The 72,089-nt window shown below is 41.4% G+C and overlaps 1 protein-coding gene across 3 annotated transcripts; it reads right to left on the reverse strand.

Annotated features, from left to right (window-relative positions):
* Nucleotides 1-6,117: 6,117 nt before the first annotated feature.
* On the reverse strand, nt 6,118-55,039 carry CACUL1 (CDK2 associated cullin domain 1). 3 transcript variants are annotated; one of them, XR_004358308.1, is made up of 10 exons: nt 54,671-55,039; nt 49,063-49,189; nt 44,924-45,026; nt 34,100-34,195; nt 28,340-28,442; nt 16,466-16,555; nt 14,099-14,237; nt 11,271-11,311; nt 10,534-10,686; nt 10,064-10,173 (listed from the first exon to the last, which is right to left on the reverse strand). XR_004358308.1 is itself a non-coding variant. In XM_032695140.1 (9 exons), exons 1-9 carry the CDS (start codon nt 54,957-54,959, stop codon nt 10,133-10,135), a joined length of 1,029 nt encoding a protein of 342 aa, XP_032551031.1. In that variant the 5' UTR covers nt 54,960-55,039; the 3' UTR covers nt 6,118-10,132. The 3 variants fall into 3 exon arrangements, 2 of the variants coding, with proteins under 2 accessions (XP_032551031.1, XP_032551032.1); XM_032695140.1 differs by lacking the exon at nt 10,534-10,686 and having other exon boundaries at nt 6,118-10,173; XM_032695141.1 differs by lacking the exons at nt 10,534-10,686; nt 34,100-34,195 and having other exon boundaries at nt 6,118-10,173.
* Nucleotides 55,040-72,089: the final 17,050 nt, after the last annotated feature.

Here is a 72,089-nt window from a genome sequence, read left to right on the forward strand (position 1 = left end):
TATCCTGGCAAGACCAGGACTTTCCTACTTGACTTACTCCAGAAGGATTTGTGGAACTGTTATGCAAGGGTCTGTCACACCAGCAGTCTGTGTGTCACCTTGTTTCACTGTTTTCCTTACAACTGCTGCTTCGTTTTGTGGTGAGAGTTTTGCTTGCAGCTCTACAACTTAAAAGAACTTAAAATATATTTTCTTATTAAAATACAGACAAGAAGTTACTCTGTGGTGAAACAAACCTCTGACATACTGAGGTGATGGTCACACAGATGTCCCCAAGGAACCTCTCTTAGCATCTTTCAGTAATCAGGCAGATTGCTGAAAGTTGGGTGTTTTTATCTCCTCGACTTCCAGGAGTTTTCCCCCAAGTGGGAATAAGCCTTTCTGACAGCTCTGACTCAGAGAGAAAGTCAGGAAAAGTGACAGTTTTGGATGGCTTGAAAATAAAACCAGAGAAAACACATCTGCAACTTCATACATATTGAAGTAGGCTACAAAAAAAGTGACAGCAGAAGAAAATCACACATTGTATGAACCTACAAATCAAGAGAACCTGATTGACAGCACAGCAACACCTAGAGAATAACAGACTAGAATTGCTGGTAGAAAATTTAAATGTATTTAAATGAATTCCCCCATTCCCGAGAAAGTGATTATGTTGACACTAGAAGTACCTGAGATTTCAATCTGTTTTGAAACATCAAGCTGTCAATATTTTCGTCTTTTTTTTTGCAAATAACCATTAAGGGGAATTAAAATGCAACATTGCTCAAGGATTGCCAGTACATCACCCACCCAGGAGAGAGATTAAAGCTGCCTTGAGGGCTGCAGCCTCGCCCAGCTGCAGGAGACAAACGGAATCTGCTCCGGAGCAGCACTCAGGGACAGGAGCTCAGAAGGAACTGGTGCAGACAGCTTTAACATGTGTAAAGGCTCTTCAGAGCTCCCCTCGACAGCCAGAAGCACAGACTGCAGTGGTTAAAAGAGGCAGGATTGCTAAACCCTCATTGAGGTCCTGCTGTTTCCCCTCGGAGGCAAAGGGACCATCTCCCTGGGCTGTTGTTCCTCCTTAACAAAGCAGTCCTGTCCCGAGCCAGCCTTTCTCCTCACACACGAACAGAGGAGCCCAAAGGTTGTGCTCTAGAGCTGGGAGGGAAGATGGGCACGTGCAGCTGTTCAGCATCACCAAGCCAGAAGACACTGGATGGCCAAAACAGAGACAATATTTGACAACCACATGAAAAATTACAAATGTCAGACACAATTTGGGTGACACAGTGGACAGGCTAAAAATCACTGAAATTGTGCCTACAGGGGCACACACAAGTTTTGCACAATCTTAGTATGAGGGCAAAGATAAACAATTCTAAGTGTTGAAGTGCTCCCTCTGTTCTGTCCATGAGTTGTCATGTCCAATATGACCCAGGAGTTTTATTATTAGCTCTTCATGATTCCGAAAATTCTCAGAGATTAATGTTGAGGGTCAAGTCAGTTGTTTTCAGAAATTAATCTAGCCAAGGGAAGAATTATTTCTTCTGTATGAATATCTCTCTTTTGCTTTAAATTCAGTTCATTAGCCTTAATTTGGCTGATATAAAAATCAAATAAGTTACATGGCTCAATTAAAAGCAACCAGATATGTTGGGTTTTTTCCTGTGCATATCTAGCCCATAAACAAAGAGAATAATATAATGGCCAAAACATTTGTTTGTATTCAACACAAGATGAATTCATCAGACTAAAGTAATCTTGAACTAAGTCACTCTGAGGATGCAGACTAATAGAAAGCTAAATTAGCTCTGCTAGGAACAAACTTCACATGTATTATTTTTTTCAGGATGCTTTTAAAAATCAATAGTGCTCTTGAAATTCTTTATATGCAGTGAACGACTGGCTGCAAAGCAGCTAAATCACTTTAAGAGTGGAGGTTTGTCCTGCCCTGGGAATAGCCAAATAGAAACACAAGCAGCATTTGGTGGTACAAATAATTACATCCTTCCCAGCACAGGCTGTGGAACCCTGCTCTCCTCAGCAGCCTTGTTCCAGCACATAGCTCTAAACTTCAGAGCACGTGGAAAAGTGCCTTCTTCCAAGAGCAGAGTCACTGCTGCCCTGGCAGGAGGCTGGTTTTGTAGTTTGCCCAGCATGATTCAGCTTCCTACTCCGTTCTTCTCCGAAGTCCAAGGGAGAGTGGCCTTTTCACAGAATCCCAGACTGGTTTGGGTTGGAAAGGACCTTAAAGATCATCCAGTCCCACCCCCTGCCATGGGCAGGGACACCTTCCACTAGCCCTGGTTGCTCCAAGCCCCCTCCAACCTGGCCTTGGACACTTCCAGGGATGGAGCAGCCACAGCTTCTCTGGGCAACCTGTGCCAGGGCCTCAGCACCCTCAGAGTAAAGACTTCCTTCTTATATCTAATCTACACCTGCTCTCTTACAGCTTAAAGCCATTTTCTGCAACACAGGCAGCACAGGCCTGAGGGTGTTGGGGAGCTCTGCACCCCCAGCCCACGCCCAGCTGAGCACAGACCCTCGGGGCAGCCCTGCCAATCCCACCCGGGATTTGGGAACAGCCACAGTCTGGATTTCTGACAGAAGAGCCCAGAGCTGACACGGTTCAGGAGGGACATGGTGGCTTTGGTCAACGTGCCTCAGAGGCCATTCCTGACATTTGCAGATCACTGGCTGTGGTTTATTTCAAAGTAGCAGTCAAAGAAGCGAGTGTGATGACAAGGCAGTCAAGGGTCCTGGAGATGGAACAGACTGTTCTGCATCTGCTCTGTGGTTGTTAAACCTCAGCCACAACAGCTGAGGCTGCTGGACTACTCTGCTCAGTCTCCTTCACTCAGTTGGGATCTTCAATGCAAATAGGTTCTCAGACAAGTAGCTGTGCTGCCAAGAAACAAGAGGACCTGGTAAATTATAAACTTGCTCTCTTGTCCTCTCATCAGCAAATCATGAAGTGGCTGATGACCAGTTAGTCCAAGTTCAGAGATTTTGCAGCAGATTTGCAGAAACTCTTTGCTAAATCAATTAAATATGCTCAAAGTTTTCCTTCTTTCTTTCTACCTACGGGAATCATCCTGACAATCCCCAGCTCTTCAGCAGGATCAGAGCGTGACACCACAAATTTCCATTTGAACCCTTGTCCCCTGCGACGTGAGAGTTCAGACACCTGAGTCTGCCCAGAAACTCGTATGTGCTGAAACGGTGAGCAATAAAACATGAGTGATGAAGGCTTGTTTCAGTGGTTTATAGCATGGACACAGGGCTTCACAGGACAGCAAATGTGGCCAGATTACAGTACAGCAGATCATTCAACACACATGTGCCAAGCGACATCCTTTGGTACAGAATTCCATGGGGTGTTTGGTGAGCTCTCTCATCTAAAGCTCTTTACAAAGCTACCACGAGGCAATGGAGAGGCTTTTCCACACAAAGAAATTGCCACTGGAAGGCTACAGAGCAGGAACTGGCAGTGCTCACAACAGAGTGGAGTCATCATGAGAATCCCACAGCACCGGGGTCCTGCTGGTTGCTGTGTTCACAGACAGCTGAAAAGGAGGTGGAACATGAAGTTCATGTGTTTTCATCCAGGAAAGTAAAGAAGAACACTGCAGAAGTACAAAGAGCTACAGGACTTGATTTCATCAAGCAAGGGGGTGAGAGGTCCAGACTACATATGATTACATGGACCTACAAAATGATGCATTAGGAAAACGTGACCCTAATCCTGCTTTCACAAGGAGGAGCTGCTACTACCCACAAATGACATCTTGGTACTATAACAGACAGCTCCAAGAAGTGTGAGCTTAATATACAGCAGTTATTAAGGCAAATTCAAAGCTGGGAATTATTAAAAAGAAAGAATATAGCATTTTTATGGCAGAACACAAATGAGGTGAGTGACTGCATGTGCAGTTTTTTATTTCATATTTCCTGCAGGGAAATATGAAAGAAAAGTATGGAAGTAGAATTTCACTCTACTCTATAGGCATCTCTCCCCTGCATATATGTACTCTGTAACTACAGCATCTCTGAAGGAGAAGATTGGAGCCATAATGGAAAGCACATTATCACTTGAATATACATTCAGCAGTTGTAACCGAGGCAACCAACAGGATAATGAGATTATTTACAAAACAAGTAGATAACCACCAGGTCTGACACTTCTCTGTATTTTAAGGGAAATGATTCTATAGCTTGGATGAAATTCTGCTTCAGATTCATTCCAACAGACTAAAACATCCAAACTGCATGCCTTGAACAACTCAGGCTATCTAAGCAACTGGGAACAGCAGGTGCCTATTCAGTAAAGACTTAATACAAAGGTCATTAAGAAAAAAAGAACAAAACAGGCCTGTTTTCCTTCTGCTCCTGCACAGGTAGAACTAGCCCTGTGTGCCAAATTCTGCCTTGATGAGGTGGGTTCAAGTACCAGCAGGCCATGGCTAGTAAGAAAGACCCAAAACCAGAACTCTTGGAATATATTACTCTAAACGTAAGAACCGTACTCTTATCCTGGAAATGTACCTCTTTCCACAGGGCAGCATCTACTGACCATCCTAAGATATTAATTTATAAACTGCTCTCTGTACAAAATCATCCAATTTGCTGATAGATGGCAAATAGTGCAAACCATGGGTAACAACAAATAAATCACCTGCTGCTCTCTAATTGAAACCAATGATGACCCAGGTCATTGTAGAAACAGTTTTTCTTAAGGAACAATTAGTTGAAAAACCATATTAATGAGGCAATAAGTGCTATTGCTAAATTCATTCTGCTGCCATCATTAGGGGAGTCAACATTCCTATTCTGTGCTAATTAGGTCAGCTAGCAGAAGCTCAGAAACAAAGAACATTAACCAAGTGTATCTGGAGCATTCCAGAGACTGATGGAGACAGCCAGAAGGGATTCTGAGTACTCATTGCCTATGAAATTTTGGAATCCCCTTAAACCTGTCATTCCAGTTAGACCAAGATACATTGGTTTAATACTTTCACTCTCTCTAGCAAAGTAAGAAAGCACTTTATCAGGGAGCTTTCAACCGTGGCCAAATCAGCAAGTTTGTCTTGCTTTGCTAATGCAGTAATGCTCATCCTCTGCCCCTCCTGACAGAAGGGAGGATTCCCCTCACAGGTGACTGGTCCCCATCCAAAACCAACCTATTTTGGTGCTGCTAAGGACAAAATCCAGCTTTTCTGACCTTTTCCTGTCAGCAGGCACTACAGGTATAAAATTATCTTGTTGGCCCAGTGTCACACCGATTTGTGCTAAAATAAGGACTGTCCTCTGGGATGAAATAACTTCCCCTGACCTGTAGTTACTGGAATTACACCTCCCAGAGTAAGTCCACCCCTGGTTCGTGCCTGCCACAATTACCAGTACCTGAAGTTTGTAAGCCTATCAAAAGATCATTGTTTAACCCAGAAGAAAAGCAGGATGAAAGGCTCCCAGTGCCACAGGCAGAGTGCACTGGATGGGATTGACTGCTTTGCACCACACTGCTTGGAGAACAACAGACAAAACCCACTGACATGACCCACAGCCCTTTTCCCTGGAGGAAAGATCCCTCTCCTCTACCAGCCAGAGAGTATTTCCCAGCTCAGAATGACCTCATGCAAACACCTCCACAAAGATGCAGCAATCTTGGGGTGCATTTAAAGGCTTCCAGTGGAGGTGCTCGAAGGGCAGTGAGGGAACTCTTCTGGGCAGCAAAGCAAACTCCACTGGGGCAAACAAATGCTGCCAGTAACAAGCCTATTTACAGCATCCAGCTGTGAATTTAGGTTTAAATGAGTTGTGAACACAAGACATCCCCCATAAGAGGATTTTTCAACTTGAGTGGCACCAGCACAGTGACGATGCCCCTGTTACCACAGTCCCAGCAGAGCAAAAAGGGAAGGACCCTAAACCAAGCAGTGGCCATTCCTCCCTAGTGATACCTTTGTTTTGCAGTCAGCTGATCCTAAAGGTCCACAGTGTGAACTGAACTACCTCTGGATACCTCATGCACCTCAAGGCACCACAAAAAAACCCCAACCAAACAACAAAACCCAAAAACCCCCAAACTTTGTTTTCTCCCTACTGGAGTTGGCTTGATGACAGGAGTCAAACTGAAGCAGTTGGGTTTTTATTCCATAGTTCTACAAAACAGTCCTTTCACTAGGGTTGTCATAGTGTACACAGAAAACATTTTTCAGTCACTCAAAACACAGCCTTTGTAGCTCTTGGGGGTTTCGTTTGGTTTTTTATCCGGCAGAAAGTAAACAATCACATCTGTGGGGAAGAATTAAAAGGGGTGAATCTGGCTTATCACATTTCTATCAAATGACAGGAGTCAAAAACTTTTTCTTCAACCTATTCATCTGTAAACACTTCCCCAACAATTGCAGAAAGGAGATCCAGCTGAAGAAGAGTTCAGTACTTTTCCAGTGAGCTCCCCCACCCTATCATTTGTATCAGACCATCTTGTCCATTTTTTGGCAATTGCCAACCATCCCAGAAGTCAGCAGGATGAACTTAAGTATTTCAACTTCTCAAATCAAGAAATGCAATTAATCTAAAAATATTTTAATGTAGCAAGTTTGGCTATAGAACCAGTGCAACACAGAGAGGACACCCATTGTATAACCAACTTTACTGCTTAATCTTAACAGAGTAAGCTACAGATGCAATGGATTCACCACAAGTTATTTGGTTAAATTAAATACTGCAGTTAGGATCATGCTGTTGGTAATTGTGGCTTTACAGTACCAATGCTCAAGTTGGCCAAGTTAGTTTACCTGTAAGTAAAATGCAAGTTTACAGAGAGCCGAAATAATTTAGTATAGTATGCTGTATTCTGTTCCATGCTCAGTCACAATGATCATGTCTTCAACAGGTAAACAATATTTCAGCATTATGTTGATAATGCCAAACCATACAGGAATTGTAATGCCAAATTTACAACATAACACAGAGTTTAACAAACAGATTTCTCAGGTAGGTGGCCAGTGGTGAGAATGCTACAGGACTGAGGAGCATCCAAGCACTGCTCAGTGCACACAAAGTGCTGACAGGAATGCTCTACCTTCTGATGGAATGATTGTTCTACAAGTTTGTCCCAGAAATAACGTGCTGTAAAATGATCGTTAAACCCTCGCCTCAAACACGAAGCAAAAGCACTACATGTTATTTACAAACCTGAACCAGTAAAACCACTTTAGGAACAGAGGAAAACTGTGATCACCTGACAAAGATGACAGAGCTTGGTCACTGTATTATGTGAGCTAGGATGGTACCGAAGTTGTAAACAAACTTTAACCAAATTGGGTTAATGCATCTATTCTTACCTCAAGAATACTGCCATTTCAGCAGACAGTGATTTTTAAAGCTAAGGACACTATCAGAGGTTTCATTTTTGTTCAAAGCCAAAACTTAAAAAGACCTGGAAGCTGGCAAATCATTTTTGTTCCCCATTAGCCTTCATTAACTTCACCACAGCATAATTCAGCAAAATTTTCAACCCCTCTGATTTTACCTAACTCTGCTCCAACTTTGGTAGCTGGTAGCAAAGTTGAAGCAAACATTATCAACACCTGAAAATCCCTACTCAGAGTGGTTTGGTTTTCCACTGCTGGGGATGAGATCAGACTGCTGGCATTCTGCTACACAGAAATAAAAACACTAAAAGCATTCGCTTTTAATTTTGAAACAAAAACTTCCTCAAAATCAAACAGGCTTTGCAAATACACCAAGAAACACATACGTAAACCAGATTTGAATCTGTCAGTCCCAGCAGTGTCATCTTCATTCCTCTTTCCCCCCACCCTCAAAATCAACAGCATTGCCAAAGTGGATGATGTGACACTGATGGAATTAAATTCACTTACAGGAAGCCTGGATACAAAAAAAAAAAGAAAATTAAACTTTGTCCCTGCCGCACCTATTTTTTTTCCTGCATTTTGTAATGAACCCATGCAAGCATAAAAGGAGCTGTGTTGGTATTTTGTTTTTCTTTAAACAGGCATAAGAGTTGTGCCAGACAAAACAGAACAAACTTTTATTTCGCTTCAGAAAGATCTTGTACTACCAACTCATTTCTCTTCATAACTAAAGGTGATAAAAAAATAAATCCATAGTAATGAAAAAAACCCAAACCCTGTAGTCAAGCTGCTTTTCAAGTATGTTGATCCCCTAATGAGAGAGCTGCATTAGCCATACTACTGATTAAAACCTACATCACAATGATTAGGACATAGACCACAGGCCTGATCTCCTGGAATTGTGTCCAGTTGGATCTCCAGTGGAGTTCACACAAGCCTGGAGGCAGGAGGCCGATGGGTACACATGCACACGTTACAGCACTCCTCAAATCCCTGATTCTGGCTGCACCCACTGTCCCAGCCCCAGCACAGCTCCTCCTCACACAGGAGAGGTGGCACAGGAGCCACGCAGTGATCTTGGACAGGTACCATAGTTTGCTGATCAACCCAGTGCAAATCTTGTGCTCAGGGAGATGCCCTCTGCAGACCTCCCAGATTGGAGAATTTTGCCCACAGTGTTTCTACAAAGCACAGCATAAACCATTATCTCAGTATTTCATTCAGTCTGGAATTCCCATCTCCATCTATTGCAACTGTGGAATCACAGAATCACAGAACATTCTGAGCTGGAAGGGACCCCCAAGTCCAACTCTTGAAGCCAATGTAAAGTCAGTGAGGGGGGTTCTACAAGAGCTGGTCCCTGCAATAAACACTAATACATATGAAACATAAAAGGGGACAAACTTCCAAGTCACTGTTAGTGATGGTGAGAGGTTCAACTTTTCTTCCTTCCTCCTTAAATTCACTTCCTATTTAATGCAAGAGAAAAGTGCAACTTTGCAGCATGTTTGTTCACATCAAGTTTTTCCTCAAGAACACATTTTGCAGTAACAAAATATGGTCTATAGAGTCGCAAAGTGCTCAAGCTGAAGGCACAGAGTACAAACACATAGGAAAACAGATTTCAAAACACCAAGTAACAAAACAAGAGATAAACCAAAAATCTGGAATCGAAAACTCCCTGACAGAAGATACATTTACATGGTGTTACCAAACAAGTTATATTTTTTTTATAAAAGGAGTCTATGCAGCAGTGGGGAAAGATGTTGGAAAATTCTTTTAATCTCAGTAAAACAGTGTTTGATCCCTACATCTATGATTAATAGTCTTGTGCCAGCTATTGCTTCCTTATTTACCTGTATCAGTGATCAATATGAACTAGCAGATGTCTTAACTTTTGAGAACAAGGATTGTGTGTCAGAGCAAAAAAAATGATAAGAGAAGCACATTATAACCTGACCACATATTTGAGATATTCTCAAGGAGAAAAGATTCATTAGAAGATCTGGAACCACATCCAAATAAGTCCACGGAAATAATTAGCATATATGGATGTATTCAGGAAATGTAATGAATATGTAATAGAAATGTGATGAATATGCATTAGTTCCATGAACATAAGCTGGTCTGTTAGGTTGCTGGTATGCATGCTTTGTGGAGCAATCCCCATGCACCCAGCACTGGTAATACAGTGATGTTGGCTTTCTAACCTACCAAATTGGTTGGAGAGTTTATTTCCCAATTTTTGGTGACAAAGGGACCAACTCTTAAAAGGTGACAATTTTTAAACTAACAAACGAATACTGCAAAATAATGTAACTTTATTCTTATTATTAAGTAGAAGCTCCAGAAAATAACTTGGAAGTTCAAAAACTAATACACTGACGTGTTAACTAGTTTTAAGAATGTCCTTAATATTAAGAAAAGAGTGCAAAAAGGATTCTTCCATTCTAATGCTTTTGGAAGCTGCTGATTTCGGCTGCCCACTTCCACTTTGAAAGGATTGTTTTTCAAGGTGCATTCCTCACAGAAGTCACAGAACATGAACTTGTTGATAGGCCAGACCAAGGAATCATGTCTTTCAAAGTCACCCCAACTGTAGCAGCAACTGACATTGTACAAAGAAGAAAGTCCAAAACTCTTCTCTGAGGCAAAGTTCGTGTCAGAGCTTGAGTATCAGCAGTTGCCAAAGGAGGCTCCAGATACCATCTGTGCTCCTCCAGTGTCTGTTCTGGCTGGGAATAGAAGCTGATCCAGTATATTCACTATCTGTATCCCCTGGAGCTTGCACAAGCTGATGAGCCACCTGAAATTATAGAAAAAGTTTGAGAAATTCTCTCATATTGAACTTCCACATTATGTCCCTTGCCCCCATTCCCCAAAAATACAGCACTGCCTGTAAAACATTAACAGTATAAAGAGAAGCTGATTTACCATATAAATGTCCATTCATTCATTTCAGCTTACAATAAGAGTTCATCACAAAACTATCTGGCATTTTATGGGAAGAAATAAAGCCAACATACTGAGCTGAAAGCACCAGAGGAAACTAGGTGGAAAGAATACCATAAAATGAACAAAAGTTAACAACAGTCCCCAAGAGATATCATCCCCCAACCCCCAAGGCTGTTTAATGACAATCAGGGCCTTGTACTTCAATCCTAACCTAGATTGTACAGGACTAGTCTTTTCTGGCCAAATGTTTAGTCAGCACAGAAGATGAGCAGAAGACCGATGAGATGAGCCCTCTGACTGACTGCACCCAAATTAGGGCTGCCTAGAGTAGAGCAACCAATTCCTCTGTGTCTCTTCTCCTACACTGGAGGAAATTAAGGGAACAAAGTGAAGAACCTCACAGTCAATCATGCACCAAGAGGCTTCAGCTACAAACAGAAGAGAACTTCCCTGCTGCATGACTCCAACACTTGTACACTGCCTTTAGAAACCCAGGGCAGGGGATCCTGTGCTGGATCAGACACATCTCTGAGGGTTCCAAGTTGCAAAGCACAACCCTCCAAACTCTCCATTCTGTCAAGAGTCAGAAACACACATCACCAGTGGGTGATTTACAGAGGTGGACTGGCTCATAGCATTGCCTGTTACGTGTATCCTGAGCAGGCAGAGACTTGGGAGAACTATGTTCTTTTTCCTCAAGACCTCAGCTTCCACTTAAATCAAGTATCCAGGCCTCAGTATCCAGGATAGTGGTTGTGGGACTCTGGCAGAGCTAGCCAGACTCTAAATCCAAGAAATTTGTATTTTTCCTTGGTGTGGTCAAGGTTACATTGCAGGCAGCTAGATACACGTGGAGGTGCAGCCTCTGACACCTCACCACCCTGAACACCCACAAGCCCACCACCACCTGAGTCCCAACCTGGAGGGCAGGGTCAGGTGCACACTTACTGTAAAGCTCTTCTCCAGGTCTCTTGCGTGACTGGTCACCTCTGGGAAGGAAGGGAGAGAAAGGTATTCTCATGATAACCTGAATTAAAGATGTCCCTGCTCATCGCAGGGAGGTTGGAACTTTAAATGTCCCCACCAACCCAAACCATTTGATGGTTTTCAAAACAACAGCAAAATACCTCAGCACAACCATCAACTTGTAGAGATTTAGAAACAAAATGCAAACATAATAACAATAACACTACTGCAGGATTGTCAATTTACTAAAACAAAAGGATAAAGCTGTATTTTGTAGATTAAATTAGCCCACCTTTTTGTTACAGATTTCAGAGGATAATAATGTTTGATATCATAAGATAAATTTTTAGAAAATGAAGATGAGAAAAACTGCTCATATTCAGCATGGTCTGAAGTCACACATAAAATTGTAATCCTCAATTCAAACTCCTCAACCAAACTTTATAAAACTATGTGAAAAACTCTGTATCTATCAGTCTGAAAAGGCAAGATGCTCCTGGCAAAGCCCAACAATCAGACTCTAGGCAAGTCTAAGCTGACCATATTTGCTCTTTAAGCAGATTTTAGTACTTAATAGTGGTGATAAACTTCCTTCTTCAACTAGAGCCTGACATGCAATTAATGCTGCTGAAGACACCTCACTGTGCTGTGTTCCTTGTGGTTATTGTAGCAGGAAATGCAGAAGCAAAAACATCACCATTTTCTGGCACAATTAAAGGAGAACAGATGACATTTAATACTAACCCAGAAGAGACCTGGCATGCTACTTGATAAAACAGAAAGCCCTTTTTATACATCTGTATGTGTAGGAATATAACCTCAGAAAAATTCTGACAAGTCATAAACAAGCATAACCTATGTTCATAACAGGAAGAAGCACATTACATCTTGAAATACCTTTCAAGGCAAAATGCATTTCAAATACCACTGAAAAATGCCGTGTAGCAAATAAAACTGAAGTAGAGGTAATATCTTTTGCCTGTGTCCTTTCAGTGATGACACTCAAATCTAACACTTTCTATAACCCCCATGTTTACCAGACTGCACTGACTCACCCACAGCACAACCCTATAAAATAGACTGTGCAAAACACATTCATCAGAGACTAAGTGCCATCCATCAGTTATTCCTCTGCAAAGTTTTAGTTTGCATTTTTATTTCCTAAAGTGAAAGCAAGCTACATAGAAACAGCAGTTACACAAAAGCATGAGCTGGGAGGAGGGCAATTTTCTAAACCTGCAGGGCATACCAAAACTCTCCACATGTCCAACACCCAGCAGGTTCCATCCTCCAGAAAGCCAAAAAGAAGAGTCAGAATTTAGACTCTGCAAACAATATGTGACACAGAAGCCTTTATTTAGCTCTTGCTTGCGTGACTATCCTCCAGCCCCACTCTTTTCTTTGCCCACACCTATCACACAGGACAGAAACTGTTTCCTACAAATTTGCATTAGTCCCACAGTCAGAGAATTTCCTGCATAAAAACAGGAGTTGCTAAAATACATTCTGAGGATCCCACAAAGTCTGTAACGAGACAGTACCATGTAGGCATTTAGTCTTTGCAATGGTCAGTGTCCCTTACTACCTCTCCCAGCTTTTTATAGTCTCCTCCTTACTGAACCAGCCAAAGAACTGCACAGCCAAGCTAACAAAGCCTCTCATCTTCAGGTAACTGAAGAAAAACATTTTTGAAACCGATTGCTTTTGTGGATGTAGACTGTTACAACTTGAATGAAACCTCATTTTTAATTCCCTAAGAACTGTGAAACTGGTGAAATGCACTTGTAAGCAGAACTATCATTAGCCACCCACAGAATTAGCAAGATTGAAAGTTAGACACAACTAAATTGTTCCTTTTTTTGTTTTGTTCTGTGCATTGTATCCTTTTGTCAGCATTATATTCCTACTCAGTTTCAAAGTGTCAAACTCCGGTTTCTTGGGCCATATGCACTAGTTTTCTCAGCTCAAGCTCTTATGGCTTTATTTTTATGCATATCTCTGTAAAAAATTCCTTTAGTCAACAGAAAGCCTTACAAGGAGAGTCTACACCAAACCATTTGCATTTGGGTCAACAGTAGAGCTTTGAAGCTCAATAATTTACCAAGCTTTGAAGACAGAGATTACCTTTGAGGAAAACTACGTGGGATGAAATCCAGAAATACATCTGACACTAAACACACCCACACCTTGTGGGTGCTCAAACTACAGCACCAGATTTGGAGCATTGCACAGGTAACAGGAAAGATGAAGAGCAACAGGCACTGCCCAGAGTGAACAATGCACAGTATGAACACTTTCTGCTGGGACTTTTACTGTTTGTTCTGCCACCTTTTGCCCCTCCCTGTTCAAGACTCAGAAGAGAAATGCCTATTTAAAATAGACATCTTTTCTGTATGAATAACTCTGAAAGTGGAATAAGGAGAAATCATCAACTGATATTTTCAAAAGCATCAAAAAAAAACCAAAAAAGGAGAGCTTATAGAAAACAAACAGCCAAAGCAAATGTTGAAGTTGAACAAGAGCATGACCAGGCAGTAGAAGCACAACCAAAACACAGGGATGCATGAATTGAAAGCAATCTGCTTCATCAAAATATTTCAAGCCTTCCAATCATCTACTTTCTGGTACCATCTGCAGGGTTGTTAGTGCTCCAACACATGGAAAATAAGGCAAATATTTCATATGGATACTTAATTGTGGAAGTTTTTTTATGAACTCTTAAGTTATTTCTTCAATATTTTTAGGTGTATCCATTTTTACCATTGCAGCACTGTCCAGAACAATCACTATTGAATACTAATAACTATTACCTTGTAAATCCATTCTGAATAAGCTCTCTTTGAAGTTTCTGGTCTTGAGCAGCATATTCCTGAAGCTCAGATTCCACAGCAGGGGGGAGAACATTTGGGATGAATTTAGAAAATAAAGCTGGTGCCATCTGTACCCATTCTGTAAAAAGACAGAAAGCAACAACAAAACATGTGGAAGAGATACTTTGTAAAAATTTTACTTTCGACAAATGTAACTTTATTTTGAATACATATCAGTATCTTGAATTAAAAGACCCAAAACCATCCCTAAAAACCATAGGAATTGTGTCTTAAAGCAAAATAAATAATCAGACTTAAAATCAGATGTTTACATGCAGATAAAGGAATCCACATCAAATTGAAATTCAGTTCCTGCTGCATCTCACAAGACCTTCTGAGTCTCTGGACACCCTCAAGGACAGGCAACTGAGGATCAGCAAATTCACCTTGATAAACAGATAATTGTAGACCCTTTACTCCAGGAAACTCATTCACAAAATGTACCTGAGCCTTACTTCTAAAAAGCACAGCAGTATCATCACACAACCCTGCTTCTCCATTCTCCATTTTAAATGAAATAATGCATTTCTCTCCCTGCTCTTCCAAAGCTTAGATGAACAAATGCAATTCTAACCTGTACTAGTTCAGCTTCAGGACAGAAATGTGATTTAATTTCACTACACTGAACATTGCCTCACAGGAGCAAGACAGTTTACCTTAAAACTGCTTCACAGCTGATTATTAGAAACACAGAAGAGACTGAGCAAAGCATGAAAACTGGTTTTGTAGCAACTGTATAACAAGGTCTGAGAAAAATAAACAGCCCTTAGGTATTACTGCAGCCAGACTTTCCACAGGTTGTAGCAGTTATCTTAAATTTAATCTTTACTTAGAAAACAGGGATGCTTTTAAATTTATTCATTGAGGTACATCCCAATTCCCACATTCCTGCCCAACTTGGTGTTGTCTGTAAACTGATTGAGGGAGCACTCGACCCCTTTGTCCAGATCACTGATGGAGCTATTAAAAAGGACTGGTCCCAGTGCTGAGCTGGAATTAGAAGAGAGTCTTTTCTGGCAACATTTGAAGCCTGACAGCCTTAAGGTACTTTCAACTTGAAGAGCAAATAAGAGAAGAGCAAGCGAAGGGCAAGCCCATGGCCAGCAGGCACAATCAGCATCCTCCTCCTTTCCCTGCCTGCACAGCCAGCTCAGAGCCCTGCTGGGATCCCCAGCACCTGCCTCTGGGCACAGCTGCTGCTCTCCTTCCCAGCCATGTGCTCCCAGAGCCCTGACACAGCCCATGGAGCACATCCCATGGAGCACATCCCACAGGGGAAGGGAGCAGCACCATCCAAGAGGAGCACTCGCCCGGATGGTTCCAGAATTCACCCTCAAGAACTTGCAGCACCCAAGAACTTTTACACCCAGAAGCCTCTCCTGGGCTCTGCTGGTTGGAATGGCATTAAAGCTCCTTGGTTTTTCAAAGGCTGAGAAGTTTGAGAAGCAGGCAATTAGAGCAAATGTGTATCTGTTCAAGTGACAACCTAAAGTCAATCATCTGGGTCTTCCTGAAAGTGCTTTATCCATGTAAATGGAGGGTCCACCACGTTCCTGGCTTACATGCTAAATATTGCACTAAGGACTTTCGTAAAGGATTCCCATCCTCATTCCTATTCCACAAATGGGGATTGCAAAGCAAAAATAGACTGAAGCTCAGACACAACCCTTCTCTCAGTCACACCAAGGTAAGAAGAAACTCTCAGTACTGTAAAAGGAAGGGAAGCAGGTACCATTTATTTATGGATATTTTGAACACTTCCTGTTTCTAAAAACTCCTCAAACACACAGTAAAGCTCTGCTCAGTTCTCCAAAACTTACAGAACCAAAGATTTTGGTACAGAATTGATCAAAATCTGCAACACCATTTTCCCTTCAATGTAATTGTTGTTGCATAAGGTGCCATGATGTGTTCACAGGTTAAATAAGCTCTTCCATGAAATAATACCAACCAAACAATGGCTTCACAGAAGAAAAAGTCATTCACCTCATGCCAAAGACCTGTTAGAAGTGCCACTTGCAATGTAACTTCCACTATTTCCATACTCCTTTATACAGATCTGCCCTTTGTCTCCAGAGCAGAGGGTTGGGTTGGTGTTTTTAAGTGTATTTGGTATTCTCATGGTACCTTGTGCAGGTGAGATGGGCAACAAGAACCAGGGCAGAACTGAGCATTACGATGGACAGAACAAAACATACATTCTTTTGTTAACTGTGCATTAAATAGAGACTATACACATGTAGGAAAATACATATTTAGGAAAACATATCACAGTATGAGACTAGCACAAGCATTGTTCCTTTTTACCTGGTCGTAGTGTATACAGGCCTTTCACAATATTTGCCATGGTTGAAGGAGTTATTTGAAACGGTGTTGACTGAGCTTCCAAAAGTAAAGCTGAAACAAAATTAAGAGAATCAGCAATTTTTCTAACCAAGAAATACAGGCTCTTACATATATATTTTTCCATCAAAAACACAGTAGCTGTGCTTTTTTTGGTATCTGATGTCCTCGCAAAGAAAACCATTTGCACCTGACAACTCAATTCTCTAGAGTAATAAAAGATCACCTCTAAATAGAACTACTCTGTTCAAATTATGTATGACAAAAATGTGGAATAACCTATTTTTCATCCACTGGAAGCAGTAGGAGTTGTTAGGCAAAATTCAGCAAGCAATGGCTCTATGTATTCAGACACAGAACTGAAGTAAACAATTTATTTTTAGATGCACTCTCATACTGAGGGTGTTAAACATCTAAAAATCCACAAATCCCAGCTCTACAGCATTTAGAATCTTGTACATAAAACTAAGGATGAGTCTGTGCACACATAGTGTAAAAACCATAAACATCAAATAAGAAAAGCTGTTCTTTTAAACACAAATTGACAATTTAATCTCATTCGTGGTATCTTCTGCAGTAAATATTGCAATAATTGTGTCTTCTTGAGGAAAAACCTGGCAATAGCACATTTACAACTTGTACTATGCTATAAGCTGGCCTTTATCCTGATAATGACTTATATGAGCTTTCTGAATTATAGAAACACACACACACAGAGAAGTGAAAGAAATCAGGAAGCTGTAAACCAACTGCTGCCTCTCAGTTTTCATTTGTCTACAAAGGAGCTGAGCCATACAGACACCTTTCTGTACACCCATTACAGAGGAGAAATGCCTTAAAATTCTACCTATAGGGCACATCTCTTGGGCTCACATTGTAGAAATTCTGCTTTTTAAGCTTCAGAGCATCTCCAGTTCCAGCTTCAGCATCTGCCACTATGGCACTTACCATAAAAAGAAAAATCTTCAGTAGCATGTTCTTCCTTTCTGAAGGTGTTTAAGTGGCTCATGTCATAGGAAAATCAAAACAAAGTATTTTTTCTAACCTTCAAGTAATCAAAGTTGTTATATTTAACTGTTAGAGATGAATTTATTTTATGAAGAGCCATCTTAAAAGAACTTGCTCATTTCAGCTGAAGCCTTGAGGCTGTGAGAGCCTGTGATTTGTTTTGTAATGACATATTTACAGCCCCTTCCCTAAAGATGTTTCAGACAGGCTCTTTCCTAAAGATTTTTCACACAGCCTCTTGGCAGCCAACTAAGCTACAAATCACAGAATTAAAATGGGCATAATGCTTTATAATGTGACAGTAATGCACAATCCAAACAACGTGTGTGCATATAAAATATGTGTGTCTTTAGTTAGACTGTGGCTACTTCAGGCTAGGCTTCACCAAGAGATTTGCAAAGTGGTCAGAGAACTGTGAATTTGCTCTTTACATACAGATATTAAATTAGATTCCTAAAATACATAAAACAAATTATTTAAAACAAAACCAACTTCTTCATCACTTTACTGCAGCTTCAGACATTAACATTTCTTATCTTGGTTTCTGCAAGTGCAAACATATCCTGCTACAGTGCAAATGTAAATCACTTATTCCTGATTTACAGTCAGTAAACACAAGCATGATGGTATCATATTCAACAACAATATAACAAGGTAATGGCATATATTTCCCATTTCTCAATAAAGAAAATTAAAGAACCATACAGTGTAAACTAGCCCAGCCTACACCTTTCCCAAAAGCTGGACATCAATCCCTGCAGAACGAATAGCATCTGCTGCAGGATTTGTGTTTTCAGAACAATTCCCACAATAACAAACAAGACTCCTCTCTTTGGACAGATCCCAATGATCCCAATGCCAGGTTTAGACACAAAGATGTAAATAGATAAAAGCTCTAAAAGTGCTTTGCACACAAATTTATGTTCACCAACCCAGACATTCTATCCTGCATTACTTCTTGAGAGAGGGTCACTCAGACTCAAGGAATAGAAAGAGCTGTGCCACACATGCTGAAGTCACCTCTGTTGTTATTTTACAATCTTACAGAAGATTAAGGCTGACAAATTCTAAGGTTTTGCCTCTTGCTTTGTTAGCATAAAGCAAGAAGTTGCACAGACTCCTACCTGCTCCCACCTGCAGCACTTACAAAGATAGAGGGGGGTGAGGCAGAATAAACCTAAACCTCAGCTGAATGACAGTGGTAATGACACTATGATAATACCTGAACACCTCCAGTGTTTATGAACTAACATCACATTCTACAGAGTAAGTAACTAATATGCAAAGAAGTTAATTAACCTGCAAACAGTCTTGAAAATAACTCCTGGCAGAATCAAAGAAGAGAAGTGTGGATTCCCATGATGAAATGCTTTAATTGCAGAAAGATACAAGAAGCTCTGAAATGTTCTTGAGCTAAGACACGATACCCAAAATAGCCTCAAGGATTTCTGAGGAACAGTGGAGGAACTATATTGGAGTAAGTGAGGAATGAACCTGCAACACTTCAGGTACTCTGCAGTAATTGAGTTACCCCGTTATCACACAGGAACACTGAAGAACCTCATCCTTCAATGAATGTTCAAGCTCCTTCCTAATTACAGTGGGGCACTTGGGGCAAAATCCAGGACCCCAGTAGTTCCAGGAGTAGCAGAGTTCAAACTCACTTGGTCTTTACTCAAGATTGACTTGCAAAAACTAATGGGTTAGCTGTTCTAAAAATCTTTTTCTATCCCTCAATATTCCTTTAAAAACAGATTTATTTTGCCTAGCAAAGATGTAACTTTTCTGGCAGGACAGTGAAACTTTCTCATGTTAATTAAACAATGTTTTTTTCCCCTCCCTTTACAGTAACTTCAAAGTAGGCTATTTTAACAAATCACACAGAAGTATGACCTAAGCAGATGTGTTCAAAGCTGTAATTATTCAACAATGCACTTTAAAAAAATATAAACCATATTCCCATTAAAAGCAATTCCAAGAGCTTCCACAACTCAGGCCTTAGTCAGCTGTTGGCTCTTCAGTCTCCAAGAGCAGCAGAACCCATTGCTTAATGAAAACAAGTGTGTGCTGGAGCTCTGTGTCCCACTGTCCAAGCTGTGCTCCTTGGGCCTTCATTCTTTCAATTATTGTGCAGTACAACAAGTTTAATGCTGCCAGGGAACTGAGCCCTCCCACAAGTGCCCGTGAGGTGCTCAGGGATGCCCAGCAGCAGTGCCAGAGCTGTCAGCAGGGCACAGCCCCAGCAAACCTGGGCAGCACAGCCCCACTGGCCCTGCTGCCCTTGGGGCGGGTCAGCAGGTCACAGGCACTCACATCTGCCCTCTAATAAATCACCTTTCTCTCAGCTGAATTACACACAAACACTTCCACTTGGCTGTGATCAAATGACACTCACCTTGAGGATGCTCCCTTTATCCCAACCTTTACTCTCCAATCCAGCCCATGCAAAGCACTGGATTGGAACCCATGTGCCAAGAGCAATTCAACAGGGAGGGAACTGCTACTCCTGGCACCCAAGATGTGGCTGCAGGTCTTTGTTGGTGCTGTTTTGGGCTGAGGTTTTTTGTGAGGTTGATCATGTTTTTGTGTTTGTTTTTTACTGTTGTTGTTGTTTGGCATTTTGGGTTTCTTGAGGTTTTTTTGTTGGTTTTTTTTTACCTGCTGCCTATTTTATTATTAAATTTACTGCTGAAGCTTGATCATATATTACCTTTTCATTACTTTAACCTAGGTACAACTCCTACGTGTTAATTATTGATCTAGAACTTCAAAAGCCTTTTGCAGGAAAACTGACTTTCCCTTTGGCTTAATCCTCACATGTGCAGTTTCATCCACCTCCTTATGATCCTGCATTTTCATTTTCCTTTAAACAGAAGTAAAAATAAATTTTTACTAACTTAAATTCTTTATAAGTTTGTAATGAATTAAAATGGAGATCAGGAAAAAAAAAGATATAAAAAAGTTATCTTTATTATTTATTACTAGCATTTGTCACTGGGCATTTAGTAAAGCCACAGATTACTTTTAAAATATTCATTACCTAAACCAAAAGCTTTATTAAGTATCTCCTAAAAATGCTACAAAACAAAAACTCTGAGTCTTAATCCCATGGAAAATACTCAGTGCTGTAAAAAGAATAAATATGAGAAACAAAGCTATAAATGTAGAAATACATGCTTTTGGACTTCTATAATTGGAAAATAAGGTGGTATTTTCACGTTTATAATTTTGTGAAGGTTTACTGAAATGGGAACATTCCTATTTCTTTGCCAAGGAGGCAGATTAACCACGATGGCCATTACTTGAGACTGTATTTTCCAACTTCATCAACATGAAACAAGGAAAATAAGAAACACAGCTGCAATTTTTTTAAAATGACCTAGCTCTTTGATGAAAGGTTTAGTTCAGAGACAAAATTTGCCTGTAGATTGTTACTTAAAGAATTTGAGGGTATTCTACAATACCTGGTAACAACACAGACTGTCTCCAACGTGGTTACAACACAATTAGTCTTTAGCTGTCAAATTACAGCTTCTTCAATATTAGTGAGGCCACCCTTACACTGGTGTGTTATTCTTGATTATTCCAGCAGATCTGCAGAGCACAGAGGGTATAAGAAAGATTACCAGCTACAAAAGCTGTCTTATTTAGCCCTTGAGAGCATCCAGGGTACCTGCTGAGGTCTAAGAAAAAGGTTGACATTAAGTGTGACAAGTTCCTACAACAACATCCCAGCACACTCCCCAAGGGCTGCAAAAGAAGTGGAACAACAGTGCAGTTGATTTTCACTATCAGTTATCTATGTCTAGCAACATTTGCAAGGAAAGAAGGAAGGAGAGGAAGGAAAACACTGGTTTTGAGGTTAGAATTGGAAATTTGAAGGGATGGTAATAAGATTGAACTATTTGCCTATGCAAAATAGGCCAGAAATTAAACACTGAACAAATTCACAATACTGCAGATGCACAAAAATCTTTAAAAATTACTTTTAATGAAGAACCTGAGAATAAATACATCCCTTCTCTACATCTCACAAAAGGAGTCTTTATGCCAAAGAACCCTCTTGCCCCCCAAATCTGTCAGAAACTGGTGTTTCAACAGCTTCGTAGTTGAGGAAAAGGGTACATCAGTTTTTTGTTTTAGAAGAATTCTAACAGAAATCACCCTGCTTTAGGCTGGCACAAATACACTGGAATGAAGCAGTACTTTCTACTAGTGCTCTGCTACCTTGTTGCAGTTTTAAGGCCCTCAGGAAGGAATCTTCCCATTTCATTTTCCCTATCCTGACACGTAGGCTAATTGTAAAGAGAGAGAGCAAGTCACTCCACAGGCCAGTAACTCTGCCTTTTTAAATGTTTATTTTTCTACCTGTTTTCCCCCTGTATCATTCTTAAGCTTAAAAAGGAGGAAACAGTTTGTGAAGGTGGCAGAGTGAAGTTGTACAGATTTTCTTCTCATACTAATTTCACACACTTCTAGGAAAAAACAAAGCAGTGTCCAGGGGCTGAGTAACAGCCAGTATATTACAGAAGGGCCTCTAATCAAACAGGACATTTTTTAAACATATTGCTTCTGTCATCACAGTAGTCACTCTGTGTCTCAAAGAAAAAAAGAACAGTGATTTCAAATGCTTAAGGGCACTTTCTATATTAAAGCTTTAGTTCAGATTAGAAATGTGATTTTGAAGCAAATTCACTGATCATCCCCACTTACTGCTCCTTGGTTGGTATGACAGAGCTGCCTTGGGGCATATTACTTTAATTCCTTTTGGGCAAGATTGAACCAGATGTGCTTGAACTGCTGCTAACTGGAATTCTCTCCAAAGAACCAGACAGTAGCAAGTGCAAAATAAAACTCTCCAAAAGCACATAAAGGCCAATATTGGGTCCTCAACATGTAAGTGTTTCACCCTTTGTAGATCTGCTCCCTTTACAGCACAGCACTTACTAATGCAGATGTAGCCTAAAGGATGCAATGAAATCCTCAGCTCTTCCTACAGCCCACACCTGCCAGACACAAGCCTGTGGTCATCAATCTTCTGTGGCACCAAACCTATAATGATGCTCAATGCTTTCTGCCAAAACCAGCTCAGAACAGACACTCAAGAACACGTTCACTTAAGAAAGTAACTGCTATTTTCTTATGAAACACGGTCATTAGATCTGACATGGGAACGAGAAGCACAAAGGAGGACTCCTTGAATGTCAATCTGAAGGGCAGCAGCACACAGGAAGGGTGGGGGCAATGCTTTCTGCATGGAGATGAAAAATGAGGAGTGTTTTCTCCCCTTTTCAGGGGATTTTCTCTGCAGTTTGCATGTCAAGACAATGACAGGTTGCTTCTCATATCCAGATTGTTTGACACAGATGTCAAAAATCAAAGGGGGGGAAAAAACGCAACCTCAAGCAGGGTAAGTGTCAATCCAATCCATCTTTTTCTTGTCTATCTCTGCCAAAGGGTGAGGCATAGGGAGTGAATAAAAAAAACCCAGCACACATCAAAATAAACCCTGTGGTCTCTTGTAGCTGTACAGTCAGGCCATGAACTTGGCATCAATCACAGTCCTTCTCTCAGCCTTCTACACTGCTCTTCTCAAACACAGAATTCTGTATTCGCAAACAAAGGCTGGATATGGAATTTATTAACAAAAGGCATTATGTCATAGTAGCACAGCCAAAGAGATGAGGGTCCCTTCCTTCACTGACATCAGCAGGCTTCTGGAGGTCAACACAACAAACACACATCTGCTAAATACGTAGGGCTGGGTGCCCACAGAGCAACACACTCTGCTTACCCACTGCACCAACAGGAAAATCCCTGCTCAAGAAACATGCTCCCCTCCTACATTTATCAACCTCTAACTGGATTCATCCTCTATGATTTTGCATTAGATTTCTACCTTCTGAACCAAAAAGGACAGTTGGGCAACTTCATTGTTAGGAGATGCTGGCAATCTTTTCCAACTTTCACATTTTCTGATGCTTTTTAGAAAGCAGCAACGCAGTAGAAATATCCTTCCTGATGTCTTTATAAAGGAAAAGCTTTTCCAACATAAACAGTCCTCTGCTGAACTTTAATACCCCTCCAACTAAAAGACAAAAATTAAGAAAACAGAACAACAGGATCTCTTCATCTCATCTGAATCCAAATGACCTAACTAGAAAGGAACAAAGCTGTCATATGCAAGAATCTTCAGAGGAAAAAGTCTCTGTGTAAGTAACCAGAAACTGCTAACTTAACGAAGTAGGCTGTGAGTGGTCTCCCTCCTTCAGACTTTTTTCAAAGAATTTTTTCTTGGAAAACCATGAGAAAAACTTCTCTTTTGGTAAACACCTGTGATATATTTTTACACTGTGTTTTAGCTCTGAACTCACACAAGCACTGACATGGAGAACTACATTCAACAATTGCCTATGTACTGTTAGAATCTACCCAGGGTAGCACTCTGTATGCTCAGGCTTCAGTAGCTAATCCTGTAATCACCCCAGTCAACAGAAAAAAACTCAGAAGTGCTGAAGAAAGCAGTTTTCCCTCTGATAAAGTTCACTTGACCTCCTAGTTGAGTTACTACTGTACAGAAGTGCAGGCAGACGCTTCTTTGGGAAGAATCATCTTGTACTGAAAGGTGTTTACCAGCACATTGCTCTTACAAGAGTAAAAACCACTTCCTGCACTCAAAATACTAATGTAAAAGGAAAGAAATAGCCCCTACACAGACACAGAAATGGCTGAAGTGCTACAGTGATGTGCTAAGGCTACCACTTATCTGGAAGTGCCATAATCCATCTGATACACCCTTACTTCCCCCACAAACACCATTGTCAGCAAAGAATTAGCAGAACACTCTACTCAGGCTGCTCTAAAACAGTTTTTAACTATATGACCAGTTTTAGTTACTGTTGCTTTTTTCTCAATATGGAGGTGCTGAGCTCCACATCAATCTGCCCGAGCAGGACTCCAGCCTGGAACTCTTCAATTTTCAGGAAGAGAACAGGGATAATTGCAAAATCTCATAATTAGAAACCCAGTGATCTATCCACCCAGGAGACACAACAGCACACTGTTAATAGCTTTGCCTTCTGTTACAGTCAAAAGCAACCTTGTTTTGGGCACTAAGCTGCCAATATCCAAAAAGAGAAGAATAGCAGCTACTTGTAAATACTCTCTGCCATTGAATTTTTACCTATTGCAAGTAGTAGAAGTAGAGTTTCAGGAGCTGTTATTCACTTTCATGTAGTAGTTGCCATTTTGCTAGACAAGAATAAACAGGTAGGATGTTTCCAGGGCATGGAGATTACAGTGCAGGACTACCAAAAGAGACAGTGGCTACATAAGGAGAAAACACACCTATTTCTGAGTTTTTCTGGTTATAAGTCACCTAATGCAGTAAGTGGAATTAGGTGTAGCAGGAACAAAGACAACACTCTCCACTGCCCCTTCCCTAGTGACATGGGGATATTATCTGCATCCTCTCCTACTGCCAGTGCTCATGTCTGAAGCTCCTTATAAACAAGATGCTGTATCTTTGCTTTTTACATTCAGTTAAGTAGTTCTGCACACAGCAACTTCTCCCAAGCCATTGAATACAGCAGTCTTATTTACAAGAGCCAGCTTTGCCTTTGTAAGGAAAATAATCAGGTTATATTCACTTAGTTCAAATGTACCCTCTTTAAGTTGAAGAGCATTGACTTGATAAATATGTGTGAGGGCAAAAGTGTTTCACAAACACAACCATGTTCATGAATCTGTGCACGGTATAATTTTTGTTATGTATTTACTTTATCTGATGAGATGTAGTCTAGATAGGAGAGAGCTGATTTAAAAAAATTTCCTCTATCAAAACCAAAGTGGAACCAATCAGCATTTGTGCAGGAAAAACCTGCCCAAGTAATGTTCACTCTGGCAGTATTTCCCCTGTAAGTAATGAATTCACACTTCCCTCTATTTTTTGCATCTAAGTGCTCAGAGAAGTGTTCCCACCAGAGAGACCATGGTAGCAGGCACTCATCCTGCCCCTCCCTGCCTTCAGCCCCCCAGCACAGGTACCAGGGCTCACTCAGCCTGGGGGGCTTTGGGCAAGATCAGCACTAAGGAACACATCTGTGTTGCACAGCCCTTCTGACTTCCTTTGTTCCTCTGTCTTTTTGAAGTGGAAGTGGGAACTTTTTCAAAAATCAGATGAACCTGAAATGTACTTACAGTCCTTCCTGACCACAGCTTCAAACAGAAATGCCAGCTTCCAGGCTCTGAGAGAATGACAAGCTCCTGTAAACAAAACCGTCTTTGCACAGAAAAACATAGCAACAAATTTCAAGAGGGAGAGCAGATGCTACTCTTATCCTCCAGTCTAGATCACAAACGGATTAAGCCAATTTTGTAATTTGTTTTTTCAAGCAGAGGGAAGGCATGCTTCTCCTCTCACTGAAGTGGCAGTTGCAGCACCTCTTTAAAAAACAGCCCCAGGATTCCACTTCTCTCTACAGATCATAATTTCCTTGACTTTAATTTCCTAATCAGATCCAGTCATAACAGTATTTTTTCCTCCTCATAATGCAGAAACTCTTTTTTGCTCAACCAAATCTGTATCAAACATCAGGAAACAGCACCACAGACTGACATTGGGAAAAAGTAAAGTAAATAACAAACACTGGCTTACATCCTATTTTCATAGAGCCCTTACACTTTCGAAAATGAAGGTAATATTCTGATCTATTATGGTCTGAATTTCAGCAAGCCACAAAGAACAGCTGAGAATGGCAGAAAATAATACAACACTAGAACTTTTTCAGCACTTCTACAGTACCATATCATGTGCTAGGTGTCTTCAATTATTTCCCAGGAATCTGTTAGCAAGCTCAGAATTTTACTTAGGCATTCTTTAACTCAGTTTAAAGATCCTCTTATCCAAGATTTAACCAATTCAGATCACAGTTAGTTCGTACCTGTCAGTGTTTATCATCTTACTTCGGAGTAAAATAAAACCTAAATAACTTAGTTTTAATAAATTCACAGTCAGACTGAAATGAATCCAAGGAAGTCACTGATTAAACAAGAGACTCCATATACAGTAACACAGTCAGTGACGTCTTACTTTTATTTTTCAGGGTTTTCTTTTCATTTTACTTCTGCAATTAACCGAGCTGGGAAGAAGTATTTCTGATTTCACACATACACAACACCACAGGTCTTTTCCTTTTAACAGTTCATCTGCAATTTCTATTGGAATATGCTATTATCATCACAGAAAGTTAATTACATAGCAACACACATCTGACATCACTTATGTCAGAGGTTTGACCAGCATTACCTTTGCATTGTTATTGGGGAAAAAAAAAAACCTCTTTGCCTGAAAAATGCACACACGAAAGTTATTTAATTTTAAGGCAATATCATCTCAATTTTCCATGATCCTGTTGCAGCATTGATCTTACAGGTTTCATGACACTGTTAACTCTCTTTGGCACAAAATAAAACGTGAGGCCCACGGCTGGGGATTCCTCATGGTTCTGCTATTTCCAAGGAGATCTGATCTGCTACCCAGCTAAAAACTCTTAACACCACCTTTCCACATGGCAAGAACAAGATGGCATCAGAGCTCATGATCTCACATCATTTTAGGGTATCAGGCTCCCTAACCTTATTGTCACTTTGTTTACCCATTCCTCTCCCAGGATGTCAACTCTCAGTGACCCTAAAAGAGTAAAGTGTGTGCTCTCGCTGGAGAGAGCAGGGCATCACTGCCCAAGGAAAGACAAAAGGAGAAATACCCTCTGCTGCTTTGCCACCTGCCCTCTGCAGGGGCACAGCAGCCCCATCCCGAGGTCCCTGTGCTCACACAAGCACCCCCAGCAGGGGCAGATGGAAGGCAAACTCTGGCTCACCACAGCAGTCACACTGCCAGTTAAGTGCTCCCGTGGGCACATTAAATTTGCATTAACCCATTAACTTAGGAACTGCTGTCAGCATGATGCAGTTCATAGAAGAGCAACAAGGCTGGGGAAGGGACTGGAGCACAAGTGCTGTGAGGAGAGGCTGAGGGAGCTGGGGCTGTTCAGCCTGGAGAAGAGGAGGCTCAGGGGAGACCTCCTCACTCTCTACAACTCCCTGACAGGAGGGGGGAGCCGGGGGGGGTTGGTCTCTTTTCCCAGGCAACCATCAGCAAGACAAGAGGGCTCGGTCTTCAGCTGTGCCAGGGGAGGGTTAGGTTGGAGATTAGGAAGAATTTCTTTACAGAGAGGGTGCTCAGCCATTGGAATGGGCTGCCCAGGGAAGTGGTGGATTCTCCATCCCTGGAGGTGTTTAAGAAGAGACTGGATGTGGCATCAGTGCCATGGGCTGGGAACCACAGCGGGGTTGGATCAAGGATTGATGATCTCAGAGGTCCCTTCCAACCCAGCTGATTCTGTGATTCTATTCTAACTGGCAGGGAGGACTTGGGTACATCATGACAGCAACCACAGCAGTATCACAATTCTTTGGCCACGCCACGTTCCTACTGACACCTGCCAAGATTTTGATAATGAAATTAAAGAGTAGCAGCAGAAGCAAGAGAACAATAAAACCTTCGTCATGTCATAATCACAAGTCGCATGGGAAAATAAATATTGGTCCCCCCACATCTCAAGACAACCATTACTTTGTAGAAAATACATTTCTGAAAAAACAAAACCAACCAAACAAAAAAGGTTGAAGCGTGCCACATTTCCTCATGCCTTAGAGGAATTTGTATTCATTTGCAATTTTTCCCTGTTTGCTGTGGATTTCTGCAAAACCTGCAAGCACTGTGGCTTTCCACACTCCCATTGTAAGAAAATCAACAGGTTTACTTACGCATTAGGTTGTAAATGTGCTTTTCTGCAACGTGTTCCGTAAACAGCTTTATAAGGTCATCTTTTAAGTCTCTGTTAAGCTTGGTTTCTATGTAAAATTTATTCTGGAAAATAAGACAGAAGTTTTCAACTTTCTTTCTCACAATAGCAAATAAAGCAAACTTAGTTTTTTCCCTGAACAAAAACGGTTTGGAGTTTTAAAGGTGTAGAATATTTCACCTGTAAAATGATGACTTGGGTATTTTTTCCAATGTCTAAAAGTGATTAAGCCATTAAAATAGGTAGGTTACAATAATAAATCATCAGGACCAACTATCCATTTTAATGGTTCATCAACAATCTCAAAGGATAGCTACTCAGAACTAATCAGCTGTGGAAATAAGTGATATACACAAATCTATGCAAAACTGAACTACATTAACATTTTTAGGATTCCATTATCTTGACCTACTCAGCATTAATAATACATTTACCTTTTTGAAGAAAAAAATCAAAGAAAATTCTATTAATGAGTTCCTTCAAAGTCCTAATGTACTATTTAGTATTACTCCTCAGTTCCCAGCCTGCAGTTAATAGTAAGATTTCTTGCTGTATTTTATTGATAGGTGTGTTTTAAATGCTGGAAAAAAAAATAATTGCTCCAAGATAAGTCTCCTCTTATTAAAATGCTAACTTTGAAGTAGAACAGATGAATTCAACTGGACAACTTGTGAAAGAGTTAAACAGATTACCTAATAGAAAATGAACTCAAAAATAACTTGCAGGAACACTTATCTGACAGATTTACTAGAGGAAGGGCTATCTTAAGGGAGAAAGGTTTTTTCAGATTTTAAATCAAGTTGTTCTCCTGACGCATTTAACAAAATTGGAACAAACCCTCAGAACACTATTAGAGCAATCCTTACATTGTTCTGTAAAACTCATTCTCTTGGCCATTAGCAAAACTATAAACACAAAACTATAAACACACCATAACACTGTCCATGCAGAAACCACTTAAATGTTCAAGGCAAGCATTCAGCAGCAATTCCTTATGTGTAATAAAAACTGAACCTGTCAGAAACAAAGGCCATGTGAGGGCTGAATCCATGCCCCTGCTGCAGTTTAGGTTTGTTGCAGTGATGGACAACCAGTTTAGAAAGATTTTTTTTTTTAATTTAGTAAACTTCCTGCTGTTGGTTCCCCCTTGACACCATCCTTACCTGTAGAGGTTTTATCAAGGGCTATTTTATTGTTCAGTTATTTCCCCCTCACCTGGGCCTGTTCTTTGAACAGAGATTGAGGGAAAGGCTCTGCAGACAGAATAATCTGTCTCATAAGGAACAGACTGACTTCATTCATGGTGGTTTTGGTCAGTGGTGATCCACAGCAACTCAAGATCCATGGCTCCCAGGAAGTGTTCAGATACACACCCTACTCCAGTCTTTCACCAGACTATTTTCCTAAACCATTTTCACCTCGAGGTTCCTGACCAGAAAACACCATCAACACACAGGAGTGTCACACACAGTGTCAAACTACTCATTCTGGTGAGCTGGCAGATGAGATGCACCCAGCTAAGGATATAACTTACTCTAGTCCTTTCCCAGTCTCAAGACCTCTGCACATTAAAAGAAGCTGGCAACAATAGGTGTACACTCTGATGCTTCCTTTTGGTCACGAGTTGGAAAGTCTATACTTTTAAGTTTCACTACTGGAAAAGCAACATAAAAATAATTAAAAAAAAACCAAACAACAAGCCAGCAGCTACAAGGCAGTACCTACACACAGAACAAATGTAAAACACTCTTCACATGTGCTCACTTTGAAACATCTTTCCAAAAAGATGGTACACTTGTGTGAGTTTAAGTAGACAGTGAAAAAATCATCTAACATAAGTACTCCATTTCCAACCCACGCTGCTGAAAGGAGATGGCAGAAGAGCTGTCACCTTCCCCATTCTTGTTAGTGGAAAAACAGGAAGGTTTTCTGTATAACATGCCACTACCTAGGTTGTACCAGTATTTCTTGAAAAATGTCTCAAGTCACCTAAAGGTCTAACTGACAATCAAAAGGGAAGAAGACACCAATAACTGAGGAAGCCAGGTATGACACAAAATAACTCTACACCGTATCACAAAGCAATCTGGCAAATCTTAAAAGATATAACTGAGTTAATATTACTAAGAGGAGATCAATAAATACTGGAAAGGAGAAAAAACAGTATATGAGTGCTTATCATCTCATCCACATATACATACTCACACATATTTGTGTTCACAGACACACACAAAATGCCCTCTAGCTGATAAGCAACAAAGTGCAATACCACCCAGTAGGAATAATAATGTTTTAGAGGCAATGAAAAAATTCTTAACTATCCTAAAACCACAGTGCTCACAAATGTTAGGCTCATATAATGCACCAAGATAACAGATTTTCCTCTACAGCTCTAAGTAAAATGAGCAATTGAGAATCTATAAGAAAAAAATATATTATCTAAATGCTGATCTTAATTTTTATTGAAGTGGAAATATGGTTCTTATTCATTTATGTGTGTAGCATAATGTGATATGTACAATCTCTAAGCATCCAGAATAGCCTCATTTACATTTACAAAGCAAACAGTTATTCACCAGGAATAAAGCACTGTGCACTAAGCTTACTTCCAGCTTAATTTGCTTTATCTGCTGTTACATTCCAGAACTTTTGAAGGAGCCTAAACCCACAGAATCTCAGAGGGACCAAAGTACTTTGGGTCTCCAAGCTTTTCTGAAAAGTCTGCTGTAGCAGCATAAGACTGAAAAAAAAATAAAAATCTATTACCATGTGAAAGGAGAAAGTGCTCCCAGGAAAAAAAGAAGAAAACTCCCTCAGCTGCAAGGTCAGCCCTCTCAGCCACCACTCACAGTAAGCTTTGGAACACACCCTGGTCACCATAAACACCCAGGGTAAGAAATCACCTTTCCTGTACTCCCACCATTCAACATATGGTTTGGTCCACATCAGGAAAGGAAAGAAAAGTGCTGCTGCTGCTATCAACACACAGGACTAAGCCTAACACAAAATGCTATGGCATGTTCCAGTTTCACAGAGAAGCTTTAGTTTTTCTTCAGCTTCACAGATTTTAAATTACTTAAATGCATACTAAAAGCTTTCCAAAGCAGCAGCGTAATGATCCTTTCAGAACAAAGTTCTGAAGTGCAATTCAACAGCCTTGGAAACTCCTGATTAAAGCAGTCACAGAAAAGGAAAGCTCTGCCACCTCTGATATAAAGGCAGAGTTCAACAACTTAGTTCTCCTCACTTAAAAATGCATTGAAAGTATCTATCAAAGTAACTGCAAAACTGTAATTTATACTTTAGAGCAATTAGGCTTTCACCTCTTGCAATTGTTTTTTAATTGTATTTTTTTGCCCAAATAGAGGAAACTGCTGCTGCAGCATGAGAGAAAACTTGACTGGACACTACAATGGAAGATTGCAAGAGTATCTGTACATAAAAGTACTTGTGAATGCCCACAGAAAAAAAACTAAGAGAGGCAAAGATTTTGCATCCTGACTTCTTCAGAGGTATTGTCCACATCATGCACAACACTGATTAATAACTTCTTTCAGTGAAAGTTAATTTGACATTAGCCTTATAAACCAGCACTGTGTTTGGCAGCAACAGGAACTAACAGTGTGTCACAGCTCTGATTCCAGGGGCTTGTAAGAAAGATGGGGACAGGCTCTTTAGCAGGGCATGTAGTAGCAGGACAAGGGGTGATGGTTTTAAACTAGAAGAGGGTAAATTTAAACTACATAGAAGGAAGAAATATTTTTTTTTAAATGAGGGTTAAACACAGGCACAGGTTGCTCAGAGAGGTGGTGGATGCCCCATCCCTGGAAACATTGAAGGTCTTTTATGACCTGGTCTAGTGGAAAGTGTCCCAGTTCACTGCAGGGAGGTTGGACCAGATCACCTCTAAAGGTCCCTTCCAACTCAAATTATTCTACGATAACTCTCAAGTCTAACTTGAATTAAGCCACTTTAAGTATTTGCAGGAACAGTTTTACAGCCTGAACAGATACAGTCATGCTTCAAAGAAGCTTTTCCTTCCAAATGATAGAGCACTTTCACTCTTCTTTGATGTCAAATTAAAAAGAAAACTCTTATCTAACTATTCATTTTACAGGAATGTTTAATACTCAATAATCATTTTTACTGTGTTCAGGTATCAGACTCAAACTCTAATATAAACAATGGGATACAGATCACTCCTCACCTGAAGATACAAACACCTCATCATAACTGTGTACAAAGAAAGATGTGGAAATCTATTTGACAATTACACCTCATCTGGTCACACAGAAAAACCTTGTAATGATAAAACCCACCTGTTTCTATGTCTGTCATAAACATTTTTTCAATATTAGCTACTGCAGGCTTAATTGTGAAGGATAAATTTTGACTTCTGTGGTGGAAGAACATCACAGAAATGAGCACTCAATACCATACACACCTGAACAGCTTATCTCCTTCTGAAAATGGATATTAAATTATGAGGTCACTTAAAACACCAGCCTGCAATAAACAAGTTATTCACACACAGGTCACAAAGTGGGTACCATCCAAAAATATCTGGATGCAATAGGGAAAAAAGTCTCCTCCTAGTTTACCCCAGCATTTCACAACAGGAGGCAAGAGAACAATTAAAAAAATCATCAGAGGAACACATCCCTTAGCTTAAAAGTGATGCTGGAGCAACTGGATTTCATTCTGTATTAACCAGATAAAAGAGCAGATCAGAGTCACCCAGTTCAAGAAAGGCAAATTCCTCTTTTAATGCAACAAATCTGTTTGGCAACAGTAGGCTGAAAGACTGTAGCAAGCTACCTAAATTCACTGAAATGTAGGAGATCCATCTAAAAGTTACTGCTTCCCAAACTCTGAGAAACTACTGAAGAGTAACATTGTGAAGAGTTTGAGGTTTATTTAATGTAAATCAGTTACAATTTTTCTTTAAAAGTTTCTTTCCCAACAAAATATATCATTTTTTAATTATTTCTAAGTGAGGCTAATGCAAGGGCAGTTTCTGGGAGGACAAACTTCAAGTTTAAGTTATTCATTACCACAGAAAAACCCCCGACCAATAAAAGTCTTGGCACTTTGACAAAAAAACCACAAATTATAAACGTCTTCAGAGGTATAAAAGACTTCATAAACTATAAAATCAACACAAAACCTTTTAACCAATTAATCATTAACCATTAACCAATGGTTTCTGAACCTCTCCAAGTATTCCTGACAGTGCTATGAACATAAGTTTGTCTTCATCCATCCAGCACTCTAAACTGCTTTATCAAATGACAAAGACACCTCCAAGATACATTTCTTCCTGTATTGTCTGAATCTGTGCTATTTAAAAGCAAGAAATAATCATCTCCATAACCTGCCCAAACTAAGAAGCCAAAATATAACAAGCCAATAAATGATGTCTGTTCAAAAAGATATAAATAATGAATTGTTTGGGATGGCTTTTTTTCCTGATCACAATAAAAACCACTCTTCCCACTCCCAGGAAAGAATTGTTAGGGCAGAAACAAACTGCAAAACTCTACATTTAAAAAGCCCAGCTGCCCCTTCCTCTCCCCACACAACTTGATCAGTACTGTTAGGCAGGTATGAATCATAAGTTTTACATGTCAAAAATCATTATAGCTCCATTTTATTCTTCTCACTTTCAGTCAGCATCTCATGTACGGACATATTTATTTGAAAAGAATTTTCTAAAACTTACCATATATATGAAAAGAGGCACAATGCTCTGCAATGCTCCCATATACTGTCCAAGAGCTATGTTAAATCTTTCAATATAGAGATCTGGAGGGCTGGCCTGAAAGAAACCGTAAAAGTCAGGTTGTAATTTGAACAAGAGAAAGATCTGGAACAGCATGGGCTATGCTTTCACAGCAAACTCCAACAACTCCAAAGTATTTCATACACTAGGTCCACACAAAGCAAGCCACACATCATTCCAGAGTTTCTGCTCTAACTCTCTCCAGCATAACCAATCTTCCCTCAGTGAGCAGTTTTTGCCTGGGGCTGTGTCAGTGCCCAGCACAAGGCCCATTCAATAGGAAATAGGTATTCCTGTAACAAACTAGCATTTAGCATATGCAAATAAAACCACTCATCAAAGATCAGACCTTCGTTTAGAAAGCATTCTGAGTCATGCTTAGAACCCTTCAGCAAATCTGAAGGAGTGTGTGCCCCAACCCCCCTGAGCTGCTCCTCCACCACAAAGGTGACATTAAGCTCTGCTCTGCACCAAGCTGCCATGTGGTACACCCTGCAGCTGCAGGGAGCACTGCCCTCCACGCTGTTAAACCTGAAAGAAAACATTTTCACATTTCTGCTGGGTCACCTAAGGCAAGGCAAGTGTTCAGGGTATTGAGCTGGAGGGACCAGGAAGAAGCAAGACCTTCAGACAGAGCTGTGCATGCAGAGTCCTGCATCCAGCTCGGGCCTGGGAAAGTCTCCTGCTGTGCTCCAACACACAGCATCCCCCCCAGAGCCCCGAGCAAAGCTTTGCTACACAACACCTGAATGTGCCAACCTCGTGATAGGCTTTGGAGAGCTATTTTCTGTGCACAATACCCTATTTCCCAAGGAAGGAGATAAGGAAGCTAAAAAGGTCTGCAGCGAGCTGAATTAAACTGAGAAGGGAAGCAGAAAAATGGGAAGCACTAACCACTGTTTCAGTTCCAATATTTATTTGGAGGCAGGCAGGGGAGCAGCACTGCAGAATTCAGATGTGCTCTCAGACACCCACTGCTTTGGTCTTTGGCTGCCTGAGGTCCTACTGCTCCCAGACACACACACACCTAAACACACCCAGGGGCAAAGTGCTGCTTCCTAGTGAGAAGCAAAACTGTTTTCCCCTCTGACACTCACAAAAGCCTAAAGAGGAAAGAGAATACAGCAGAAACTGGGACCCTGCAAGAAAACAAGCCCAAAGATTTTCCGAAATCCAAAGCATCTGTGGCATGAAAAACACTCCAGGCTTAGCTGCACCTCAACCATCTTATCAGAACTTAGAGCTATCTTCACATAGCAGATTTTTCAGCCTCTGTATGGACATTCATCAGGGGCCCTAAGAGAACAGTTAAAATTTATGTTGACAAATTTTATCTGTTCTAATTTTATCTGTTCTAAATTTACCAAAGTTTTTTTTTTTGCCTTTAAATTCTTTTGCCTACTTTCTTAATATGCTTAATGAACACGTGGGTAATTTTCACAGCAAACACCAATACAGAGCAGACAGTTTAGAAAGGAAAGCAAAACTGGCAAAGGAATAAAGAGCATTATTCCATATGCAGTTGCCAAAGGTTATATACGGTTATTCCTTATTTTGATCATAAGGTTTTAATCTTACTGCAGATGCAGTTCTCAGGGGTGGCCAAAAAATTTTAGTTGAAAATGCCAACAATACATAAAAGTAGCTATGAGCTCCAAGGACTCCCTTTCATATATAATTACATATATAAATTGTTGTAAATAACATGCAATGAAATCTGCATTTCTAAGCAGTATGTATTCCTGCTTCACTCCTTTTCAACCTCAACTTTAAATATGGTGATACCCTCAGATTTGTAAAGACTCGGCATACAGCTTCTAAGATTAAAGAAAAGGGAAAATTCTACTTCAAAGAACACGTCAGACAAAAGGAGACCACAGCCTGACACAGTGCACCACTCTTCTCTCAGTGGTAGACTGCCCTTTTTATTTAAAAGGAAAAAAAACCAAACCAAAACAAAAAACAAAACAAAACAAAAAACCCCAAACAAACAAACAAAAACCAAACAAAAAACAAAAACAAAACTAAAAAACCAAAAACAAACAAACAAACAAAACCAAAAAAAAAAACCCAAAAAACCAAACCAAAACAAAAACCAAAAAACCCCCAACCAAACAAAAAAAACCCACCAAAAAAAAACCCAAGTGAAAAAAAAAAAAAGAAAAAACAGAGACAGAAGCTGTCTGGGCAGTGTGTGATTTAATCCCATGAACAGACTGTAGGCAATGTATCCCCTGTCTGCCACTCTTTTTACAGGGGACATTAAGGACTCATCTCTTTTTTCTCCACTGCAGATTAAAACTCTGCCAGCTCACCTCACAAAGCCTATGTCCCAGCAGAAAGACATTTTATGAGGGGACAACAACTGCACACCCAGCTGCCAGAGTCCTTCCATGGAAGGATACCAGAAACCTGCTACCACCACCTTGCAACCAAGTGGAAACAACTGCTCTATAGACAAAGACAAAAAAAAACCCCTAAGAAAGGTTCTGACAGCTTTAGAGGAAGCACTCACTAGTGTCAGGCAAATATCAGGCCTTGGTTTTAACCTCTGCAAAACAGAAATTATGGTGTTCACTGCTTCATCAATGTGAAATGGCACCTTTCAGTTTTATTCTCCTGATAGTGCTTCATGTCAAGTCTCGACAGTCAAACCACTAACAGGGAAGGAAAAAAAAAAGCAAGCTTGACAATCAAACTCACCTCAACTATTGCTTGACTTGTAAACTACCAAAATAGCCAAGCCAAAGGGAAATCAATAGTATTTTCACAGCTCATCTCTGAATTATCGTAATCTGGGGGGGAACAGAACCATCTGCTGCTGTTCATCCTGGTGTTACTGTGCAGCTGCTCCAAACTGCCACACTGAAACCAATCACTTGTTTGAGCACAGGAACTTTCTCCATATCTCTACATTAACATTTACAATACAGTAACTGGATTGGCTTTATATACACTACTTGAATTTTATAAACTAAAAGGCAGTGCACGGCATCAAATTCAGGAGTAAACAGAAGTTGCTGCAATTTTTTTATTAAATGGCTATCACTAGAATACAGCTTCCACTTAAAATCTTTACTTATTCAGCTATAGCTATTACAACAAAAAAAACCCAAACCAAAACAAGAAAAAAACCCAAAAAACCAAAAACAAACAAACAAAAACCCAAAACAAACAAAACAAAATAAACAAACAAAAACCAAAACAAAACCAAACAAAACAAACAAAAACAAAACAAAAACAAACAAAAAACCAAAAAAACCAAACAAAACCCAAAACAAAACAAAAAAAAACCCAAACAAAACCAAAACCAAACCCAACTGCTTAGGCTGACACTTTTCACTCCTGGTCCTAGTCCAGAAAAAGAGAACACATACATTCAGCTGTTTTAATTACAGGGGGAGGGTCAGAATTAAGCATGACATTTACTTCTTACAACTCCCCAGACACTATTAAGTCTTTAAATCTACTCCTATCTTACCTGAGGGATCTATTACAGAAGCTATTAAAAGAAAGAAAAAAATACACACTGATAGCCTAAGGCTTTCCAGGAAGGAAGAGGATCCCTCGTTCCTTCACTCTTCCTCCTCAATTCTATCAAAATGTTAATTCAGGGGTTTGGGGGGCTTTTTCTGGCTGTTTGTTGGGTTTTGGTGCATTTCAGTTTGTTTGGTTTTTAAGACATTCCATACAGGGAGACAGCTTAAATCCTCCCCTACATTTGCTCTCATCTGCCACTCATAGGGTCAAGAACAGTTTTCCAGTAACAACTCTTCCTGTCTGCCCACAGGTTGGGTTCCTCAAACTGGGATACAGTTGCATTTGCTTATCATCTTCAGCTTGGCTGTGAGTCAACTACTTCTTAGCATAAAAAACTATGGGGCTGTTTAAAAGTTGATAATAAATCTCCTTACACATCACGGGGGACATCTCAGCACCAAGAGAAACGAGAAGTAACAGGAAAACACATTTGAGAAAGGATGACATGCAAGATAAGACACAGTCAAATAAAACAAGCAATTGGAAATCCAGTATACTACATTGCCCTTCCCTTATTTGAAACCTAATATCTAGGCATTTCAATGAACTTGTGGTCAAGAAACTGTATACATGAAAATGATGGGGGTTTTTTCAGCTTGAAAAACAGTTTGAATATTATTCTTTAACTGAACACATGAATGAAAGCAGAAGACGTGCTGCTGGCTCAACACAGCTCAGCAACCGCTTACAAGAAAGAAACAGAGACAGCAGTGCTTGAGGAACACAAAGTTAATCTGTTTATGATTTGTCTGGCACAACCAGCAGTGTATTGAGGAAAGCTTACACTCCGTGGAATGGGCAGTCCCATTTTCCTGGGAACACACCCACTGCCACAGTACCAGTACATGTGCTGCACCATCCCTCCCACACCTGCCCAGTGGAAAGGGGGCATGGCCACGACTACACAAATTAACCTGTTATTCATGTGGGTGGTGTGAACCTTCTAAACTAGTCTTTGTTCTTCCTTGAGAAAATTTGCTTACCTTGCCTTAATATAGGTGATGCCCAGGTCTGCCTCCTCAGACAGGGGATTATTGAAACCTTTCACAAAAACCAGTCATCACACTAAAGCACAACTCCTGCAAAGGCTGACTGTGTCTTCCTAGTCCAGCCTGCCCTCAAACCTGTTCAAAATGTGCAGGATCATGACATACCCTCACCTAACTGTCTTACAGCAGGTCAGCAGATGGAGGAGGCCATGTCTCCATTTCCATTCTACACGTTTGTCAAGCAAAAAGACATTGTATCTAAGGACCATCCAAACTCTGTTTAGTAGTAAGATATCTTCAGAAGCTTTTCCAGTTAGCACATGCATATTAATTTGTACTGTATTTACTTACAGCTTTCTGTAATTGTATCAGGCCTTGCAGCCCCAGCATATCCCAGAGTTGCAGGAATACAAACCTTTTCAAAAAGCTGCAGGCAAGGATGCTTTTCTCAGGTTAGCTTGCACACATGGCAATGTCATTTTTAATGGCAATTCTGGCAATATGGTGACCCCTGTATCTTCTTCATTCAGAAGCCAACATTCTGATGGCCACACAGGAAGATACAAAAATTTCTAATGCTTCTGGTTTCTGCCATCTGAGTTCAAATATGATCTGATTCAGTACACTGTGGTTCACAGCAGTGAAGACTTTTTTCCACATACAATTAATCAATGTTTTCCCAGCAAAACTGATGGATAAATGCCTACAGCTACGAACGTTGGAGGTTTTTTTCCCTTTTAAGTATTATGGACCAGATGAATGCCCAGTTTGAGCCCCCTCTTTGAAAAATGAACTGTTGATATTAACAAATCACCCAAAAGGACTCTAAGAAACACCAATGATTTACATAATTAGTTTGAAGAGCCAGGAAATGCGAGTTCTCAATTTCCATTCCCCACCTCTATTTCTGATCTTCTCTAAAGGCAGAACATAGAGGAGGCAGATTTGTTTTCTACATGAGCCTTTGAGAAACTACTTCAACTTTCAAAATTATTTCAGGGAATCAACTGATTTCAAATTAACAAGAGCTAATTTCAGTGTTACTTCTATGCTCCTTGAGATGAGCATGACTTGTGAAGTGGGCTCCCTATATTTCTCATTTAGCTACCAGGTCAGACTGAGCCCACACAGTGTAATAAGAATGGGCTTCTTCACCAGGATGGAGCAAATAACCTGGCTTCCCGTAAGTACATGACTAAAGTCTAATCATACCTTTATTAGCAATCTGATTTACTAAGTTTTCACAAAAAGCAGCCACAAATGATGTTGTCAAAAGCCGTATTTTACAGACTGGCATAGCTGTTCAACTACAATATAGCACTACATAAAGGTAATATAATCATCAGTGTATCTTGGAAGGAAAGCAAAATACACCTATGAAACAATCTGGTGTAAAATTAAAGTGTAAATATCAAGAACTGCTACGAGATGTTACCCAGTACATAACTGTCCACGGTGAAAAGTTCAGTTTTACCAGTCCCTCAAAGCACTAACTGGATGCATTTTTCTACCGCCCTGACTACATACAAAGCTCACAAACGTGACAAGCCACTTCAGCTTCATTACACAACTGTTTGTAAGGAAGCTGAGAACCTCATCTGAAGTTTGGAATAAGGAATTTGTATTAATCAGATTAGTGCTTCAGAAAGAGCAGGGGCAGGAAATTACAGGCTCCTCACCACTGGATGAAAACTCCATATAATCACAAGGGACAAGAGGAAAGTAAATGTGAGACAGAAAATAAGAAAGGAAAAGGTAAGGAAGGGACAGATTGTCCACACAGATATTGTTAACCTGTATCTGATAACAGATGACAACTGACAGTGATGTGCTCCAAGGAACCCAGTTCCCAGAGATCTGGCAGTCCTCAAAGTAGTGGAGTGGCTTTGACAGTAACCTGATGTGGTGGTTAATCCTCCTTTGAGCTTCCAGGACCACTATGGGTTGCAACCAGCACCTCCTCCTGCCTGGGGCCTCTCAGAGCCAGCCAACTCTCACGTTTGCTATACTTGGACCTCAACTGCTGGTCCAGTCCGAGGCTAAGTTTGCTAAGGAGGTCCATCCACTCTGAATGTTGTGACTCAAAGGGAGTGTCTCCCTTACTCCTTTCTATCCTTACCCTTTTCCCATCCCCAGCCTCCACACAGATCAGTTTTGTTGATTTTAGTTTTAGATTGATTTTTCTCCGTGTGCTTTACCCCTGCAGCAGTGGGTGGAGTGAACACGGCCAATGAACTTTGTCACACTTTGACATTAAACCCACTTTTTCCAATACCTTTCCAGTGATTCTTTGAGCACCCTAAAACACTCATTCCCTTGCACACTGTCCCAAGGAAACAACAGGAGAGATGATATTTTCATACACTGCACCAACTGGTTTGAGAGCTGACCAGACAGAAGGCTGAGAAGTTGTAAGGATTAATATCAGGCAGGAAAACTTGCTGGCACTGCACAACAAAGACTCTAAATCTGCAGGTCCTGGGGCCAAACAGCAGACATGCAAATTATCTACCAACACCAGTTCAGCCATGTTCATTGTAAAAAAACTATGTAAAAAATTATAGTTCTTAATGAAAAAAACCCACCACCACAAACAGAAAACAATAGATCCCTTTTTCTCTTTTATCTAAATAAAAAAATGCAACATGACAAATAACTGGTTTTCAGTTCTCGGTCATTTCGTAAAGGAACTTGTGAAATTATTTTAACTAAAATGCGAATATTCCACTGCACTTGCACAAAAAAAAGGTACTTTTGTAACAGGCCAGCTCAAAGCCACGGTGCATTTTGACTGTCAATGCTTTGAGTACTTTCCAGTGTCTTTTGCTGAGGAGGTATGTAATGGGTAGAGTATCTGATTTTAAACGACTTTATCAGACTACATAAGTTAAGCCAGTAACACTAGTGCGTAATGCAAACACAGTTTTACTCATTTTAAAGGGAGGTGTGCTGAATTTGAAAGCATATGCCTGTGTATCTACCCTACCTCATACATCTGAATGACTCAGCACTTACCCACAAAACCAGCTGACATTATTTTGAACCACGACATTATGAACTATGTCTATTATCAATAAAGTGTTTCCAAGTAAAGCATCTTAGAAAAATCATCTGTATACTGCCTGTAAACTTCACAGACCAAGACAACAGGAAACAAGTTAATTTGTGTCTTCTGCAGCCACACATTTCTATTTTAAGCAGACACAATCTAAAATTCCAATCAACTCAAGAATTAGGGAAATCTAATTCTCAATTACTGAAAGCTCCACATGGTGAAACTCAGTCTTAACTAATGCAGAGAAGCTCGTCAGACACTGACTGCAGGGAAGCAAGGCAATCCTTGCTCTGAGTCTCTCAACAGTCTGAAGAGAGGATTATTTACTTACAGACATAGTAATGAGGGAGCTAGAAATGTCTTGGGATATAGGAGACCCCATATCAAAAAGCTGATGGCCTGGTGACAAGCAATTCATCTCATCTAAACATCCTATTATTCAGTAAGCACCACTCACTGCTTTTCACCCAGTGTGTGACACACAGGGAACACATCAGCCTATCCATATTTTCACATCAGCTTTGCCACCACTGAAAAGGAACGTTTTTGAGGTGCAAATCTGCAGAGCAAACCTTCAGGAATGCACGAGGCAAACACACACCAACACTACATGGGTGTCTTGCAGTCTGGAAAGGCAGAAGTCACACGGGATGACCAGGGACTGTTTGAGTGTCCTGGTGTGACCATGGGGCCAAAGCACAGTTCCTGGGACATCCAGCCCAGGACACCCAAGTGCCACCACTCTGCTGACTCCAGCTGGGGCCAGCTGAGAGCTACACACACAGTTTGGGGAGGTGTGTGAATAAATACATATACAGGGAGCTTCTGCAGTGAATGCCCCACAGAAAGAAGCCAAACTCCAATAAGATCCATGCAAGAGCAAGTCTGACCAGTGCCCTGAGATGCTCCTGCTTTTGTTGTTTGGTATCTGAGTTTTACTGCTTTTGCTGTTGATATGTAATTCCTGTAGGAAACAGCTCGCTCTGGCACGCTGCTTACATGCAGATGTTCTGCAACCCACTTGCCTTTAAATTGTTACACTTCTACACAAAGAAGCTGCTTGGCTTGTCCAGAAAAAGACATTGCATTTGCCTGCCAGTTCAGTTCATAATCATGTTTTCTCACAGAAACCAGCATTCCTGCTTATACTGGGCTACATTTGCATCTCTGCATGTAAAAAAAAAAATACTTATCTTGCATCAAGACACACCTTGCCAACTACACAGAACCCTGCAATTGACTTAAATGTTGCTGGCAGGTAGAATGAGTTCATGTCAAAGAAAGCAAAATATCACATATCGCGCATTAAAAGAATTTACATATATAGGGGGTTTTATTGTTTGCCAGCATGAACCAGAAACTTCCAAGCAACCAACATTTACAAAGTAATTTGTTGTTGTTGCTAAAGATCTGGAACTGCATTTTCAACATAAATCCCGAGTGACTGAATGTCACCAAAATGTATTAAGATCAAAGAAGTATCAGGATAATAAAATACATTGCAGTAAAGTAATTCCTTAAAAGCAAATTTCACAACCCACAGCTAAAAGTTTCTTTAGGGAACAATTTTGTGAGGCACACGAATTTTACTTCAAGCAGCTCAAAAAAGATCTTTACCCTCCAAAAGCAGAGTCACGTTCGTGTCAGACAAAACGCATTAATAACACTCAAAGGTGGTATCATGTCATACTACAGGTGTGTCTAACCTACATAAGGAGCCTTTTGCAAGGCACAGATTGCACTAAACAGTTGTGTCAATTATTCTTTCACCAGGCTGATGTTCAGAAGGCAGCCTTGCTTTTAGGCAGAAGCATTTAATGCTCACATGTGCCAAAGCAAACTTTCAAAGGAGCTGCCTCAGTTCCGGAACTTTGGAGGAAACAATGAAGGACTAACACAAAGAATTTGGGGTATTCCCAAATTCACAGCAAAGTAATGCAGTATATTACCACGGGATGTATGAGAAGAACTGGCCAAACCTGTATAGCTGCAATGAATCACAGTTCTCACAAGAAAAACGTACAGGCTGCACCAGCTCAGCAGAACCAAGGAAAGGCTTTATTGTAAATACCATGTTCATCTACTCTAACCAATTTTTACAGAACAGTGAGGCTGTCATTCCATAAGGAACAAAGAGAATGTAAAAGAGAAAAGAAGAAAGAACCTAGCTCAAGATATTTCAGTCCAACACCATGCCTATTAAATGCTGGGTGGTTATTTCTCTTTTTATAAGGAAAGCCACAAGAGGAAGAGAGTGAAACCAAAAGGACACGAGAGAGATCACAGCGGTATGGGAATGCACGTTTAGCCAGAAGTACCTGAAGCAGTAAGACTGCTTTTGACTGACAGAAATTAATTATCAATGTGTTAGAACCACTGAGGGAGCTGCTGCAGTTTAGGGTTCCTTTGTATTTGGCATCTCTACTTCATGCACTGCAAGGCTGTACAGAACTCAAACATCTGTTCTGGAAGTGACAAAAGCTGTAGGGAAAAATCAAACAGTGTTGCTGCTACAGCAATAACAATTTCAGGTACGTGCCTGGAGATTCCAGCCTAAAAGGAATGTTCAACAAGGAACACACATGAAAACAATCACGGATGCACAAATAAGATGCAGAGAAGGATAGGGATATACAAGCATTAGGACTGCTGTAAACCACTGACATCTAGAGATAGGCAAGAAAAATGCAGAATAAACTGTAACACAAAACTTCATATGCAATAATTCCTAATTTATATTTCACAATCCATATTTAATTAATGTTATTTTTTCCTTTATACATTCCCTTTTGTGGTGCACAAGAACCATGAATAGTTTCCACAGACTTACACAGCAATGGCAGACATTCATCCCATGTGCACAAATCATGTTTGGCTGAAGTATTTACATCCCAGATTATGCTGTAGATTTCCCATTCTCTAGGCCTTGATTCTAAATTCCATATTCAAGTTTAGCCACTGCTCTCCACACGGCTCAGGTCACCAGGGCTAAGGCAGTGCCACACAACTGGATCTAGCAGTTGGTATTCTGACAGCCCAGTAGTGAATGAAGTAGTCCCCAATTTAGTAAGCTACTGTAAATCAGTCTTAATGGCAATCTCCTCCAGAGGCCACCTACATGCTGTTCTGGTACAATCCCAGATCCCAGGAAAGACAGAATTAGATTGTGCAGCTTCTTACCTGCAGCTCCTTTGAGACTCTCTCTAAGTGGTTAGTTATCTTTTTTATTAGGTCACTATACATCTGCTCCGAATGCTGCTGGCATACACACTTATACACACAACTGCAGAAACAAACACAGGAACAAACAGTCAACCCACAGCAGTTTGCAAAGGAGGGTAACAGACTTCAAAATCATTTGTACAAGTTGCAATTTAGAGGATAATAGAGTTAATTGAGTGATTACTGAACTTTTAAATACAGTCCTAAGCTCAGAATGAGCTCCAGCAAACTCTTATGTCTCTGGAAGCTCAAGGGTGTCCATCCCATTCCCCCTCCCCAACCTCATTTTTACTCACAATGAGCTCTCCTCACAGGGCCATTCAACAGCACATTCCTAATTCTGGCTTTTGCCTCTCCTATGTAAATTAAGTGCCCATTAAAATAAGCAGGTTTAATGATTGTATGAATATTCTAGACAAGCAGTCACAGAAGTTGCATCAAAATCCTGGTGAGTTTCAAAAGGAAATAGTAAAAGTTCTAAAATTACAGACCCAGGCATGTTACTCCATTCTTTGTTACTTCAATTCTAAGAAAATCCTACACTTTCATAATAAAGAAAGATGCAGAAAAAAGGTAATAAAATTTTAATTCTACATTCCATGGCTTGGCTGTCTTAACTCTGGTGTTCAGTGTTACCTTTGTTGTTTAAGAATGTTTTATTGCTCTCATACTGCAATATAACATCTGCAAAATAAGGCTGTTTATTGAAAACATATTTACAACCATTGCAAAACAAACATATGTATTACTTTCAGCAAGAGGTTATTGAGGTAGTCATCATCACCAGGACTAACACAAACACTAATCTGTACCAAGCAGCTTTTACTCTTCTTGAGTGCTTTTATTCTTTGAAGTCAGTATTTTGAAATCTGTCAAAAATCAAGAGGCACAGGAAGACTTCACCTGGTGTCTTGGGCAGATCCAAGACCTGAACTGTGCAGGTTTTTAATGGCCCCAAAAGCCTAAAGCTACAAGACAGCAACACTGTGTCTCTGTAGGGGAACTATGACTTTCCAGTTCTCTACTGAGAAGGTGGGACAAAGACAGGCAAACTACAAAGATGGCATCAAAGCAACTGTGGGCTACTGAAATCTTCTAATGCAAGTGAGAGGTTAGGCACCAACTTCAAGCCTTCAGAGACCAAGACAATGCTCTCATTCAACAATTGCAACTCTCAAAGTCTTCTGGAGGAAGCTTTTACAAGTGAATTAGCAGTAACTCTAAGAAGTCTGTATTTATTGCCTCTGACAACTTCAAAGACCCCAAAATACAGCATTCATCCCTATGCAAAGTCTGATCATTCGGTAAACCATGCTATTTCTTAAAAACCAAAAGACACCCCACACCTCTCCCATTACTATATTTAAAAAATAACTGAGTATCTGCAATTTGATATTATTTGAATAATACCAGCCAAAGTTGTCCTTTTTCTTTCACATAAAGTCTACCAATAGCAGATTCTATTTTGGGACAAGCAAGTGCAAAAGACATTTTGCTATGATGCTTTTGGTAAGAGTCAATTTAATTTGGATCAAAGAGAGAAACACTGATAAGAAAAGTAGACTTGCTTTTGTGCTCTCTCACAAATCAGCCAGCTGGGTAACCACAGCAAATGGCCAGATGTTTGTTTGCTCCATAACTAACCAAATACAGCCACTTCCACAAGCTGACTGCTTCACTGGCATGTAACAAACTGAATTTTAAAGTACACTTCTGCTTAGTGTTACACACACTCTTGCTGCACCTACTTCTGCAACACATGCTGTAATCAAACACCAGTCTCTGTATGTACGTGCAGGGTGTGTTTACATCTTGTTTTTTGTGTTCACTTCTATTTAGAGGCCCCTTCCCCATTTTAAGATCCTGTTTTCAGTTCCTGATTATGGGCTGATCCTGTGAATCATCCTCACCCTGCTATTACCCAAAAGAAGTCACCAGCTTGTCAGTTCTGCAGCATAACCAAACACCTCAGGAAAAGGAAGACCCCAGAAGGACATTGGAAAGTAAGCACTAGACAAAAGGGATGAATATCTGATATCTCTAAGCTGTCCTGAGGAACAGGAAACTGCCTGCCCTGCACCTGGGAGCCAGTGGAGCCTGTCAGAAGTACAACCTAACTGTCCACTTTCTCCTCATCTCAAAGTTCCCTTCACATCTCTCTGCCAAGATATCCAACATTTTATAATAGGAAGTGACTGTGCACAGGCAGGCTTTGGACTCAAAGCTGAAAACAGTCATTAATGACACTCTGATACCTTACAGGTGAACTGATCCATAGGAAATATACCTTGGAAGTTACCTCCTACCTTTCACTGCTGGGGAGTAGACATCTACAGTTATCACTGATCATGGCAAATATAACAGTTTGGGTATCTAATAATGTATTTTGAGTTTGCACTATGGAAACTTTGATTCCTTTACTCAGCATGAAGACGACCAAAAAACCCACTGTATTTTCACCTCAGTTTTACTTTAAAAAAAAAAAAATATATGTAGCTGTTTGGACCACTTCAAGAAACATCCCATTTTTCAGACTTAAGAACTGGCCTAGTTCTTTAGTCTGTTCTTCTAGCTCTAGAAGTAGAGAGGATCTAAACTCCCAGTCTGCTACAGACTCTCAGTAATACTCCAAGCAAGCATCCTTATTAATCTCAATTAAAAACAAAACCAATTTTCCTTCCCTTCTCAACCCATCTTGTCCAGATTGTCAGTGAATCAAAAAAACAGCCTAAAAATATATAGAAAACAGCAACAAAAAAATCAATCTTATGATTGGAAGAGGCTGCATCAGAATAATTACAACCAGACATAACTTTTAAAAGAAAAGTGATATGCAAGTTTTCCCAGTAGCAGTAAACTATAAAAAAATCTTTTGTCTTAGTAGTAGTGAAATACATGCAATAGATGCACATCTGTGCATCAGTACAGCCCTGCACCAGGTGTCCCAGAAACCCCAAACCCATTATTTATTCAATAAATAAAATTTCAGAGGAGTAAAATGGTGACAAGGATGGACTGCAGGTATCTGCAAACCATAACTAGGTGTAGATCTACTCAAGGTATTAAACCACTAATTTTGCACATTTGCTGTATGTCAGAGATGACTTTCAAGACATGTTGGCTTAACTCTTACTGAAGATCATTTGCACACTGGGGATTTCAAGCTGGGAAAGGATTTTGATTACTTGCACCAAAGCTGTCTCTCTCAATTCAAATGACCCTCTAATTATTTATACACATGATGATATCCGAGTCCTGATAACAGCAGTTCCAAAAGTCTGGAGAGGAAAGAGGAAGTTTATTAAAGTTTTCAAGTGGAACTAAGAGGAAAGACTGAATACTTGCCTTTCTTTCATCTAGTTCCCTAATCCAAAGTTTCATACCACAGAGGCAAAGTGGTTCAGAGCAACTGGGCACGAGACAACAGAGGTGAAAGGCTCTAAGAAGGGCAGCCAGTGACTGAGCTGGCAGCATTATTTCATGGAGTGCAACACTGTGCTAAAGAAAACCAGCACAGCAGTGCTACTGTAGCTGTGTTGCTGGCAAGGGCCAGTGGTTTTAACAGCACCTTGGCCAGTAAATGCATCAACAGCCACCAGTTTCCATCCTGTTTACCAACACCCTGAATACACCTTTCCATCCTATTTACCCATACCTTGAATATCTACAAATACCTACAGAACAAAAATCTCCATGTCAGTAAATCTCTCCAGATACTGCCAGGTCTCTAACACATTGAGCACTTTGGTTTGGAGCAGTGGTGTGATTTGGAAGCAAATCCCCTTTGAAGGAAGGGGTGTTGAGTCTTTGATACATTTCTTATTATACTACACTAAGTAGCTGTGGTGGAGCTTACTGTAATGTCAGTGCTCCAAGCACTGATGCATTTTAGTTCTTTAACTAAACATGGGACAACAAGTTATGTATTTATTAGTCATTCATTCTGACCATTTAACAATATTTTATTTCACGTAACCCTCCTGCTTTCCTCCTCGAGGATACAAAGTAAGACATATGCACAGGCTGCAAGATAAAACAAACATTTCACTTTAAAGAAGAAAAAAAAAAGTAACACAGCACTTCAAATATCTCCTTACCTGTATATTTGTTCATAGGAAATAGGGATGTAGTCACCAGGACTCTGAGTTAAAAGCTGATCTATGGCACTGTCCAACTTTGGCCAATATGTGCTCTTATAGTCTTCAATTGTTATAACATTCATCACTGCAAGAAAAGAGACAAAACTGTATTTAGTAACTTCATCTAAAAGATTAGAAGTAAGTGAATGCTCTGCAATTTCGGATCACACCAAGAAGCTGACCAAAAAAACTGGGAACAGCTCACTTCCAACTAAGAGAACCTCATCTAAAACTCAAGCCCAGGCTTGAATTTGTACCTTTTTATTTACAGAAAATACAGTAAAATCGGAAAACTTGCCAAATCAGTGCTTGGATATTTCTCTGGGGCTCAAACAGCAGGAAAAAACAAATTTCTGGGTTTTCTACCACGATAACAACAACAACATAATAATAGTAATTAATTTATTTATGTTAAAAGAATAGCTCGAATTAATAAATTAGGCAACTTTGTGGCAGTCCACAAACAAAAATTAGCACAGGGTCCTCACATGCAGAAGAATAAGCTTTGGTCAAGACAGGCAGTTTTTTAAATCCTCCTTCCCAGCAGATTTATAATTTCACAAATCTCTGGTGAGACCAGCAGATTCCCTGCTCTAAAAGCTGATGCAATTGCCTCTCCCTTCAACTGCAGTTAGGCTTCCAGGCAACTTTTTTGAATCCCTATTACAGTTCCCCTCTAGCAGGCACAGTAATACTCCTTTTCCAGATAAGAATCAACACAGGGGAAACCAGGAGGTGTTTGAATTAGCATTCCCCATCACTCCCTGATCTTCCTCCTGGCTTCCCAACTGCACCTTCTTGCCCAAGTGACTCGGTGTGCCTTCACAGCCACAGAAGGGGTTCAACCTCTGTCTTTTCAGGGAGGATTTCTGAACTAAACCCACGTGGCTCAGTTCCAACAGGTTAAACACCTTGTGTTCAGGGCCATCTCCCAGGACTGCCTTGCTGGCTTGTCACACCAGCACAGCTTCACAGTACCCACTCCAAACAAAGCCCCCAGCAACCCAGAGCACAGCATTTACTGCACAGCAAAACTACCCAGCCCAGGAAACCTCAAATCACTCCTTCAGTTGAACTCCACACATGGGTCTGGGCTACATGGAAAAGAGAATAAAGATACTTCTCACCCCACACAATCTAGTTTAGACACCACACCGAAAAGAAACGTTTTTGCTAAGGCTGTGTAAATGTAGATTCACTGCTGGCTTTGAGGAGCAAGATCTCTGAATTTGTATTTTCACAGGAGGTTGAAAGGAGCTGGGTAAATCACTTTTGGCAGCATTGTGAAGAACAATTCTAAGAAAATACAGGCAAACCAGTTAACAGACCAAGCCCTGATTTAGGATTTCCATGTATAATCACATCCATGTAAATGTGGTTTAACATATTATATGAGCCCTACTAATTTGAAAGAAAGCAGTCACGTAAGAATTCAGAATACCTGAAAAATCATTTTTAAGGCTGTTGAGATGTTAACTTTTATATTTTTTTTACAGTATGGACAAAGAAAGAAGCTGCAGACAGGGAGGCCTGCCCATTAGACACGCTGCACAGGTAAAGGACAAAACACTTCTGTGAACAGCCCTGGGAGACTTGTATAGAAAATACTGATAAATTCACAGTGAATTTCAGACAAATCCTAGAAAAGCTTCACTCATTCAAAAGTCTCTTACAAGTACTATGTAATTCGATTTCCACACTTCAGTTCTGAAACTGAGCCAACCACAATATTTATATAGCTAAAAGTCCAAGACTACACACTGAACAATCACTATTTTTATTCTTCCAATCCAGAAAACAAATTACTTTAAAATTTTAAAAACTGTCACCAGTTAGTGAAGTCTCCTTTTCCTGGCAGTGCTTACACACAAAAAAAGTGAAGGATGGCTTAAAATAGGACCCTCCAACTACAAACTCTGCCAGAACAAGTTCAAGACCAGGAAGGAAAGGAATCACAGAGATCCTCAGCAAGAAAAGACAGGCTGCATCAGCCTTTTTTGCTTTTTTTACTTTTCCATCTTTTTAGGATGCCATGCTTAAATGCTTATTCCTGCATTAGGTACTCGAGATCTAAAAGGAGTTGACCAACAGCTTCTGTTCCCAAATCACAAGGAAAGATTACTTTCATTTTGTTGAAATTTCGTTGGTTTCTGGGAAGTGATACTGATATTCTGTAACCAAATATGCTAGAATGAACTATTTTATCCAACAGCAGCAAGTTTGGGGTGGGGGTGGGAGAGAAATCAGCCTGATAAAACAGAAAGGAAGTCAGTATTTTCCAGAGAATAAAAGACTTCACAAGTAAAGCCTGAGCAGCAACTGCTGCTTTTCCATATACAAAAAAAGTTCAAAAGAAAAAGTGTTTAAGTCAAATGCAGCAGTGAAACCATTTAAGTAAAAAAGAATATGCATGAGCTTCCTATCATAACCTAGATATATCAGTATCATAGCCATAAGTGAAACACAGCCTGCTCCAAGCTACCAAATTCCTTGATAGCAACTTCAATGAAAAGAATGGCAAAAGCCACTAAGATTAAAAAACAAACAAACAAACAAACAAACAGACCCTAAGAGCAGGTATATATCCCCTTGAAATTGATAATAACACTTTACACACAGCTCAAAAGAGATGCTGAAACACTAATGGCACAGGATGTGAAGAACAGAACATTAATTTTAGAACAAAAATAACTGATTGGATGAGACAAGCCAAAAAACTACTCAACACACTTACTATGGTCACATACAAAACACAGCCTTATCTATAGTTAAAAAGCAAGGGGACAGAGCAGGATGGCTAATCTGACCTACTGCCAAGTGTGCAGACATCAGTCTGACAATTATCTGTCATTTATTCTGCCTATAAAAATTAAATAAGGAGCTGAGCATCTTTCAGAAGCCGCATTTCACAAAGTGACACATATGAAACTTTTCTGCTTTATTAGCAGCGCACCCTAAAATCCTGAAATATTTTGTTAAAGTGTGCAGATGTCTAAGGCTAATCTGCAGACTGTGGCTCAGTGCTTTCCTTTTTCTCAGCCCTCATGCTCACGTTTACACAACAGATTTTGCTCTCCTCCCTGCCTGACACATCCCAGCACACATTAGCGAGTTCAGGAGTCTGCCCCTATTTTTATAACGTGTTTCTCAGCCTGCAATAAGACTGGTTAGAAAAAGGAACTTTCTCTTCCTCAGCCCATTTGCATGGGCAGGAATACACACACTCACTGCACAATGCTATGTGTAAGGAAGGCAAGAGATTTCAGGGACGTGCCAATGCACACAGCCACATGTGCCTGTCCTAAACAGGCACTGATGACATTTATAACCATCCTTGCTTGGAAAGGATGTAAGAAACAAGAAGAAAACTCTTCACTTTTCACAACAACTGAGTTATGCTGCAATTACTACTATGGAAGAGCTTTTCTTAAAGTATGTAAAGTTCTTACTCTTCTTTTCTCCCTCGTGGCCCTTGAAAAATACTTTTCTTAACATTACAGCTTTAAAAATATGTAAATACAACTGAAGCTGATCAACTGTAAATATTTAGTTATAAGTTTAGCACAACACTGAAGATTTTCTTAAGTTGCTTTAACTAGAAGAAAAGCTATTACACGAACTATGCACTATTCTATCTGATTTTAGCTCTCAGTCTCACCAAAATCTCAAGGAAGGTGAACTGGATTTGGCCCTTTGGAAGACATGAAGGATGACCTGTCCAGGACAGTCTCTGCATCATGAAGCAAGCAAGGCACGAGTCCTTGCTCATTCACCTGCAGAACTTCCTTGTGCAGCAGAGAACAGACAAGGTTTTCATCAAGCCTGACAATCAGCTTCTCTACCCCTTCTGTCATAACCGAGACAGAGCAGCAGGAGGGGATGCAGCACACACATCATACATTTACACCCAAAGTGACCCTTTCCTTTTTTCTATACATGAAAATTAAACAGAAGATATTAAGGGATCCTCTGTCAGAGCCAGGATGAGAACAGGAAGCATCCCAACTCAAATCCTGTACTTCCTCAGTCAGTACTACTTCACTAGACTTGTTCTGTTCACTTACATGTCTCATCACAACTACCCAAAACACAAAATTCTAACCAACATAAATTTGACAACTTCGTACTGTGCAAGAGAATTATTTTTCTTTAAAACAATACTTAACATCAGTAAGATACTGTGTTGGGATACCAATTCTGGAGAACTCCAAAACCACACCCTAAGCAAAATCATGCTCTGCAGCTTCTTCTCCCCCTCGGACATAAACTGTGGATTAGCTGGAAAGTCACCTTCCCATCTGGGTGGAGATCCAGCTTGAAAACCCTTTTCATTCTGAAACAGAAGGAAGAACTAAGATTCTAAACTTCTGGATTGGGAATTCAAGAGCCTGGGTCAATGACATTTCACTGCAATGGTCTCAGGTGTTCGGAAGCCACCCAAGTACCTGGAGCCTGACAAGCAAGGCACACAGAGTGCCAGGGAGCTCATGGAGTCTGGGAGCCCCAGCTTCAAAGGAGTCAGGCTTGGCCATGTGCCTAGAGCCAGGAGAGCCAGGCTGCAGAGAAGCAGGGATCCAGAAGCCTGAACTTCAAGCTCCTGATCAGCCCGACAGGTGAGCGAGCACTGGGGAAAGCAGGCAGGACAAAGGAAGAGAATTGTGCTTCCCAGCAAAGTTTTATCACAGCAATTACACAGTTAGGAATACTTCTAACTACCTAAATCCAAGTTTTCCAACAGTCCCTTAGAAAACAGGGCCTATTTTGCCCACAGGGGTGACTTACGGAAAGAAAAGCAGAACTGAAACGCACAGCAAAAAAATCTTCCTTTCCCTCAACCTTAGCTCAGCAAAACAATGGAAAAGTTTGCCATTCCTACTAAAAGCTACATGCAAAGGATATTTAGGAACCCTGTCCCTGGAGGTGTTCAAGGCCAGGCTGGAGGGAGCTCCAAGCAACCTGCTCTAGTGGAAGGTGTCCCTGTCCATGGCAGGGGGTTGGAAGCAGATGAACTTCAAGGTCTCCTTCCAACCCAAACCAACCTGTGATTCTATTCTGGGGGGTGTAAATTAACACTCAGTTGTTCTCACCAGGCCTGTACAGACCCATTTGAGCTCTCAGTCCCAACAAAGTCTCAAAGAAGGTGAACTGGATTTGGTCCCTTTGAAAGACAGGAAGGACAACCTGTCTCAGACAGCCCCTGCATCATGAAGCAAGCAAGGCACGAGTCCTTGCTCACCGGGGCAGAACAGCCCTTCCACGGGCTCTGCTCACAAACAGGTCTCCAATTCACCTCAGGGTTTTTCAGACAGAAAGAAAAAGCTTCAGGAAAAGCAAAGAGAAAAAGCTTCAGGAAAAGCAACAGTGCCAAACCCTGCCCAGCTCTACCGTGACAGCAAGGCAGGAGAAGTTGGGGTGCGGGCAAGAAGCGTTACTTTCTCCTTCCAAGGCGCCTTAACCCATCTGATTTCGCTTCGAGAAGGCTCTCGGGGCGAGACCCGCGAGGGGTAGGGCAGAGCCGGGGCAGCGGGGCAGAGGGGCAGCGGGGCAGCGGCCGCGGGTCACTCACGGAACTTGGACGTGGAGGCGCTGATGTTGATGGCGGCGATGGCCCCGGCCGCGCCCGCCCTGCCGGCCGTGCCCGCCGGCTCGCAGCCCCGCAGCCCCCCGCCGTTGTGCTCGGGCCCCGCGGGGCGCGGCGGCCCCGCCGCCGGCGGCAGCAGCCGCTCCTCCAGCAGGTACCGCCCGTAGACGCCCGCGCCCCAGTTGTTGTGGTTCTGGTCGTCCATCATGGCCTCGCCGCCGTCCTCCTCCTCCTCCTCCTTCATGCCGTCCTCCTTCATGCCGTCCTCGTCCATGGCGGGGCGGGGTCAGCGCCCGCCGCCCATGCCCGTCCCCACGGCCGCCGCCTCAGCCCCGCCGGGCTCGGCCCGGGCCCCAGCCCAGCTCCGGCCGCGCCGCGCGACACTTCGCGGCGCGCAGAATACGGCGGGAGCACCGCGCGGCGGCGCCGCGGGGCACGCTGGGGGATGTAGTCCACCGGGGCGGGGCGATGGAGGGGCGTGGCGATGGAGGAGGCGCGGCCGGAGCGGGGTCCGTGCCTGCCTCCTCCCCGCCGGGGGTTCGCGTTTGCCGGTTCCTCGATGCCGGGGAGTTTTCCCCGGGGAGTTTCCCCTGGAGCGCGGCCGGTCCGGCAGGGCCCGCGCTCTGCTCCGCGCTCTGCCCCGACGGGAGCGCTGGGCCCCGGGCCGACAGCGCCCCCTGGCGGCGCCCGGCGGAGGCCAAAGGCACCGCTGGAAAAGGGATTAAACGTGGGTTGGGATCTTACACCGCCCTTCCCGCTCTTCGTGAGCAACCCGGGACAGTGGGAGGTGTCCCTGCCTTGGCTGGATGTTGGAACCGAACGGCCTTTAAGGTCCCTTGCAGCCCGAGCCCTTCTGTGAAGTGCCCGCACACGCTGCTGCTCCCCTACGGTGTTTCCATTCCTCTGTTAAATAGGGAGAAAAGCCTGCACCGATAATGTACGAACCCACTTGTCCTGCAATAAACAATGGAACCCTTAAAACGTGTTTTTTTAATATACTCTTCGTCAGGAACCGTGCTGATAGGACAAGGAGTGATGGGTACAAACTGAAATGGGTTAGGTATTCGGGAGGTTAGATATTAGGTTACATATTGGGCAGAAATTCTTACTGTGAGGATGGTGAGACACTGGCACAGGTTGTCCAAGGAGGCTGTGGATGCCCCATCTCTGGAAGTGTTCAAGGTTGGATGGGACTCTGAGCAACTTGGTCTAGTGGAAGGTGTCCCTGTCCATGGCAGGAGTGGGGATTAAATGATCTCTAAGGTCCCTTCCAATCCCCTAACATTCTATGATTCCATGATAATATTGTCCAGTTGTCTTCAATTTATACTTACTTTGGGTGTTATCTTCATTTGCACCTGGGTGCTACGATAGAAGAACGGAAATGAATAGTGGGTTTTTGCTGAAAATAAATTTCCACTGTGTGGGGTTTTTTGCTCTTTCTTGGCAAGCAAACAAAACAAAACAAAAAAAAAAAGTGAAAATGTAGATAAAATCAGAGGTGACTTCTTTCCAAAATGTCTCATAAAAAGTGAAAAACATGTCATTTGTTTCCCAAGTTGAAACACCAACTTGTATTTTAGCATGAAACAAAATTGTCCTGGTTTACACCAGCAGAAGATGCCACTGATTTCCCAGGACTGTGGAACTGTCTCGAGTTGCTTTGATAAAGACAAGTGATTAAAACAGTTTGTCCCTGTTGCACGGGGTTTTTTCATACATATTTTAACTGCACAGCGTTTTTCTTAGGTGTGAGGATCACGCTGTGAACATCAGTGGTCTGTTCAAGCCAGTAGAGAGTCTTCTCCATTTTCCATCTGGGTAAACACCAGTGAGTCACAGTTTTGTCTCAAGAGTCCAAGAGCTGATTTGGCACATCACTCATAGATCTCAGATTGTGGGCTCAGCACATTCAACACACCTGCTTTGGCTGCTGATTTATTTCCATCTACACCTTAACCACAGCTAGAAAAAGAACAGACAGGACAGTTTTGTTCACTTCTGCTGCATCTTTGCATTTACTGAGTGGGATGTGCAATATAATGCAAGTGTCAGTAGAGTCATCTATAACGGATATTAAACTTGGAAAGCTAAAGCAGCAAAACAATTTTTAGCTAAGTAAGTGTTGGGATTCTCTGATAATCACAAAGAAATGAAGTTTGTGTAACTTCACTGCTTCAAAAAAGATATGTTTGTTTTCTCAACATTCAGAGTAACTTCACTGTACTCTCCTGCTCATCTGCTCCCACTCAGACTGTTTGCCAGTATTTAAAAACACTGTGACCTGAGGAGGAATCAGAAACTTACCTTTATCAGCATAAATTTATCTTTGTTTTACTAATTTCAAAAGTGCTTATATGAACATCTAAGACCAGTGGAAAAGACAAACCCAGCATTTTTCAGTTCTAGAATTCTAGAATTTCTTCCTTTCTGTTTCATGCTCTCCTGTTGCACAGACCTATTTTTGTTACGACCTCTGTAATTTGCTGACCTGCTGAGGTCTCTGGTTTGGGTTGGGGTTTTGTTTGTTTGTTTTTCTTTTTTTTCCCCATGATCTTTAAAGGTATGTTGCCTTTCTAATCCCTTTTCACAACATCCCTTGCACTGTGACTGCACTCACTGCACTTCCTTGTGGCAGGAATCCAAAAAAGCTTAGGAAATACTTCACCAGGCATTTCTGCAGTCTCCTCCAGTTGCCTTGTGCAACAAGCCAGCTCATCTTACAAATCAAACAAGCAGCTCTTTCTTGCCTCCCATAAGGCAAATGACAAGCTGCAACAGTCATTTCTGGCTCATGCTATTTAAAATATGACTGCTCGCTGATAAAGGCACTATCAAACGGTTCATCACTGAAGGAGCACTTGTTTTTGCAGGCACTGTGGAGACTTCTCAGCATTGTTTCCTTTTTTCCTCGTCAGCATGTGAAAATTTGACTCAGGCTTTAAATACTGCCTTGGCAAAATTACATTTTGCAATAGTAGAACTATAATTATTTCCACTATTAGCTGAGAATACCATTTAAAATGCACTTCTGACAGGACCTGAGGATCCTCACGTCTCCATAACATCCCTGGAGATCTGAGACTTGCCTCTATTTTAAGTAGCTCGTCAGCAGACTGGAGAAATTCCTGCAACAAAGTAACATGCAGATGTCACACTTTCATTTCAGTCTCCTGGATCTGTAGGTAATTACCCAGACAAGTATCAGAAGCGTTTGTTATGTCTTCATCTTTTATTTTTTATTTTTTTTCTTTGGCGCAGCACTTTTGATAACCAGGTCACAGCCACGAGCTTTGCTACAAATTAAAAGGGAAGATCAAGATTTCCTAATAGTACCCATCCATGGATGTGTGAGCCACTAAAGACATATTTTCTACACAGAAATTTGCAGAAATGAGACTACAAGGAAGCTTTTCCTTCTAGGTTCTCAAGAAGCAGGCTGTGACACTTGATTCTGCTGGATGTCATTTCAGCTTCACATGAACATTTGTATCTATCAGACAAGGGGATTTTGTTTTTCTCACACATTTGTGCTTATAAAGTAGAATTATTGGGTATTATTAGTGCAGCTGTTTCTGCACTCTGTGTTCCAGCTGGGTGTACCTAAGCAGCAGATAAATGATATATGAGGCATGTTGGTAAAAGATATACATAACATGTTTGGGTTTACTTCCTGCTATTGGTAATAAACATTAGGGCATGGACACAATTCTTCTTATTTCAAAACAGACCATTTTTCCATATTTCCCAAGCGCCCAGTCCATTGAAGTCAGCAGGAAAGCTTTCATTGATTTCAATGGGATTTCAATCAAGCCCTAACACAGCATGTAAAACGCTTTTCAGATTTATAGCTCCGGTTCTAAATACCGAATAAAATAATTCCAACAAGAAAGAAAGATGAATGCTAAGCAGAGCCTTAAATAGCAGTCTGTCAGGAGGAGCATGAAGCACAGCTCTTTCAATGGCAAATAAGACAGCCCCTTGCAGAGTGCTGGCAGAGAGCAGATAAACCAAAGAGGAGGCTTAGGTGCTTGTTATTTTTGAGACACATTTTGACAATCGATGACTTGCTCGAGCACAGAGAACCGATGGTCCCTCTGCAGCCTGGCAATTTGTGACATACCCCTTCCAACAGAAATTACCACTTAGGGCAAAATGGTTAGTGTAAAATTTTCTTGAAAATGTGCCAGTGGTGTGGAGAGACCACCCTTGGTGTTTCTTGGCTATATACCCTCTGCAAACACAGACTATATACAGTGTGTCTCATCGTATTCTGATGTCTCGGTTGGTCTCCCCCTAGGAAAAATTAAAAAAAAAAAAAAAAAGGAAAACAACAAAATCCCAAATAAAAAGTACCACAGCTTATGTGATGATTCCTTGGGAAAAAAAATTCTGTTAATGCACTTTACCAGCTGTATTGATTTCTGAGAGTTCAGAAGAAGGTGTCACAGCACAGGCAGAAACCAGCTGCCTGAAAAGGAACAATCCCTGCCATCCTCCACAGGGAGAAGCTCTACTTGGAACAAAGAAATCCCAACTACCCCCCACCAAGACAGCAGGACTGTGCTCTGTGCTGGGTGCCTTTGGTGCAGAAGAGAAGCACACAGCTGCCACCCAGGCAGGGAACAGCAGGGTAAGTGTAAGCTGCTGATCAAAGCACAGGCACTCCAGGGATGTCTGTCTTGTGCTGGACATGCAGCTGCTTTGCAGGGCACAACAAAACACATAGTCAAAACCCAAAAAATACAAAAATACATAGCCAAATCAGATCATATTCTCCTGAAATGAACAGAAGAGTCACACCACGGGCTGCTCTGTGCTACCCCTGAGTGCATATGTAGCTCAATAATTTACATTTAGGGTAAATGGGAAAGTTTTACATTGGGTTCAAGTGCATCCCTGCTTCTGTCCTGCAGTGTGACTGTGTTCCTCCTCCCCAGCCTTATAAACAGAACAGGACCCAGAACTGTGTGAAGCTGTTCAAAATGAAAATATATTTTCAAACCAGCTCCCCTTTCTCTGCCTGAACTCCATCACCAGTGAGACACTAAGAGCACAATGACCACAGCAGTATATCCACTGAAATTTTTCCAGCTTCCCCATTAGTGGTCACATTCCCACCATTATCTGTGCCTGGTGTGAGGGCCCTGAGTGCAGTAATTTGCTATAATTAACATGACCAGCCTCACCTAGGCGCCCATAAAACTTGTGGCCTTTTGTCCACAAGCTCTATTTAAGCTCAGAGCTTAAAGTTCACTCCATACCTGTGCTGTGCATGTCCCATCACCTTTCTCTTCCAAGTCCTGACAAGTTCCTCCCTCATAAATTATTAAACAGGATTATCTCAAGGTCTGTGTCACTCAGTTCCTGCGTATGAGAACAACTCAGAATTTGGCCCATGGGAACAGACAGATGAGACAGCCTTGCAGAGCCACGGTCCCTGGGCCAGGTACTCTGGGTGCTCTGTCTCCTCAGCCAGGCACACAAAGCAATGCCCCAACCAAGCCCTGAGGGCAGCAGGGTGGGTGAGATGTGTATCCTCTAACACAGGACATGTATTTTGCTCGTATGGGTTTGGGTTTGGTTTACCAGCACAAAGCACAATTCTTTCAGCATATTTGTACTACAAGCATTTTTGTGGCATGTGATAGGGGTTAATCCTCCTAACTATGGGCATGACCAGACTATTCTGTCCCATAAGCCAATATCAAAAGGAGCTCATGTTAAATAATAAAATATATTGCCTGGTGTTCATTGGTAACCTCATTTGGGCTGTTTTCTGGGCCAGTCTCATGTATCTGGACAACACTGGGTCAGCGAGAGCAACAGAAAGGAGTCTTTGAAACTGTGTTCAGCACTTTACAAAACCTCCAGCCTGCCTCCAGCACAGGTGAAGAATCTGGAGTGTGATCTATCAGTGCCTCTGCACTACAAAATCAGAAGAAAATTGAAGACAATCCCCTGCCACCAGGGAAAGCTTCAGGCATCTGATAGTCCAGGATGCACACAGCCAGCCAGCCACGGGCTCTGCTGAAGCACCACCTCTTGCGTGCAGTTACAGTACAAGGGAGGTTTTGGCCACATCTGAGCTAGCCATGGCAGTTAATACCACGCTGGAAGGTCATGTGTGTTTGGCTATTGCATGACACCACAGAAGGTGACACTCAGCTCAGCTCAGCTGGCACAGCCGTGGTCTCAGTAGGGGCCAAAGTGGGTACATCATTCTGACTCCCCAATGGCTTTAGGTTCTTTTGGAGGAGCCTAATGCATTTAATGCAGTAAAGAGCTGCAGAGGCTGTTTCCCCAGTGCTGCTGTTGCAGCCCATCATCAGCTGCCAGCCCACTCCCCTGGGAGCACAGGGCTGGGCAGGTCATGGGCACATGGGCACATCCAGCCGCACGTGCTTACAGGGCAGCACCTGGAAACAAACACAGAAGCCCTGGTTTTATTAGTGCAGAAGGAAGAGGCAAACCAGCATGTAAATTTTCTGCTGCTTCATCATGTTTTCTCATTTGACTTGCTCCATTATCTCCTGGTAATCTGCTGCCGAGCCTCCACCTCCTCTCGGGTGTGCAGCCTCTTGAAAGCTCTCTAAAAGTGCCCCATTTATCAAACAAGTGCTCCTTGACTAAAAGGAAACTCTAGACTTCTCAGAGCAGATTTTGGGGTTTTTATCATTAAGTATTTACTTTCTTTCTCAGAATGTATTCAGAGAGTATGTGAGAGTCCACGAAAACATTGGTTCCAGTAAAATAAGGATACATGCATTAAGTAACATTTTCAGAGAATCTGCCAAAGCCTTTGTGCTTTAATCTTAAACTCAGGTGTCCCTTTCCACTTGTTTAACTGAGAATGCAAATATAAAGGTGCGTTGGGTATAAAAGCACAAGAACTTTAGTAATTAAAAAAAACCAACAAAACAAAATGAAAAGTATTTTGATATTAACTGATGCCAATAGGATTCTCTCAGTAGTGAGGAACATTTTTTAAAGGGACATTACCAATATATTTAGGTATAAAATTTAGAAAATATTTGGGAGTTTTTCATAACAGAATGAATAGAGTGAAAGCTTACACTCCTCCTAGACTTTTCACAAGTAAGTTTAACAGCAGCACTGTGCAGGTAACTGAGAGCCACCGAGGCAACAAAATATTCTGGTTCTATTTTTCCAAAATGAAAGGAAAAACCTCAACATAAGCAGCAACGGGCAGATCACCCTGCAGAGCCAACTGTAATTGGCCTAGAGGTGGAGCCAGTCATCTGCAGGGCTGAACACAGAGGAACAACGTTTTCTGAGCAATAGTGCAGGAAAACTGAAAAACAGGAATAATGTAGGTCATGTGTTCGCTTTAATAATGGCCATGTGTGCCTCACACATCCTCGCCAGTAGTGAGCAGCAGGTTCCTGGAAGGTTTAGAATATATTTGTAATATAGCCACAAGAGAATTTTTCAGGGGAAAATCTGGGAAGGAAGAACCATTACACAAAAGAAAATCATCTATAAAGGGGAAGAGAACAAGTAGCACCTCTCTTACAGAGAAATGCTTTGCTGCCCTGCCATACAGAGCCCTGCTCCTGATCACTGTCTTGCACAATGTTTTTAGGTGTTGAGCAGCAGCTCTCTTGCTGTTTCAAAAATAGGTCTTTCTAGCACTATTTAATCAGATAGTAGGAAAGCTTTCTCCACCACATCTTTCATTGGCTTTCACATCTAAGACATTCTGGAAAATAATTTGCACAGTGCTTACCTGGGCTGGCGTGAGCTGCCAGCATGTAGCAACAGCAGAGTGGGCTGGTTTGTCTTTGTTTTGTGTTGGATACTGGGTATCGACTTCCTCATTCTTTGTATTTCCTCAGAAAATGGAAAGATAGCATCCACAGTTCCTCCTGCTGGAAGATAATGCATGAATTCATCATGCCTCGAGTTTTAAAGTGGATCATTGCGTTTCCAAGGCTACAAGAGGGGAAATACTGTCCATTAAAACTCCTTTCTCCCCACAAGCTGTCACGGAAGGCTTTAATGAGATTCTATCACACGGTTTCTTCGTCTGCTTTCGATTCCATACTCAAAGGAAGGTCCACCCACATGTTCTGCAGGACTTGGTGCCACTTCCCACTTTCTGTTCTGCATTATCAAGGTGTCCAGAAGTTGACACCTGCCTTTGGTTCAGTCCAAAATCTCAGCTGGTTGAACTAATGTCCCCTCTGGAAAATATTTTAGGGTGAAAGGAATTATACAAATGCAAGAGGGTTTAGAGATAAGGTTAAGCACAGAAATAACAAATGCAAGAGATTTTTTAAGTGTTGTTATTTGAGGGCCAAAGGCACAGAGATACCAGCCTCTAGCCCTCATGATTACTGCTCTTCCCAGCACAGCGAGTGGCCTTATCTTAATCAAACTTCACAATCAGCACTCCAGCCTCATCCTCTTCAGTCTGCCCAGATTTTTGGCATCATTCATCACCCACAATCTTGTCTTGCTTGGCTTCTCTGCTCAGTACTCTCTAATTTTCTTCCTACTTCTTCAGTTATTTCTCCCCTTCAGCCTTTCTTCCCCCACCCATGTTGTATTTGCATCTCTGGCTTAACCTTCTCTCCTCCCTTCCTTTCTGGCAGTAATACAACCTCAACATAGCAAAAACTATAAGCTCAACTTCAAAGACAGCTTTTACTCTCCCTCCAGACTCACTGCCTTATCTCCTTCCCTCACCTCTTCTCTTGGGCACAGTCCTGTCATCCCACCCGGGTGCTGCCCTGGCTTTGGCCTTTGTGTCCCACATCCTGCTATTCTTAAAACTGGTTCAGGTAACATTTTGGCAAACACCCTCTCTTACACATCCAAAGGTGTGAGTTTCCTGAGCCGATTCTTTCCCCTTTCCTCACTTACAGTGACCTTTTTTTCCCTTCCCCTTAACAGACGTGGTTATGTCCCCCCTTATCCATCAAATCGAACGTGTTACAAAAACATCTCAGACTCCTGTTGAGTTTCTGGACCCCCCTTCTCCATGGCGTCAAACAGAAGCTTCACTTTCAAAGTTCTTTATGATCCAGTTCTTGTCTTTCATTAAGTGTCAGGAAACCAACTCTGCCCTCTAATCCATTCAGGATAAAAGTCCTTATCTCCCACTTGTTAAAACACTCACTTAGGCACCTTTGTGCTTTTTCCCAAGCAGCTGTAAGTATCTGTGAAGCTATCCTCATTATCCTTATAATTCTCCCGTGGCATTATGTCAATAAAATCCTTTAAGTGTTAGGCTGTGGGTTTGCTGAAACCCTCTGACTCAGAGTGGCTCATATGTCCTTCTGCCTCCCTCCCTGTCTGTGCCCATTCATTAGTTCTGTCTGACAGGGAGATCTGGGGCTCTGAAGGACAGACATTGCCTTTCTCCCTCACAGCCCCCACCACAGTGGGGTCCTGCTCCCCCTGACCAGCTGCTGGGTTACAACAGTGGGGGGGTAAATCATTCCATAGCCTTTTCCCATCAAAATTATGCTTCAAACTTTCCTCCTAATAGCACACTCATCCCAGGCTCACCACAGACTGCAGGAATTTAGATGCAAATGGCACATATCACATTGCATGATAAAAGGAAGCAATGATCTAGCAAGAACATTGATGAGCATCATTGAAGACTAATTCTGGCTTCATACCAGGATGAAAGAAAAAATAAGTATGGAAGTTCCTGGCAGCATATCAGCAGAAAAGTGATAGCAACAGACAAAAGCATTCCTAGGAGATTTTTATATGTAGCATATTTTTAAATTCACACCTTTGCTTCTATCAATTATCTGTACCTAACCACTGGTAGAATTTATCAGGAAATGAGAATACAAGCAGGAAGCTTTTAAAGGATTCTAGAACTCAAGCACCTTTTAAATGTCATCTTCTGACATTACAAAAAACACCAAATCCCATCCGGTTTTGTAGTAGTTCCATGGTAATAAGTAACATCAACAGATTATGCTTCAGGTCAATTGGTTTCTCTGCTCTTGCCACTCCATCTTGCAAGCTGCTCCTTCCCTGCTTCAAGATAGGTTCACCAGGACAGGTTTTGTTCCTAAATCAGAGACCTATCCACTTGGCTTCATAGATGTTTCTCTTGAAGTGAAAGCAGAATTCAAAGAAAACACTCTTTTATATTTGTATGGTCAAAACCATTCTGTTTTCCTGTTAGACAACAATTTCTAAGCCATAAATCTTTACCAGGATAAATTTTGCTGGTAGAATTATAGTGGCAGCAGAGCTAGCATAGCATTCCTAATTTCAAACACTACCAGTCTGACATATGCCTAAGTCTAGAACAGAGGGACTAAGCTTTTAAATAGCTTTATTCATTGCTGCAATTTCTTTGATATATATCAGCTGAAAATGTCACCCAGGATCAAAATCATCATGGAGATGCTACAAAACAACACAGCGAATGGGAAACAATGCAGGAGGAAACATCAACAAAATCAGCTTTATTTACAGTAAATAAAAGGACACAGGGACAATAATAAACAAATCCCTTCTCTTTATGTGTAGTCATTAGTGTGGCTTAAGGCCTGTGGAAATTTTACTACCAAACTCACTGCTGCAATGCATAATTAAGAAAAGCACAGGGACTACTTACTGCTACAGCAAAATATCTCAGCTGAATCTAACCACCCATCATATGGTTTTCTTCAAACATTCTCTGCTGAAGTGCAATGAGAATTACCATATTGTAAGTGAACTTTTATGTGCTGCTTTATAGAAGAAGTTAACTTCTATGCGAAAGAATTAATAAGAAAAAATCACTATGGAGGAACTAGTTGAATTAGACAAAACAAATGGAATACTTAGTAATGTTAAACAACTAAGTTACTTAAATAAAATAGGTAGCAGATATCCTGTTATATGTGTTACTTTCACAGACAGAAATTACTTCAATTTCTCTTTCAGTGTTTCTTCTGTAAGTGAAATAGGTAAAGAAAAGCCCATATGACAATAATAAGGGGAATTAGGTCAGCTTCTGAACTCATCCATCAGCGTAAATGCAGCACATCTCCAGCTCATACAATTCCAAAATCATTTAAAGTGGTTGTTTTCAAGTCAATCTTCCATCACCCACCTTTTCTTTTGCCAGAGGCCAGAAATAGCACCTCATAATTTATCTTCTGTGTCAAGCTTTGCAACAGCTGCCCCCTTCTGAGCCACCGAACTCAGTTTGTTGCATCTGCTTTCAATATACACACTGGAACTACATTTTCTCTATTGCATTCACCTGTCAAAAATGGTTTAAGAGAACACACTTCAGATAATGCTAAGAAATGCTACAAACACGAGACTCGTCCTGTGCTTAGAATTCAGTGTGTTTGTGAAGGGCCTTGAAAAGCTTCAACTCATTGCAATGAACTAATGCTGCTAATTTGTGGGCTGGATGTCAGAGAAAAGTTGGCTGATAATTTTTACATTTAGAAAATTAGAAGTTGCCTCGGACCCAGACATTAAAAATTTCCACCTAAATAAATGCTGAAAGCTTCCATGTTCTTTTCCTGCATTGCAGCCGGTCTGGGACACTTGCCTGAAATAAGTAAGGAGTTCTCAGAGCTTTCCTGAGCCCCCAGGTCAGGGTGTGGAGTCTGTGAAGGTGAGTCTCAGGCACGACAAGCCCTTGTCCCTCTCCATCCTGCCCTCGATGCTCTCCTTTAACCAGAAGTAAAACTTGGGTGTGTGGTCAAAAGCAAAGGCACTGTGGAGAGGTGCCTGCTCTGGGCAGTCAGGAGGATGTACCACAGCCTGTGTTTGCCATTCAGCACAGATGTACCACTGCCCCCCTCAGAAAAGCTCATTACAAGAGCCCAGTGCACCCAGGCTGCTGTGCCTGGAAGAGCACAAGCTCTTCCTTCTCTGCAATTTTGCCAGAAAGTCCCTCCGACTTTTCACGTTGCCCCAGTGAAATTTAGCCTGATCTAACTGGAGCAAAGCTGGTGGAAGGGACCACAACACTCCAGCCATTTATTGCCTGTTGTAGGAGTCTACCTGGAAACACATGCCCAGCCCAGGGCTCTGCTGTGCCAAGCACAAGAGGAGAGAGTAATTTAGCAGCACAGCTCTGCTCTGCACAATTTACCGAGCAGATGTTGGGCAGGACAAAAAGAACAATCCAGACAATGGGAGAAGTCTCCTGAAGTTGAACCTCACCATACCAGGTGATGTATCTGTTCCCACACCCTCACAGCTCTGAAGGCCCAGATTCACAATTCCTTATGAACGTGCACAGTAAGATTCAAGTAAATGGCAAATGGCATATGGCAGTTTGAATCCTTTTATGTTGGTATCTGCTCCTTCATCTTTTAAAAAGTGGAAGCAGCAGCTGGTCTGAACTGCAATGCAACAGCTTTGTGTTGAAAAGGGAAGAATTCCCTTTAAGAGGTCAGCATCCAACCTCAGCTTTGTTCAGCACCACCTCCTGAATAGCAAGAATTATGTTTGAAAGGTATGTTCCTTTGAGCAGCTCCCAAATAGGAAAAACTACAGGAAACTGCACATTTTTACAAAGAGAGGATGTGCTCTTCTCCATTTACTGATCCCATGCTCAAAGAGCTCAGAAATCACCTCCTGCAGGTGCCAGGCTTTGAGAACAAAAAAAAGAAAAAAAAAAAAGGAAAGAAAAATGGATATTCTGGTAGCTATGGAGAGGCTAAAAAAATGGTTTTCTAGGTCACTGAAAGCAGACAAAACAGAGAAAATGTTTTCTATAGCCACTCCACTCTCTCCTGTGCTCCCCACAAACATAAATAGTTCTGTGATTCATTGCAAAGCTGCTCTTTCCTTGTTGAATCTTGAAAGAGAGTATAATTGCTTTTTCCATACACCAGTAATGATGTGAGAGACCAAGATGCATCTTTGACACAAAATGGTATGTCATTCATTAAAATTACTACTGGCTGAGTGGGAAGTTTCTAGCATAAGTGTCATCTTCTCACAACATGCACTGAAAGGAAGTCAGATAAACAGAAGTTTTACGTAAGACATCAAACTCTAGTTTGCAGCTTAACAAAACCTGTCTGCGTGTTCTCATGGGAGCTGTGGGTTTGTTAAAATACCAGCCCAAAGCTGGTATGTACATATATCCATGTGCATATAATACTAAAAAAGTTAACCCTCCAGTATTCCAAGTGTGACCAAATCAGTCCACAGTGAAACATTTAATCTTTTGTGGGTTTTTGCATTCTGAGCTTATAATATTAAATAATTATAATTATATAAATAATTATATAAATTATATATTATATATTCTATCATATGTAAATATATAATATATATGTTATATATTAAACACATAATACATATATCATATATAAAATATAAAAATATATAATATGTATTATATATTATATATTATATATAAATATATAATATTATATAAAAATTATATATTCTATATTATGTACTTATAGAAATATAATAGATAAATATAATAAAAAATAAATAATTATCATTAAATAATATTAGAATAAATATATATCGTTTGTTACACCACTGCAACCAACAAGTAGAGAGCTTTATTAAGCTTAAGGAATATGTTTCCAGCAGTGAAGGTAAGTAATCAGGAGCTGTGGCCATGAAGGAAGCAGTGGACTCTGTTACAAGCACAAGCACCCAGTAAATCAGTGATGCATTCTGGTTTATGATGCACTGGTCCTTTCTAGCTTTAAAATCATGTAGAAGTTCCTTTCAGTGATCGTGCCATCTCCCCACCACTACCTGGCACAAAGCACCACAGCAGCCCTGCCAGCCCCCGATGGCACTCATGCCAAGAGACTTTGTGTCACACGGAATCCCAGAGCTCTCATGCAACAAAAACGACGGTGTGCCCTCGGTCCACAGCAATTTGTTCGCTGTCTGTCAGGGCAGAATCACCCCGTGCCCATCCCACAGGGGTGCAGAGCTGGGAGATCGAAGGGAAACGTGCCCTCTGTTGCCCAAGCAGCCCCAGAGCAGTGACCCCCGCTGCCTGCGATGCCCCTCGCGGTACAGTGAATGCAGGACGTCAGCGCTGATGGCATCAAAGGAAACAGCACTTCCAGCCACATGGGAAATATGTCAGCAAAACAAATGGATTCAAATAAACAGCAGCAGAAGGCGCATAGAAATATTGATTCATGGCTTTTTATCCTCCGTCCTTTTGAAACGGTCCCTTTCCAGCACCTCGAGCTGCTGTGATAAATGGATAAATAACCTCCTCCCCCTCCCTCACGCCCGACTACTGAGGATACACTTTGTGTGATTTTTCTGAGCGGGGAGGAAAAGAAAAGGACTTTAAAAAAAAGATACCCACACTTTGTAATGATTCTGGTTTTGAGCCATTAGCTTGCCCTGCAGTATCAAGCATTGCTTTCAACCTCTCCCTGTTACAACAATGGTTGATTTGTATCAAGGTGCTTCTCAGCAAAGGCAAGGCTTTTGAGAAAAACGCTGAATTAAGTGTCATTAACAAAAGGTGAGCAGGAGAAATACATCAAAGGAAGCAAGATCAAAATTGCTATTAAGTGAGCAACTGAAGCAATTGGAAGTCCTTCCCATTCAGACAGGTCACCTATTCAAGTCCAACCTGAATCAAAAGTGAAAATGAGTCTTCTGTAGTTTTGGAATAATGAGATGAAGGGTCTCTCTACTGGGTTTGATAGACAACCCCATCACAAAAACAGCTGCTGTCAATTTTAGCAAAGGACAATGCAAGGTTGTAGGTTTGGCTAATTCAAATTGTTTGTAATAAGAAACAATACTATGCTATTTTTTTGAATAAAAACCTATACCAGATGAATATTTTTGCCACCTAACCATAAAAAGCACAGCAAAAACATGCAAATTTGGTCTGTTGGCTGGTTTGTGAAGGGATAAGAGTGAGGCACAAAGCCCAGGCCGTGTCTGAGGGCTGTGAGCCCTCAAAACCTCTTGGTGAGGGTCTCAACTGTGCAGGATTAGAAGAGCCACCTCCTGCTTCCTCCAGGGAAGCACCATTTCCTTAAGGGCTTGCAGACAAATAAGATTGCATGAGAGCCATCAGTGCCACCTGTTCTCAGTCTATTTAACACCAAAATTAAGTTAAACATTTGAGAAATACCAAGAAAAGTTTAACTCCTGCCCTGCAGCATCCCTAATACCCTGCCACCTCAAAGCAGAGCAGTGCTGAGAGCTCAGGTCTTGCCTGTCCCCCAGACAAGGCAATGCTTGTTCAAAGTGGACACAGCAGAGAGACATTGCTGAGCTGATCTCTGTGCCCTGAGTGCACTGCTCACTGACTTCAGAGGGACAGGAAGGGAAAAGAAACCCTTGTAAACACGAGGAACTGTTTGTGCTGATCTCAGTGAGTTGGACTGGTTACCCTGGCTGGCACTGGTCTTGGAACAGGACAATCCTTCCTGCTCCAGCTGGAGGGCTAAACTCCTGTTTGAGCTCTGGGGTTCATGGCCCATAGCACAGTTCTCTGGCAGGAATGTGGGCTTTTTAGTGAGTTGGTGCTGTTCTGCTAAATGATTTGCAAGTGCTTATTCCCCTCCTCCAACCTAGCTGTCCTTTTTTACTGCTATAAAAATGTTAGCACGACAGCCCCCCATGAATTTCAGGAGTTTCAACACATAATTTAAGAGCAGATATCATTAGCAAGCATCTATGTGATCACCAACAGCTGAAACAGTGAGAAGAGCAATCATTTAATAACAGTTAAGGCTAAATATATTGCTGTAGTTTATCATCATTCACTTTCCCTAAATGCATGACTTCAGGTGGTAAACGCTGAGGAGAAGGACAGTGTGAATTAAGTGGTGTGGCACATATAACCATCAGCAGCAGGCTCTAACATCAAACCAATTCGAAACAAGAGTCTGACATACAATTCCAGGGGCTCATCAAATGACATTAAAGTCCTCATAATACCATCCTTTCATGTGTGTGATGTATTGGAGGCAGCTCTCGGGTAGTCCTTAATGGCCCACCTGCCACCACAGTGATATATGCACTGTATATTAAGGAAATGAAACAGGAATTATGCACAATTCATCATTCCTCTTGCTGGTGTCACTGGGCAGGGAAGACTGCAGCATGCTGTTGCTTCAAGATAAAACAGGATCCTTATTGATCTAGAATAGAACAGAATATTTCACTTTAAAGGGACCTACAGTGATCAACTGGTCCAACTTTGTGCAGGTGCAGCAGACCAAGTAAAGGAGAAGACACAAACCCAGAAAGACAAGATCGATTTATAAAACCACACTTCATGTCATGAAATGACAGCCTGTTCCTTTCCCAGTTGTACTCCCTGAAGGCAAACTTTATCAAAGTCACCCACCAAAACAAGCACCTTTCTTCCCTGCTCCAAGCTCTATTCCATTCCCTGTTCCAAAGGTGAAGCTGGAACAGTAAAGAGGTGGCCACTACTCCCTGATTCAGGGCCCTCCACACCCTGTGCTGGTTGGAGCAGCTTGTGGCTGCTCCAGCTCACTCCCTTGCAGCAAGATAACTGCAGTACCTTGTGCCACTAGAGAATGGGGAGTATTAAATACTACTCTATAACACAACAGAGCCTTTGCAGCAGAACACCAGTGCACAATAACAAAGCAAAAATAACAGCCACGTCTGTCACCTCTGCTGCAGCAGGCAGCTCTTCAGTCCAAGTTTCCTGGGTAGTCATTTATAGCATCACAGAGCAGGTGGAAATCATTGCTATTCTGATCTGGTGGCATTTTACACCCACTCCAGGTCAGAGAAGATCACTATAAGGAGGAACAGAGAGGCAAATATATATGGCAGAGTCCCCTTTGGACAAACGTTTGGCAGCATCTAGTTTGCATCCTCACCATCACATACCTGCAAACAAAATTAGTCTGCCTGGGCAAATGTGATTGTGAGATGCTCTGGTGGGCTGACAGGAGAGAGGAGTTGGTTTAGATGCTAGCAAGCACCCATGTGTGGCACAGAGCAGGTGATAATCCCAGCTCCAGCCTGCACATCCCTTCCCAGGTCAGCTCACCTTCTGCAGGTTTTCTCCCTCCCTGGGGAGCAGGGGAGGCAAACTCGCTCTTCCCAACAAATTTGCATCTGTCATTCAGAATATATGTTTCCTTATTACAGAGCTGACAAAGTGACAGCAATAATTAATCTCACTGTGTACAGAGCTGATTGATATCAAACAGAATTAAACTATTGTAATCAAGTTAGTCTGTTGCAGATGTGTGAAGTGCTACAGTTTATCAAATTCTGCAGGCACACAATTTGATTCTGAATAACGAGAGAGGACAATACTGACAAGGCAGCAGAGAGCCAGTAATATGATGCAGGATTTCATGAATGCCTTTTTTTTAGCTCTCAAAAAGTGCCACGCTTGTCAGCTGTACAAAAGATGCCATGACATGTTAATGCATGTCATATCAAAATT

Source organism: Chiroxiphia lanceolata, chromosome 8 (assembly GCF_009829145.1).
Source record: "Chiroxiphia lanceolata isolate bChiLan1 chromosome 8, bChiLan1.pri, whole genome shotgun sequence".
NCBI lineage: Eukaryota > Metazoa > Chordata > Aves > Passeriformes > Pipridae > Chiroxiphia > Chiroxiphia lanceolata.

Bases quoted from the DNA above. Each gene is read 5' to 3' on its own strand.
- CACUL1 (XM_032695140.1), bottom strand. From the start codon at position 54,959: ATGGACGAGGACGGCATGAAGGAGGACGGCATGAAGGAGGAGGAGGAG. The intron at 49,190-54,670 runs GTGAGTGACCCG...CTTTTCTTGCAG, and splicing joins CGCCTCCACGTCCAAGTTCC to TGATGAATGTTATAACAATT. The intron at 34,196-44,923 runs GTAAGAAGCTGC...GGTTTCTTTCAG, and splicing joins GAGTCTCAAAGGAGCTGCAG to GCCAGCCCTCCAGATCTCTA.